The sequence below is a fragment of the Notolepis coatsorum genome, assembly GCF_963971535.1.
Source record: "Notolepis coatsorum genome assembly, chromosome: 5".
Classification (NCBI taxonomy): domain Eukaryota; kingdom Metazoa; phylum Chordata; class Actinopteri; order Aulopiformes; family Paralepididae; genus Notolepis; species Notolepis coatsorum.
The window spans coordinates 21,657,678-21,729,766 of record NC_140169.1 but is presented as its reverse complement, the minus strand read 5'-3'; the positions used below and the strand labels follow the sequence as shown (position 1 = coordinate 21,729,766).

General features: G+C 45.7%; 1 protein-coding gene across 1 annotated transcript; it reads right to left on the bottom strand.

The window, feature by feature from the left end:
- Positions 1-20,574: 20,574 nt before the first annotated feature.
- Positions 20,575-59,809, bottom strand: LOC311228123 (dual specificity protein phosphatase 19-like; the record flags this gene model as incomplete). Its single annotated transcript, XM_084314036.1, has 4 exons — positions 20,575-20,793; positions 56,048-56,200; positions 58,260-58,306; positions 59,587-59,809. 4 exons carry the CDS (start codon positions 59,807-59,809, stop codon positions 20,575-20,577), a joined length of 642 nt encoding a protein of 213 aa, XP_084170162.1.
- Positions 59,810-72,089: the final 12,280 nt, after the last annotated feature.

Here is a 72,089-nt window from a genome sequence, read left to right as displayed (position 1 = left end):
AACCCTATGACTTTGTGAAGTTGACTGACCCCTACAGCAAACCCTTATGTGTAAATAGACAACGCGATTAATCTGTCTCTGTTTAACTGATTAGGTCTGGGACCAATCAGGGGGTGGCTGTTGTGAAGGGCCAGATTAAACCGAATATATATATTTATTTATATATATATATTTAATTGTATTTGTATATTCTCTAATATAGCCTGATATCCCTTGTATATTCCTTGTACAATATGCATTGAATATCCATTCCAGCCTACTGAACATCCCATAATAGTCTCCATTCTACTATTGGTCGAGACCTTGGTGCCAGGCTGCCATACCTCCCAGACCCAGTTCAAACGTACCGCTCAACATGTACGAACAAGTCCTAGTTCCGCGTAGGAATCTGGCTACCGCACCACTAATGGGACTATTTGTTCATAGTGCGTATATATACTGCGCTACTAAAGTAGGACTTCCTTTTCAGTCCAGTTTCTTACCCTCCAATAGAGTCACAGACGTAAAGCCTCCCCGCGACGCCACGTGTGGGAGTAAGGCCAAGTTCGCCTACCATCGGTATTGAGACATCGTGTATATTAATATTTGAATAGTCATATTTGGCACTATATCGTCGAGTTGGACGTAGTCTATTAAGCTAATAATAGTCTGTTAATATATAGTGCTTCGTGCGGTGAGAATACTACCGTAGTCAGCACCCCATCGTTTCGGGCAGAGAACTGGCTGCTTATCCAGGGTGGTTGACCCCACGTGAAGCTGCACCCGAGGAGCCCCAGAGCCGACGAGCGAGTGGACCTGTATACCGGATTATTCTACCGACGACAGCCCGCCTTCCCCGGCACGGATTATGCTTTGTATACGTTGATTATTCCATGGATAAAGACCCCCGACACTGCCGTGTGTTGGAACCCCCCCCCCCTGGAGAGGACGCAAGGTGAGGAGACGCTCTGCAAGACGAGGTCGCTTCACGTCTCTCCTCCGTGGACCGGAGGACGCCGGCCCACAAAGAGTCCACCTGCTTTCATCTGTGGTCCAAGGATCGCCGGCGCATTGAACGGCACTACAGTGGGTTCACCTGGGATACCCTTGGCCGGATGAGGCAGCCGGATTCTACCCCCCCCCCCTTCCTACTCCTGTCGGCTTACAAGCGACCGGATTAACCCCCCCTAGTGTATCCAGTATATAATCATTAAAGTACCATTGCTGTTATTCCTTAACTATTCCAGGTCGTATATGTACCACCTGCGCCTTCAGAGATTGGACATTCTCTATTGATATACCGACGAATACTCTTGCCATAAAAGTGCATACTAATTCCCATTCATAAATGTGATTGATTTGATTAAGTGCTTGCTCTACACACCATCGCTGTGTAGAAATAAAGACCTATTTCTAATTCGTACATTTGTGTTGGATCCGTTTCATCTACGTGACAGTGTTCATCATAATATATTTATGCCGTGTACTGGGTGGCCGAATATTAAGTACAAAGGTAGTGGTAGTAAGTATCATATCTAGTAATACAGTCAGGGAATTGTACCCGTCAGTTACACCTACTGACTTCATTGCTTTTTTACAAACATGATCAATGTGTTTTTTCCAATTGAGTTTATCATCAACTAGGATCCCTAAAAACTTTGTTGAAGTTACTTGTTTGATTTCGGTGTTACTGATTAATAGCTTTGCCTCCTTTTTCGAATAACTTTTACCTTTATTACAAAATACAATAAAATTCGATTTTTCTACATTTAACGATAGCTTATTAGTCTGGAACCAATCTGAGACACAAGATAAACCATCATTTGCTTCCCTAATTAATACTGCAAAATTCTCATGTGACATTATAATGTTGGTGTCATCAGCAAACAAGATCGAGAATACTCTAGGTGGAGATACCCAAGCAAAATCATTTATATAAATCAAAAATAAAAGGGGGCCAAGTATAGAGCCCTGAGGAACCCCACAGACTAGCTTTGCCCTGTCAGAGTCTTCGCCATTTATGGAAACAAACTGTTCCCTATTATAAAGATAGTCACTGAGCCATTTAATCACGTCGCCAGCCAAACCATACCTCTGAAGCTTTGATATAAGTATTTTATGGTCCACAGTATCAAATGCTTTGGATAGATCCAGAAATATACCAATTGAAAATTGCTTATTGTCTAGTGCAGGGGTGGCCAACCTGCGGCTCGCGAGCCGCATGCGGCTCTTTGCCCGTCAATGTGCGGCTCTTCCATCCATAAAAGAAATTAAAAAAAATTTAAAAAAAAATTAAAAAAAATGTTTTACTTTTTTTTTTTTACTTTTTTTTTTTTATGTCACTCATTCCATAAGGACGTAGAATAAACATTTACAAAACAAATTTAAATGGTCCATTTGCATGTTCTTGGTATCTGAATCTAGGGACATATATGGATCAGTGTCAGAAATAGTGTGTCTGTTACTAGGCTTGAGTAAATTGTAATGAACCAAAGGAGAATATCAATTCTATTTAAAAAAGAAATTATCTTTGACTGTGAATAACACCATGCTAAAATTGACCAGACCTGAAAAATCTAAGCAAATGAATAAAGGGAAGATGATTAAACAGAAGGTTTTGTAGATACAGTACTGAATTCTGCCATCTTTTTTATAATGTAAATTTCTCCACCATTTTTCATCATATTGCAACACCGTTTTTTGCAAGACGTTCACAGAAAGGTAGAGAAACTAACAGCGTTCTGTTTTATGGCAATAACGTTCAGGTTTGTGGGAGATAATCCGAAAAAATAAGAGAAATTAAAAAGTAAATCCAGAAGTCAGATGATTGACAGGGGCTGGTGTGAGCTGGGTAGGGTAGTTTTTCGAACTTTGAAAGCCCTGAGTCTCTTCCTTCAAAAGACTACACTCACTTTTGGCTGTGCCACTTCCTCCTGCGCCGGTTTCCGACTCAATGCCCTGAGATTTCTATAATCTTATATTTCACTAATAACAGTTAAAATAATTGGTAAACAAACGTAATGCTGAAAATATACACTTTTACTGTATATCTCGGGCTTAAGAGGTTAACCCTGTGAGGCCCAAATTAAAAAGAAATTAGCAACTTCAGAGGCCAGAGGGTGGGACATATAAACACATTTACTATAAAATAGCATTGTGAGGCTGAACAACAGGACCAATTGACTATACATGTGCTTAAAGGGGAACTATCTTATAAATGGCCTTTTTCAGTGTTTACCATTGTTTCTTAGCTATGTGGACTTATATTAATAGGATATATGTCTCTAATTCTCATATTGGCGCATTCTTCCAATTCTCCTCTCACAATATTCACCCTCACTGAACTGAGTCATCTGAAAATGTGCATATCTGTGATGTCAGAGATTTCTCAGCTGCATAATAATGTGGCAGTTGATGTGGCAGTTGGCACCAGGCCACACAGTGGTTGGCGCCCAGCCTCAAAACGGCTTAAGATCTTGAGGTAGAAAAATGCGGTTTTTAGTACTTGATTAGAAATACAAAACAATGCATTTTTTTTTGAAAAAAACCTAGGTGTTCCATAGACTCACAGGAATTGTGTAAAAGTGCCCAAATAGTGAAAGAAATAGTAAAATAGTTCCCCTTTAACATTTTTTAAATAAACATTATTTTTTTAAATGGCTAAAAGTGATTTTGTAATTTTGCAACCGTGGGTCTCACAGGGTACTTTTAACCCTGTGAGGCCCAAATAAAAAAGACATTAGCAACTTCAGAGGCCAGAGGGTGAGACCTATAAACACATGAAGGGTGCCGTGACTGAAAAAAAAGGTTGAGAAACGCTGGTATATGGTGTGGCTCTTTGTGGTACCACAGTCATTTTTGTGGCTCTTAGTCTCTGACTGGTTGGCCACCCCTGGTCTAGTGCATCTGTGATTCTATCTATAAACTGTAAGAGAGCCATGTACGTAGAGTGTTTTTGTCTGAAACCGTATTGATGTTCATATAATATATTATTGTCATTAAGATGTTTAAAAATTCTGGTATAAACCAGCTTCTCCAATATTTTAGATATGGACGGTAATAATGAAATCGGACGGTAATTGGAAAATAAGGATGAGTCACCAGATTTAAACAGAGGTATAACTTTTGCCACTTTCAAGTCTCCTGGAACAACACCTGTTTCCAGGGAGAGTGAAAAAACGTGGTTCAATGGCTCAATTATTGAAGGTAATACCTCTTTAAGCAGACTACTTTTAATATTATCATAACCTGCTGCTGAGTTTTTTTAATTTAAAATGATATTTAGCATTTCTTCCGAGGTAGGTGGTTCAAATGTAGACATAGATGGGTACTGACCTTGAATCTTGTCAAGTGGACAGTTATTTGTGCTCTTTCGTGTGGCTAGGTGTTGTGTGGCAGGGTCGTGTGGCTAGGTGTTGTGTGGCAGCGTCATATGGCTAGGTGGAGTGTGGCAGGGTCGTGTGGCTAGGTGGCGTGTGGCAGGGTTGTGTGGCTAGGTGGCGTGTGGCTAGGTGGAGTGCGGCAGGGTCGTGTGGCTAGGTGGTGTGTCGGCAGGGTTGTGTGGCTAGGTGGCGTGTGGCAGGGTTGTGTGGCTAGGTGGCGTGTGGCTAGGTGGCTTGTGGCTAGGTGGAGTGTGGCTAGGTGGAGTGTGGCAGGGTCATGTGGCTAGGTGGAGTGTGGCAGGGTCGTGTGGCTAGGTGGCGTGTGGCAGGGTCGTGTGGCTAGGTGGCGTGTGGCAGGGTCGTGTGGTTAGGTGGCGTGTGGCAGGGTTGTGTGGCTAGGTGGCGTGTGGCTAGGTGGAGTGTGGCTAGGTGGAGTGTGGCAGGGTTGTGTGGCTAGGTGGCGTGTGGCAGGGTCGTGTGGCTAGGTGGCGTGTGGCAGGGTCGTGTGGCTAGGTGGAGTGTGGCTAGGTGGCGTGTAGCTAGGTGGAGTGTGGCAGGGTCGTGTGGCATAGCTAGGTGGAGTGTGGCAGGGTCGTGTGGCTAGGTGGCGTGTGGCAGGGTCGCGTGGCATAGCTAGGTGGAGTGTGGCAGGGTCGTGTGGCTAGGTGGAGTGTGGCAGGGTCGTGTGGCTAGGTGGAGTGTGGCAGGGTCGTGTGGCTAGGTGGAGTGTGGCAGGGTCGTGTGGCTAGGTGGAGTGTGGCAGGGTCGTGTGGCTAGGTGGAGTGTGGCAGGGTCGTGTGGCTAGGTGTTGTGTGGCAGGGTCGTGTGGCTAGGTGTTGTGTGGCAGGGTCGTGTGGCTAGGTGTTGTGTGGCAGGGTCGTGTGGCTAGGTGGCGTGTGGCACTGTGGCAGGGTCGTGTGGCAGGGTCGTGTGTGGCAGGGTCGTGTGGCTAGGTGTTGTGTGGCAGGGTCATGTGGCTAGGTGGCGTGTGGCAGGGTCGTGTGGCAGGGTCGTGTGTGGCAGGGTCGTGTGGCTAGGTGTTGTGTGGCAGGTTCGTGTGGCTAGGTGGAGTGTGGCAGGGTCGTGTGGCAGGGTCGTGTGGCTAGGTGGCGTGTGGCTAGGTGGAGTGTGGCAGGGTCATGTGGCTAGGTGGAGTGTGGCAGGGTCATGTGGCTAGGTGGCGTGTGGCAGGGTCGTGTGGCTAGGTGGCGTGTGGCGGGGTCATGTGGCTAGGTGGTGTGTGGCGGGGTCATGTGGCTAGGTGGCGTGTGGCAGGGTCATGTGGCTAGGTGGCGTGTGGCAGGGTCGTGTGGCTAGGTGGCGTGTGGCAGGGTCGTGTGGCTAGGTGGCGTGTGGCAGGGTCATGTGGCTAGGTGGCGTGTGGCAGGGTCGTGTGGCTAGGTGGTGTGTGGCAGGGTCGTGTGGCTAGGTGGCGTGTGGCAGGGTCGTGTGGCTAGGTGGCGTGTGGCGGGGTCATGTGGCTAGGTGGCGTGTGGCAGGGTCGTGTGGCTAGGTGGCGTGTGGCAGGGTCATGTGGCTAGGTGGTTTCCGACTCAATGCCCTGAGATTTCTATAATCTTATATTTCACTAATAACAGTTAAAATAATTGGTAAACAAACGTAATGCTGAAAATATACACTTTTACTGTATATCTCGGGCTTAAGAGGTTAACCCTGTGAGGCCCAAATTAAAAAGAAATTAGCAACTTCAGAGGCCAGAGGGTGGGACACATTTACTATAAAATAGCATTGTGAGGCTGAACAACAGGACCAATTGACTATACATGTGCTTAAAGGGGAACTATCTTATAAATGGCCTTTTTCAGTGTTTACCATTGTTTCTTAGCTATGTGGACTTATATTAATAGGATATATGTCTCTAATTCTCATATTGGCGCATTCTTCCAATTCTCCTCTCACAATATTCACCCTCACTGAACTGAGTCATCTGAAAATGTGCATATCTGTGATGTCAGAGATTTCTCAGCTGCATAATAATGTGGCAGTTGATGTGGCAGTTGGCACCAGGCCACACAGTGGTTGGCGCCCAGCCTCAAAACGGCTTAAGATCTTGAGGTAGAAAAATGCGGTTTTTAGTACTTGATTAGAAATACAAAACAATGCATTTTTTTTTGAAAAAAACCTAGGTGTTCCATAGACTCACAGGAATTGTGTAAAAGTGCCCAAATAGTGAAAGAAATAGTAAAATAGTTCCCCTTTAACATTTTTTAAATAAACATTATTTTTTTAAATGGCTAAAAGTGATTTTGTAATTTTGCAACCGTGGGTCTCACAGGGTACTTTTAACCCTGTGAGGCCCAAATAAAAAAGACATTAGCAACTTCAGAGGCCAGAGGGTGAGACCTATAAACACATGAAGGGTGCCGTGACTGAAAAAAAAGGTTGAGAAACGCTGGTATATGGTGTGGCTCTTTGTGGTACCACAGTCATTTTTGTGGCTCTTAGTCTCTGACTGGTTGGCCACCCCTGGTCTAGTGCATCTGTGATTCTATCTATAAACTGTAAGAGAGCCATGTACGTAGAGTGTTTTTGTCTGAAACCGTATTGATGTTCATATAATATATTATTGTCATTAAGATGTTTAAAAATTCTGGTATAAACCAGCTTCTCCAATATTTTAGATATGGACGGTAATAATGAAATCGGACGGTAATTGGAAAATAAGGATGAGTCACCAGATTTAAACAGAGGTATAACTTTTGCCACTTTCAAGTCTCCTGGAACAACACCTGTTTCCAGGGAGAGTGAAAAAACGTGGTTCAATGGCTCAATTATTGAAGGTAATACCTCTTTAAGCAGACTACTTTTAATATTATCATAACCTGCTGCTGAGTTTTTTTAATTTAAAATGATATTTAGCATTTCTTCCGAGGTAGGTGGTTCAAATGTAGACATAGATGGGTACTGACCTTGAATCTTGTCAAGTGGACAGTTATTTGTGCTCTTTCGTGTGGCTAGGTGTTGTGTGGCAGGGTCGTGTGGCTAGGTGTTGTGTGGCAGCGTCATATGGCTAGGTGGAGTGTGGCAGGGTCGTGTGGCTAGGTGGCGTGTGGCAGGGTTGTGTGGCTAGGTGGCGTGTGGCTAGGTGGAGTGCGGCAGGGTCGTGTGGCTAGGTGGTGTGTCGGCAGGGTTGTGTGGCTAGGTGGCGTGTGGCAGGGTTGTGTGGCTAGGTGGCGTGTGGCTAGGTGGCTTGTGGCTAGGTGGAGTGTGGCTAGGTGGAGTGTGGCAGGGTCATGTGGCTAGGTGGAGTGTGGCAGGGTCGTGTGGCTAGGTGGCGTGTGGCAGGGTCGTGTGGCTAGGTGGCGTGTGGCAGGGTCGTGTGGTTAGGTGGCGTGTGGCAGGGTTGTGTGGCTAGGTGGCGTGTGGCTAGGTGGAGTGTGGCTAGGTGGAGTGTGGCAGGGTTGTGTGGCTAGGTGGCGTGTGGCAGGGTCGTGTGGCTAGGTGGCGTGTGGCAGGGTCGTGTGGCTAGGTGGAGTGTGGCTAGGTGGCGTGTGGCTAGGTGGAGTGTGGCAGGGTCGTGTGGCATAGCTAGGTGGAGTGTGGCAGGGTCGTGTGGCTAGGTGGCGTGTGGCAGGGTCGCGTGGCATAGCTAGGTGGAGTGTGGCAGGGTCGTGTGGCTAGGTGGAGTGTGGCAGGGTCGTGTGGCTAGGTGGAGTGTGGCAGGGTCGTGTGGCTAGGTGGAGTGTGGCAGGGTCGTGTGGCTAGGTGGAGTGTGGCAGGGTCGTGTGGCTAGGTGGAGTGTGGCAGGGTCGTGTGGCTAGGTGTTGTGTGGCAGGGTCGTGTGGCTAGGTGTTGTGTGGCAGGGTCGTGTGGCTAGGTGGCGTGTGGCACTGTGGCAGGGTCGTGTGGCAGGGTCGTGTGTGGCAGGGTCGTGTGGCTAGGTGTTGTGTGGCAGGGTCATGTGGCTAGGTGGCGTGTGGCAGGGTCGTGTGGCAGGGTCGTGTGTGGCAGGGTCGTGTGGCTAGGTGTTGTGTGGCAGGTTCGTGTGGCTAGGTGGAGTGTGGCAGGGTCGTGTGGCAGGGTCGTGTGGCTAGGTGGCGTGTGGCTAGGTGGAGTGTGGCAGGGTCATGTGGCTAGGTGGAGTGTGGCAGGGTCATGTGGCTAGGTGGCGTGTGGCAGGGTCGTGTGGCTAGGTGGCGTGTGGCGGGGTCATGTGGCTAGGTGGTGTGTGGCGGGGTCATGTGGCTAGGTGGCGTGTGGCAGGGTCATGTGGCTAGGTGGCGTGTGGCAGGGTCGTGTGGCTAGGTGGCGTGTGGCAGGGTCGTGTGGCTAGGTGGCGTGTGGCAGGGTCATGTGGCTAGGTGGCGTGTGGCAGGGTCGTGTGGCTAGGTGGTGTGTGGCAGGGTCGTGTGGCTAGGTGGCGTGTGGCAGGGTCGTGTGGCTAGGTGGCGTGTGGCGGGGTCATGTGGCTAGGTGGCGTGTGGCAGGGTCGTGTGGCTAGGTGGCGTGTGGCAGGGTCATGTGGCTAGGTGGCGTGTGGCAGGGTCATGTGGCTAGGTGGCGTGTGGCAGGGTCGTGTGGCTAGGTGGCGTGTGGCAGGGTCGTGTGGCTAGGTGGCGTGTGGCAGGGTTGTGTGGCTAGGTGGCGTGTGGCAGGGTCGTGTGGCTAGGTGGAGTGTGGCAGGGTTTACTGCTATAGAATCATACTTTACAGTGTCTGATGAATAGTCTGGTGAGTAGTCTGGTGAATAGTCTGGTGAATAGTCTGGTGAACAGTATGGTGAATAGTCTGGTGAATAGTCTGGTGAATAGGGTTCATTGTATCAAACAGCATCTTTCCCACATTCAACTCCATTCATCTAAATACTGGTCCATTTAGATGTTGGCTCCCAGGTAGTTTCCTGATAGAATGCTGGTCTTGTTATGACGTCTGACGTATCCTTGGCAAAATAACCTTGGTCTATTTGAGAAAGAGATGGATTGTGATTGGATGTTTCCATTAGAAGATCCATGCATCATCTACAGTCCAGAATCCAGAGCCACTTCCTGGACGTCCTAATATGGTCGTCAGGATTGATGAGACGATGAGAATAGAAGACATGCATTTCCTCCTAATATTAACAGACAGAGAGAAAGGGGGTTAGGGGGAGAGAGAGAGAGGGAGAGAGAGGGAGAGAGGGAGAGAGAGGGGGAGAGTGAGAGAGAGGGAGGACGGGTTGAAGAAAGAGAGAAAATATAGAAAGAAATACATTAAGAAAAAGGAAAAGAGAGAGGAAAATAGAGGGAGAGAGGAGAGAACAGCTCTGTAGAGTGTCACCATGGCAACGTGTTGTTGACCAGTGGTAACCATAGCGATTAAAATCACTGGAGCATAGATGCAATTTGGAAGGTGTTTATATGCACATTCATATTCCAGATACTAGTTAATATCCTGGTTAATGTCTTATTGCTTGTCATATATAAGGTACATCCTAGTGAAATGCATGGTTCTGTATGACCCTCTTGAGATTGTGTTTCATATAGTATGTATGTCAAATGTATTGTCATTATACAGCACAAGTACAGTACAACAAAAATAAGTTTGGCATCCAACCAGAGTGCAAATGTAACAGTAAAGTGCAGTAGTAATATACAATGTACAGGAGATTAAACTGGGTATAACATATTCAATACCATAGTCCCCTCCAAACTCATAGCCAAGCTCAGGGACCTGGGCTTGAACTATGACCTCTGCCAGTGGGTCTTGGACTTCCTGACGGGCAGACCCCAGGTGGTGAGAGCAGGCAACTGCACCTCCTCATCCATCACCCTCAACATAGGGGCCCCCCAGGGCTGTGTTCTGAGTCCCCTCCTCTACTATATATACCTGCAATACTCCTATATACCTACTTATACACCTGCGTGGTATCAACCTGTATAACTGTATGATAGCATGTACAATAATTCTGTATATGACTGTGTGGCTCAGCGGAGTAGCAACACAATCATCAAATTTGCTGACGACACAGTGGTGGTGGGCCTGATCTCTGCCAACGACGAGAGGGCCTACCTGGAAGAGGTCAAGGTCCTGGCGGGATGGTGCCAGGAAAACAGCCTCTCCCTGAACGTCAGCAAAACAAAGGAGATGATTGTGGACTTCAGGAGGTCGGGGGTCAAGGACTACAGCCCCCTCAGCATCGACGGGGCACCGGTTGAGAGAGTGAACAGCTTTAAGTACCTCGGAGCCTACATATCCGAGGACTTGACATGGACCACACACATTGACAGTGTTGTGAAGAAGGCACGACAACGCCTCTACTTCCTCAGGCGCCTAAGGAAGTTCCAAGTCAGTCAGAAGATCCTTAAGAACTTCTACTCATGTACAATAGAGAGCATCCTGACTGGCAACATCACCTCCTGGTTTGGGAATAGCACTGCACAAGACTGAAGCAGACTACAAAGAGTGACACGTTCAGCGAAACGCACAATTGGAGGGGGGCTCCCCACCCTCCAGAACATTTACAACAAGCGGTGCAGGGGCAAGGCTAAGAGAATCATTAAAGACTCCAGTCACCCGAACAACTGCCTCTTTGAACTGCTGCGGTCAGGCAAGCGATACCGGAGTCTCAAGGCGAGCACAGAAAGACTCAGAAGAAGCTTCTATCCCCAGGCCATCAGGCTGCTCAACGAACAATGAACACTACACAACAACCATCAAACGCACATAGCACACACATCCACACGCACACACTCACTTTAAACAAACACACTGTAGCACCCACTCCCCACACTTTATAGCACACACTCACTTTAAACAAACACACTGTAGCACCCACTCCCCACACTTTATATTTATTGATAAAGGATTGCACTACAACTCGTACACCTTACTGTAAATTGTACCTAAATTGTACCTCATCCCATTTCTGCTTTGCACTATATAGTATTGTTTATTAGTACACTGCATAGTATTGTATATTATATGGTAACTCAGTTACGTCTATTCTGCATCGAACATTGTACATATGTCTATACTGAACACTGTGACCTCATTTTCTACTTCTAATTTACATGCTATACTATGTTATTTGATACTATCTTGTCTAGCACAGTCTCTGGAGCGTAACAGTAAGAAGCATTTTGTATGAAAGTATTCTGTACTTCTGTATGACAACTATTAAAGATACTTGAAACTTGAAACTTGATATAGATTAGTACTACTAGGTGTAGTGCTAATCAGATGTATGTACAAAGTTGTAGTATTAATATGTACAACAGTGATACAGGTATGAAGACAGTATGGTAGTAGTCATACTGGCCAGCAGTGTAACTAGTATCACCCCTTCCCAGCCCTTCCCAGAGACAGTCGCATTTCTCTCCTCTCCCCAGGCTCCTCAAGGCTGTTCCTACCGCCGCCTCTACTGCTCCATGAAGCCCGACGCTGCTATGCTCTGTGCCTCGTGCCGGACTATACTCAAATCAACTCAAAATGGATCTAATCAGTGGATTGCATATTTTCGTCAAGAAGCAGAATAAGGCTAACCCTCTCTGCCTCTTGGGACATCATAATCGGGCTACCAACTTGAAGACGTGGTCAATTTTGGATTATCGAAGCTTTTGGACTGCAATAAGAAGATTTTGGATCCGTTTACCGCGCACAGGACCTACCTAAATGAACTGATTAAGACACTTGGACTAATGCATTCAGTCATTTGGACGGAGTTGTTCAAACTCACTCCACTCAAATCAAGAGAGTTATATTTTACTCTACTCAAATCAAATTTAAAGTGACGTGGCTGGGAGAAATTGTTGCCAGTCAGTTCAGCCAAAACAAATTCCTGGACCAAGGTCGAACCAGGGAGCTGCTGGAGTCGAAGGCCCTCTGGGAGATAAGAGTGGCAAGTGGCCCCCCCACCCCCAATCCCTACCCAATCCCCCCTCCCGCGTGTATGCCTGGCACCTATGACGGCAGCCGACTAGTACGCGTGCTGGAGGGGGGAGCTTAACACTGTCTCATCACCAAAGTCCTATCCCCCAAATCCCTGCCCCTCCCGTTGCTGGACAATCTTTCCTCCCTCCCTCCCACCTGGCGCAACGACACCCCCGTGTTGCTGCAGCCGACAATCGCATATGGTGTCTCAGGCATTCTGTAGTCGACATGTGTCAACAAATGTACATGCCTGTTTGAATTTATGTTGTGCCGTTGTTACTGTAAAAATGTTATGATTGTGATATGATGTTGTTAATGAGATGATGAGCTGTATGTGTATGTCACTGTAATTTCCCCAAGGGGATCAATAAAGTACCCATCTATCTATTATCTATCTATCTATCTATCTATCTATCTATCTATCTATCTATCTATCTATCTATCTATCTATCTATCTATCTATCTATCTATCTATCTATCTATCTATCTATCTATCTATCTATCTATCTAGTAAGTGTAGGTAAGGGATATGTACAGATATAACTATAGTGTCTACAGATATGCAAAATGATTATGTGCAGGTATGTACAGACAGGTGGGTAAAATACGGTAAGAATAAATATATATATACGGTATATACAGAATTATTGTACATGCTATCATACAGTTATACAGGTTGATACCACGCAGGTGTATACGTAGGTATATAGGAGTATTATATGCAGGTATATTCAGACAGATATGGATATGTATATATATGCGGTAAATATAAATATATAATGTATATATATGCGGTATATACTGCACTGTTGTACATGCTATCATACAGAGTATATGGGTAGACTATAGTGAGGTGGGTAGTTAAGATTATTATAATTACTATGATTACAATGTAGGGCAGTTGTAGACAGTGAAAGCAGTAGGTAGGTATAAATTGAGTTGGCAGCAGAGTTCAGAGTCATACAGTATGGGTAACAGACTCTGGGGGGTAGGCAATAGAGTCAGAGTTCAGACATATGGGTTAGGATGATTGATTGATTGAAAACTTTATTAACAGATTGCAGAATGGGTACAGTACAGTACAGCTCAATACACACAATTGTTAAGGGGATGCAGACCAGAGAAAGACTTTCGTCTTGTTTACATCAGGGTCCCCCATTTTCAATTCATCATAACATATATGACATACACGACATACAGATAGACAGTACTGCTACATCTATACATTTATGACATACCAGATTTGCAAATACAGTACTGTTTGTGATACAAAAAGAGTTTAAAAAAGAGAGTATATACATTTGACGTAGAAACTTCACATTGGAGGAGGTTGGGTAGGTGGGGTGGGGGGAACTGTACATTGGAGGTGGTTAGGTCGGTGGGGTGGGGGGGTTAGGAAGGGGGGTTGGGGGAAACTGTACAACTGTACAAGCAAAACTGTACATTGGAATATCGACGAAACAATACTTGGTTCCAAGAGGAGGGTCTTGTGTATTCTTGGGTTAGGTCATTTACTGTACATTGGAGGGGGTTGGGTTAGGACATTTACAGGGGCCAGTTTCGAATTGCAGTCTCCCGTAGGTGTTCTTTGAGAGTGGTTTTGAAAGTGGGTAGTGATTCACATTCCTTTACAGCTTTGGGTAGGGCGTTCCACATTGATGTGGCATAATTGCGAAACGTGTTTAGTCCCTTGTTTGAGCCGAATCTGGGTTTAACATGATTTGTGGAGCTGCCAAAGCTGGAAAGAGGAGCCTTAAGGAGAAGAAACCTTTCCTCCTCCCCAAGGGAAGACTGCTCCAACCAGAGATGCCTATTAATAAGTGTTGATAGCATCCTGATCCTCCCTGCGGTTATAGCTTGCGACTGATTCAAGATTTCTATAACCCCAAAAACATGCACAATGTTTTCAGCATCGGCTGGCCCTGCAGCCCCACTACCCGACACCAATGTGGACAGAAAAACAATCAGCTGAGCCACGACACTGGCCGCAGCTAAATTCCATCCTATGGCGGTATAAACATCATCAGTCCATACTGCCACCTGCCGGGCCGACTTGCTCTCAAGCGTCGGCTTCCGGGTGGGACACCATTCAACCCCGCCAGGGCAAAGGATCGATGCTACCTGGCTCTCAAGCCAAGGCACATCTGCCTTGCGCCCTGTTGTCAGCCCATTTACCCGTAAAAAGGGTAAATAAGTCTCAGCAAAACCCCCAACATTAGCTACCGACTGACCTTCATCAATGAACCGGTTAAGAGGAGGGAAAAGCGGTGACATCCCACAGCGGGGAACAGTGGAACAGTGACCCAGCATTACAGCATTAGCATTAGCAGTGCGCTCCAGGATAGCCGGGAAAACGTCCAACTCAGAGTCACATTTACCCAGATATCCTGCCCCTTGCGCCAATACACAACTCTGTTGTCTCACAGGACAACAAGCAGTATTACTAACGCCAACATTAATGCCTGATGGCACAGAGCCTACCTGAGCGTTAGTTAGCCCGATAGCTAAACATCGCGCAACGTCCCTCGATCTGCTGTCAAAAGACGAGGAAACCCCAGGACAGACCAGACGTGCCGTTGGAACATGCCGAGAAGATTCCAGGGACTGGCAAATCTCCGGCGAAAACCCAACATTGTTCAATTTCTCTCTGCATTTCATAACAGCTAGTTCATGGGATGCAAAGCACGTCCATGATGGAAAACGAAAAAAGAGGAAGGGCGAGTGTGACCATGCCTGGTGCCTTATAGGGGGACACTGGGGCGGGGCCTGGTCAAGTGCATGGGTGCTTTGTTTTCGTTAATGAAGTACAGTAGGTACTGGAGATGAGGTATATCTCGATATGGCGAAAGAGCGAGACGCGATTCGCCAGTACGACTATATAACTAACCTCCCTGGTTCAGAACTAACCTCCCTGGTTCAGAACTAACCTCTCTGGTTCAGAACTAACCTTCCTGGTTCAGAACTAACCTCCCTGGTTCAGAACTAACCTCTCTGGTTCAGAACTAACCTCTCTGGTTCAGAACTAACCTCCCTGGTTCAGAACTAACCTCTCTGGTTCAGAACTAACCCCCCTGGTTCAGAACTAACCTATCTGGTTCAGAACTAACCTCCCTGGTTCAGAACTAACCTCTCTGGTTCAGACCTATTGTAGGATAGATTAAAGGAGTTTTTTTTTTTTGCGAAAATCTCTAATCTATTATGATGAATGAGAGGACTACAGTATTATGATGAATGAGATGACTACAGTATTATGATGCATGAGATTACTACAGTATTATGATGATGAATGATTATTACAGTATTATGATGAATGATTACTACAGTATTATGATGAATGATTATTACAGGATTATGATTAATGATTATTACACTATTATGACGAATGTTTACTACAGTATTAGGAATTATTACTACAGTAGTATGATGAATGATTACTACAGTATTAGGAATTATTACTACAGTAGAATGATGAATGATTACTACAGTGTTGTGATGAATTATTACTACAGTAGTATGATGAATAATGACTACAGTAGGAAACCTTTTCTTGTTTTTATTCAAACATAATGTAAACACACATCCATGCATTGACCTCCCCTGTCCACAATCAAATATGTAGATTATGTGCACAGCCCAATAGAAAATAGAATTCTCAGCCCGATAACTCGAAGATAATAGTCCTAGGACAGTTCAGAATATAAGACAACTACAAATCAACCGTTCAGAATATAAGACAACTAGAAACCAACAGTTCAGAATTGAACAAAACTAGAAATCAACAACAGTTCAGAATGCAAGGCTACAACTAGAAATCAACAACAGTTCTGAATGGAAGACTACAACTAGAAATAAATAATCTGAAAAATACTGACCATATAAAAATAACCAATAACCAATAATCAGTCACCCAACAATCATCAGCAGGCTGCAAACAGTTCAGTCCATCTATCTAAACAAATGAGAAAAATACTGCAATAAGGACAGCAAAATATATTCATACACCAATACAAAACTAGATATGCAGATGACAGCATCTAAAATATTCTCTCTTCAATGGTAGGGGTCATATTAAATGTGAGTGTGTGTGTGTGTGTTGTGTGTGAGAGAGAGAGTCATTAGGGACAGTAGATTGGTCGTACTTTTTCACATTTAGATGTGCTACAGTGTTGTGGTTGTTACTCAAAAAGGTAATGTAACATATTACTCAGCGATGTTACATATTACTCAATAATGTTACATATTACTCAGTAATGTTACATATTACTCAATAATGTTACATATTACTCAGTAATGTTACATACTACTCAGTAATGTTACAAATTACTCAGCAATGTTACATATTATTCAACAATGTTACATATTACTCAGCAATGTTACATATTACTCAGCAATGTTAGATATTACTCAGTAATGTTACATATTACTCAGCAATGTTACATATTACTCAGCAATGTTACATATTACTCAGCAATGTTACATATTACTCAGTAATGTTAGACTACTCAGTAATGTTACATATTACTCAGCAATGTTAGATATTACTCAGTAATGTTACATATTACTCAGCAATGTTACATATTACTCAGCAATGTTACATATTACTCAGCAATGTTACATATTACTCAGTAATGTTACATATTACTCAGTAATGTTAGACTACTCAGTAATGTTACATATTACTCAGTAATGTTAGACTACTCAGTAATGTTACATACTACTCAGTAATGTTACATATTATTCAGTAATGTTAGACTACTCAGTAATGTTACATACTACTCAGTAATGTTACATATTACTCAGCAATGTTACATATTACTCAGTAATGTTGCATATTACTCAGCAATGTTACATATTACTCAGTAATGTTACATATTACTCAGTAATGTTAGACTACTCAGTAATCGTACATATTACTCAGTAATGTTACACATTACTCATGACGTCTCTTAAAAGTAACAAAAACAGGAGACATGTGTCTTTCAGCTGTGTCAGGCTTTGGCGTGTTTCGGTGAAGACAGGAGACGCGTGTCTCTCAGCTGTGTCCTTGCTGTGATTCTCCTCTTCTCCTCTTGCAGCAAGAACCTTAAACTTCAACACATCCAGGAGAATGTTTGGATGTTCTAATAACCTAACCTCTCTCCTATCTCAGCCTGTGTGCACAGTTCAAACTTCAACATTATGACAGACAAGGGGATGGGATTCCTCAGTGACAAGGTTATGTCATAAAGAGGCAATAATAGCAGTATACAGTATGTCTGAATTCATCACAATAGGGAGGTGTAGTGGTTATGTCATTGTTGTTTCCGGCCGGTCCACCTCACTTGAAATTGCAATGTATTTCCAATGGACACATTTGTAAATCGTCTCGTTTTAAAACAAATAAAGCATTGGCATGGTGTACCTTTCTGTGTGTATTCATCCACAATATATAGCTCAACATGAAACAATTAGCAATTAATCGTAAAATAATTACGCCGAATTTTATTTCAACCAAAAATGTTTAAACAATAATGTTAGTGATAGAAGGGAACACATTTTGTGCAAAAATGTAAAGCTTGCCAATGTTCATGAGGCAGAATTATTACAATAGCCGATAATACATTTTCCCAATGATAAATCCCTAAACGGGTGGACCGTGCGGGCGGTCCAAAGTGACGTCAGACTACACCTCCCTATAGGATAGGTAATGTCTCTCTCTCTCTTTAACTGTTCTTCTCTCAGTGTGAACACATGAACAAGTGGCAGCTACTGAATCTTTATTATTATTATTTTTTTTTTACATTTTACTGCTTTATTTCTGACAGGCCCGACAGAGAGGAAGGTTGGGAGAAGGCTTGGGGGGAAGACATGCGGCAAGGGTCTCCGGGTCCGGGGAGTCGAACCCGGGACGTCCGCGTTGCACTGCAGCGCAGCTACGTGGTGCGCCACCCGTGGTGCCCATCTACTGAATCTTTTCTGAAAGGCTCATCAGGAGCTCATGATCTTAGGATCTTAAATTGATTTGAATTTGAGGTGATTATCTCCAGTCAGGATTAGGTTTGAGGTGATTAACTCCAGTCAGAATGAGCTTTGAGGTGATTATCTCCAGTCAGAATTAGGTTTGAGGTGATTAACTCCAGTCAGAATGAGCTTTGAGGTGATTATCTCCAGTCAGAATTAGGTTTGAGGTGATTAACTCCAGTCAGAATTAGGTTTGAGGTGATTATCTCCAGTCAGGATTAGGTTTGAGGTGATTATCTCCAGTCAGAATTAGGTTTGAGGTGATTACCTCCAGTCAGGATTAGATTTGAGGTGATTATCTCCAGTCAGGATTAGGTTTGAGGTGATTAACTCCAGTCAGGATTAGGTTTGAGGTGATTACCTCCAGTCAGGATTAGGTTTGAGGTGATTAACTCCAGTCAGGATTAGGTTTGAGGTGATTAACTCCAGTCAGGATTAGGTTTGAGGTGATTACCTCCAGTCAGGATTAGGTTTGAGGTGATTATCTCCAGTCAGGATTAGGTTTGAGGTGATTAACTCCAGTCAGGATTAGGTTTGAGGTGATTAACTCCAGTCAGGATAAGGTTTGAGGTGATTAACTCCAGTCAGGATTAGGTTTGAGGTGATTAACTCCAGTCAGGATTAGGTTTGAGGTGATTAACTCCAGTCAGAATTAGGTTTGAGGTGTGCAACAGGGGACTTGAGATGTTTGGAAAGTTTCAAATGGATGTGGAGGTGACTGGATGTATCTTTAGGCTGACATATGCTGACTGCTAAACAACTGTTAATAAATTACATTTCCCAACATCCAGGAGGATGGTTCAGCCCACAGGTGTGACCGTTAGTCAGAAGTCTCTAATTTTCTGAGTTGTGTTGAATGCACCTTTTATTCAAGGAGGGGGGGGGAGTAACAACATCCCAGCATGTCCACACCATTCAGACAAAACGCTATCATCAGCATAATATATTTACAGTAGTCATTTTTATATGGAAGGAGCTACTGCATATCTGCCAACATTAGACAGAGAACAGAAGGGTTTTCTGGGCCTTCAAACATGCCCACAAACACTACAGACAATTGACAACATAAAATGACTTTTAAGGTCACAGGTCTCAATAACGTCCAAAAAAACATAAATGTGCAATAATAAAACATTCACCATGCCTTGTAGCACATAATCCAAAATAATATGTCAACCAAGTAAAATTGACATCACAACTACGACTCAACAGCTATTTGCATTGTTTCTTATGAGAGAGAGAGGGAGAGAGGGAGAGAGAGAGAGAGAGAGAGAGAGAGGGAGAGAGGGAGAGAGGGAGAGAGGGAGAGAGGGAGAGAGAGAGAGAGAGAGAGAGAGAGAGAGAGAGAGAGAGAGAGAGAGAGAGAGAGAGAGAGAGAGAGAGAGAGAGAGAGCCAACAGTGCCCTGTAGCCAACAAAATGTGTTGTGTTGGCTATCGTGACTTAGTGTTAAAAAGGGAGATATTTCATACCAGATGGAGAGAAATCTGTAGGAATTGACTGGTTGACTGATTGACTGGTTGATTGGCTGACTGGTTGACTGGTTGACTGGTTGACTGGCTGACCGGTCGACTGATTGACTGGTTGACTGATTGACCGGTCGACTGATTGACTGGTTGACTGTCTGACCGGTCGACTGATTGACTGGTTGACTGATTGACTGGTTGACTGGCTGACCGGTCGACTGATTGACTGGTTGACTGATTGACTGGTCGACTGATTGACTGATTGATCGGTCAACTGATTGACTGGTTGACTGGCTGACCAGTCGACTGATTGACTGGTTGACTGATTGACTGGTCAACTGATTGACTGGCTGACCGGTCGACTGATTGACTGGTTGACTGATCGACTGGTCGACTGATTGACTGGTTGACTGGTTTACTGGTTGACTGGTTGACTGGCTGACCAGTCGACCGGTTGACTACACTGTTACTGAGGAGTTTTACTTTTCTGGGTTACCAGGTTATGCAGAAATAATTAAGTGTAGTGTATGAAGGAGATCAGATGTCTCATTGAAAGCCTGATTTAGTTCATGTCACTATGGTAAACAACTCAATTCAAGATGAACAGAAGTAATGACTAACAGGGAGCACAGCTGGAGAAAGGGTTAAAAAGCAGGATAATTGGCAGGTATGAGTGAGACAGATAGGGTGATTGTTGTGTATCTCTCTCCATTAAATGTTGATCTGTATGCCCCCCCCTCCTACTGCCCCCTCCCCTCCTTTCCTTTCCTTTCCTTTCCTTTCCTTTCCTTTCCTTTCCTTTCCTTTCCTTTCCTTTCCTTTCCTTTCCTTTCCTTTCCTTTCCTCTCCTCTCCTCTCCTCTCCTCTCCTCTCCTCTCCTTAATGTTTAGCTCCATTGACATGTCTAGTGCCTCCTGTTGGTGTGTAGGAGTGGAGCTGTTTCAGGAAGCCGGGGTTGGGGCAGGAAGCAGGCCGAGCCGTCTTAACCAATGACAATGCAGCATTGAAGGGCTGGCCGTCTTGTAACATCAGGTAGCCAATAACTACGGCTGCTGCTCGAGATATTCCTGTGTTGCAGTGGACCAATACAACACCTTTCTGTGGGAGAGAGGGAGGGACATATCATTAGAGCCAATAGATCTCAGGCCCCACCCGCTTTCTTCTCCTGATTATCTGATTTAAATAATTTAATAATAGGTGGAGATATGAACTGTGTGTTAACCCCCAGTCTACTCTAGACCAGTGGTTCCCAAACTGTGGTGCGCGCACCCCTTGTGGTGCGCGAGAGCCCTCTTGGGGGTGCGTGACATGAAAAGGCTATGGTGTTATTTTGCTAATAAATATAACTAATATACATTATTTCAAATGGGGATTTTCACTGTGTAAATCATGAAATGTACTAAACTTTTAAATTAAAAACGTACGTTTTAATAATAATAATAAAAAAAAAGATGTATCCAAAATGCACTTTACTTCCTGCCAAAATGCCATAGGGACTGGGACCGGTGCACTATTATTGTGGCAGCGTATTATGCTCATGTGTTTCCCTACACTTCATGCGTTCTTGGAGGGAAACAAAGTTGTCATGGGTGAACCTGTAAAAAGCCTAATAACAGAACACCTTAACCAACTCGCTGAGCAGCTACGGACATATTTCCCACCTATGGATGCATCTCAGACGTGGATTCAACCAATTTTTTAGTTTTTTGGCCAATCTGTTTCTGAGTCTATGCATGTAATTCTCATTTTGTTCTTTCGTGTGGTGAAGTATTTTATTTTGTTTGTCATACTTTGGTATGTGTTGAATAGACTGTGTTGTCTTTTTTATGTTGGGCATTGGGGGGTGTGTCAGCTAGGTCAGGAGGTGACGGGGGTGCATAGCCAAAAAAGTTTGGGAACCGCTGCTCTAGACCATAGCTTTGATAAAAATTATACCAACTTCTAGAACCTCTTGATTAGGTCTCACCATAGAAACTACGGGCATAATGATGAAACCTCTTGATTAGGTCTCACCATAGAAACTACGGGCATGATGATGAAACCGCTTGATTAGGTCTCACCATGGAAACTACGGGCATGATGAAACCAGATCCTGAGATGATGCTGATATGATCATTTAATTTTCTCCAAAGTGTTGAGATCCCTCACAGAGACCCTGTGACAGCAGCCAAGCTAGAGTCTCCGTTTTCAAGTGGAGAAATTGAGATGGCCATTAGGAGAATGTGGAAAATCCCCTGGTCCAGATGAGTATCTAACATAATCCTTTAAGAAATGTTCACACTAATTGGCTCCCATTTTAAACTGTATATAATGATTACCTGTCAATTGTCTCACTACCTGAAATATTGCCACTATCGTGGGACCTGTTCATTTAAAGACATGTTGACATAAATTACATATGACAAACATTCCTTTGACATGTTGATGCTTTAGGCTCTGATAATGTTATGGCTGAGTAAAGTCTTTGGTATGTGTAGCTAGGAAATTAAGCATTGATCCCTTATGTCTTAGTGTTGAAATGTTTCTGCTGCCCTCTTGTGTTCGTTTATATGCATATCAGTGCCCTGGGCCTAGATAACAGAAAGTACTGTTCTATACCACTAACAACTTATTATCATTTATTTATAAAAAAAAAATATATATATATGAAAAAAAGGTGGAACTATGATTATTTTACACTATTTGTATATTTGTCTTCAGAATGAACCTTGTGCATACATCTATTTTGTATTGTATTTCAGGCGATCCCTCCTGTAAACATTTAGCACTGTTTAGCACTGTTGAGGGATAACTAATGCTAGCTGCTTAGTCAGTTAGCTTGCAATAGCTCCATGGCCAGAGTGCGACCTTGTTGACAGAGTCACTTATGGGGCGACAATAAGTTGGTCATGACGACAAGGTCTTCTCACTTAGCCATTAATCGGCGTGGTTTATTATCACATTGCATACTAGCAGTACATGAGACCTTCTCTCAGTGAGAGGTAGATGGGAAAGAGTCCTCTTGTGGGAGCGACAGAGGAAGAGACAGAGGGGGAGTTAACATCTCCTTTTATACCTCTTACCTGGCGGCAGCATTAACAGCTCCGCCTATAGCGCCCTCTTGTGGAAACAGTTAGACAGTTACATGCAATCGTACACATCACATAACTTTAACACTCCCACTTATGGCTGTCCTGTATACTGTACAACTTTTTCAAAAACAATCTTCAAAGAAAATAATACAGTTCAGAGCATCAAAAAAGAATATGGCAGTCAATACTACATAACAATCAATATTTACACACCAAACATGACCCCTGCAAATCTTCTCAATTTCAGTTTGGAAACAGGCTTCGTCATAGCGTCTGCTACCATGTCGTCTGTCGGACAATAAATCAGTGTCATCCTTTCTTCCCTGATGACAGATCTGATGGAATGATATTTTATATCCACATGTTTACACCTCTGTCGGCACACAGGGTTTCTCGCAATTGCAATGGTTCCCTGGTTGTCTTCATAAACAACAGTTTTCTTATATACATAGGTATGCATTCCTTCGAGATAAATACATTCCTGTATTGTCATAGCTAGAGCCATGTATTCGACTTCACAAGTTGATAGTGCCACTGTGGGCTGCTTCTTTGTTTCCCCTAAACTAGTGAGCTGTTTGTGTTCAAACTCACACAATACCCTGTGGTACTTCTTCTGTCTGTGGTGTCTGCCGCCCAATCTGCATCACTGTAGGTTTTAAGCCCTAAGCCCTCGATGCTCTTTCTGAAACAAAGCTGTTTATCTGCTGTACCTTTGAGATAACGAAAAACATGTTTTGCTCTAATCCAGTGCTCCTCTGTGGGGTCAGCAAAATGCTGTGACAATTTACTCACTACAAAACATAGGTCAGGGCGAGTACATGTTGTCAAATAAATGAGGCTACCTACAGCTTCTCTGTACATTTTTACATCTGTCAATTTCTGAGCATCCTCTTGGTAGTCTAGTTTTTGATCACATGGTGTTTCCCTTGTTCTACATTCTTGCATGTCAAAACGTTTCAGGATCTTTTCCACATAAATCATCCACTTCTGTATTTAAACATGGAATCCACTCCTTCTTAATTTAACATGGAGTGCCCTCCTTCTGTATTTAAACATGTAGCCACCCTCCTTCTGTATTTAAACATGGAGTACCCTCCTTCAGTATTTAAACATTTAGCTACGAACCTGGCTTTGTACTTGTCGTGGCCTTCAATACCCTCCTTGATTGAGTACACCCATTTTCCTCCCACTGTCTGTCTGCCCTCTGGTAACTTGGTTAGAGTAAAGGTGTGGTTGTCCTCTAGGGACCTCATCTCCTCATCCATTGCTCTCTCCCATTTACTTGATTCAGGGGACACTATGGCCTCTTTAAAGGTCTGAGGTACTCCACTCACTACTCTGTAGCAGTAATCAATGCTGGTAAGTGTACTGTCATCCTCGTCACTTTCTCTCCGGGCATAGTCTGTCAGATACTTTTTTACAGGTTTGTGTTCCCGTGAGAGATACCTCCCACTGCATGGGGCACGTGATGTCACCCTCGGGTGCTCCTCGTCATCATCCTCTGGGGGTTGCTGACTGTCTGTCTGCACGACTGTGCTAAGTACACTAGGCTGAGGTGTCTCTGTTTCTTCACACCTTACTCTGGAGTCCAGCTCTGGCTCCTCTGTCTGTGTCTCGTTCTCACATGTTGTCTTTGTGACAAATTTGACTAGCCTGTGTTTCTGCACTTTCCCTTTACCGGGATAATAGACTAGGAAAGCGGGGCTTCCTTTGTCGTGCCCTACAAAGAGTCCTTTTTCACATCTGGACTCGAGCTTTCCTCTGTCCTGCTGGTAAGCATAACACACTGATCCAAATTTGCGCATTCTAGCTAGATTACATTTCTTTCCTGTCAGTGCTGTATATGGGGTGGTGCCCTTGTGCTTATTAAAGCACCTGTTTCTGGTGTACGCGGCTTCTTGTACCGCATAATGCCATAGGCTCTTAGGTACGTTACCAGCTATTAGCTTACACCTAGCCATTTCAAAAAGAGTACGTCCTTCGCTCTCTGCCACTCTGTTCTGGTGTGGGGAGTACGGACATGACGTCTCGTGTCTTATCTTGTTCCTTCTCAACAGTGATTGGAACTCTCTATTTGTGAACTCGGTTCCGTTGTCGGACCTCAAGCATCTTATGTTGCCATAAGGGGCTACGTCTGCCAGGAATTTTTCCGTGGCCTGGGGTGTGTCACTCTTTGCTTTGAGAAAGTAAACAAACACTGCCCCTGTACACACATCTGTAAAAGACTGTACATATCTAAAGCCTCCTATGGACTCGTTGCTTACTGGACCGGCTAGATCTGTGTTAACTAGCGCAAGTGGTACCTTTACTTTTTCTGTGGGATTTCTGTTTCTCGATTGAGTGAACTTCCCCTTTATGCACACTACACATTCTTTGCCAGGTCTACGCTTTTCACCTTCAATGTGCATGCCTTCTGTCACTGCTTGCAGTTTCAGTAAATCCTCGTAATTACAATGACCCATGATCTCATGCCATGTCTGAATATCGTGACTGACAGTCACATTACACATATCATTATTATTACACTTGTCATTGTCATTACACTCTGTTTGTAGATAATACATTCTCTTGTACACCTCTATGTTAAATCGCGTACCGTCAGGCTCTACAAGAACATTTTTACCTTCATTGAAGAACACTTTGGCACCGTTCGCAGTAGCAGATTTTACAGAGAATAGTTATTGTGGGAACGAGGGTATGTAGAGAGCGTTCTTTAACGTCACTGTACACCGGCGCCCCTCACTGTCTATGAGGCATACCTGTGCGTCTCCTCTCCCTTGCGCCAACCCGTAGGTGCGCTTCCCATCTGCCAGCTCCATGCTGTGTCTCTCCGGGTCGAAGGTGTTGTCAAAGTTCTTGAATCGATTCCTGTCGTTGATGACGTGGGACGACGCACCTGTGTCCACGATCAGTCCCTTCCTTTGGGCCTGCTGCAGCTGCGTTGGCTGGGTGACGTACGCCGTCTGCGCCCCGAAGATGAAGTCCTCTTGTCCCGCTACTCTCTGGGCGTCGTCTCGACTCTTTAACAGACCTCTGTGTGTAACATCTCAAGTAGGGTTGCCACCCGTCCCTTAAAATAGGGAATCGTCCCGTAATTGGAAACTAAAAGACGCGTTCCGTATTGAACTGATACGGGACGCCCTTTGTCCCATATTCTAAGGTTGCCAGTTTAGTGAGAGAAATGAGCCAGCCGACCTACAAAAACAAGCAAAAGTGTGTCCAAAAGTTGCGGAAAATAAACAGACTTAGCAACTCTGGTATGATGGGGCGTGCGCTCAGCAGCTCACCGACCAATGAGAATTAGCGCTTTCACGTTGCTAAGAAGAGTTCTGTGCCGTTGTGCCAATCCTCTGTCTGTGCGCTGCGTGATTTCTTTTCGAAGACGCTTTGAAAATGTCTACAGCAGACAATACTCCACTGTGTCCTAAAAAGACAAAACGCCTCCAGAAATACAGACCTGAGTGGGAAGAGGCAAACCACTGGCGTGATAGCGTCAGTGGAGATGTTTACAAAGCAAACTGCAAAGTATGTAGGCATGTGTTTTCTGTGGCGCATGGTGGACTGACTGACATCAGACAGCATGCATCAGGAGAACAACATTCCTGAAATATAAGAACGCAAAGAAAGGACCCAAGCACAGTTCTTCATGACTGAAACATCTCCTGAGATTGATTCGGTATGGGATATTACATCTTATTTATCTGGTTGTGTTTTTAACTAGATGTCAGTATTTCTATTCACCTGCCCTGGCAGCCCGGAGCCTACTCTTCTTTGCACTTTATTTTTTATTAATCTTTTAATTTGGGTCACACAAGTGTTTCATTGTATTATTGTCCTCTTTCAGTAAAAGTGTTCCCAGGCTTTGTTTTTACAGCACTTTATATGCATACAGTATTATGCTCAAGTTGAGGCTATAGTTCAGCCAATTTATTTAAACAATGTTAAATGCAAATAAAGCACTTTAAACTTTAAGTATGACTAAATGCTTTCTTGACTATATATAGTAACTGTTCCAAAATGCATAGATTTCTATGTATTTTAGGGGTTTGGGGGGCTAGCTCTTTTTAATATGTCATATATGATGAATTGAAAATGGGGGACAAGACGAAAGTCTTTCTCTGGTCTGCATCCCCTTAACAATTGTATGTATTGAGCTGTACTGTACTGTACCCATTCTGCAATCTGTTAATACACTTTTCAATCAATCAATCAATCAATCATAGATAGTTTTATTTAGATTTCATAGATTTCTATGCATTTCAGGAGTCTGGGGGGCTGGCCCCCCAAAATAATTAAATAACATAACCCTAACCCTAAAACCGAAATAAAGTAAAAAAAATAAATAGTGACAAAATCCGCCCATTTTCGCCCCAAACACGCCCCAAAAACCGCCCAATTTTTTTCCGTGTGACGCCTAGTTCTGCGCCTATTTCCGGGTCTAACAGCCTGCAAACTACCTAACGCCTAGTTTATCACTGGTTAAGCTTAGGCGACTCTTTCGAAGTTGGTTAAGGTTAGAGTTTGGAATCAGGGCTGGTGTTCTATCGCCCTGCTCTAAGACAAACTCTAACCTTAACCAACTTCGAAAGAGTGTCTAAGCTTAACCGGTGGCAGAACTAGGCGTCACACGATTGGCGCACATGTCACATGACCAGAAACGTCAGTGGCCAATCAGATTGCGCAAACCGAACGCGGAAGTACAACCCGCTTAGGGAAAGTATTCACGCAGCCTGTCTACCTTGTAGTAACCCTGGACCGAAGCAAAAATACAAAATCCAAAGTCAGTTCCTGAAACAACATCATACGGAAACTCACTAACTCCACAGCACAGGGGTGTAACGGTACGCAAATACGTACTGTACCGCCTCAATGTGGTCCTCCGATATAGTACGCGCTGTGCACAGAACGATTGCAACGGTACGGAACCTTTTTTTGCGGAACTTAAATCCCCCCGGCCCTAATACGACTATAGCGCGCGGAAGCGCACGGAGGAATGCACATTCAACACTTGAAGAGCATAGACGAGGCGGCGCGGCTGCTCCCCGCGCCGCCTCAAATCCAACCAAAGCGGAAAAGATAGCTTGCCGCCCGCAAGGCGCGCTCCCGCTTGCCGCCAGTGTGCACAGTAGCATCCGTTAACATGGGAGCGGAAGTGAAGCGGCAGCCGCCCGTCCGTCCGTCCGTGTTCATTCGCGTGCTGTGTGCCCTGCGCGTCATTGTTCAACTTTATTGCGAACTTTATCACGCATTTGAAACGGCATCACCCGAATGTGAATATCACTGGTACACGGAAGAAACAGACCGTAGTGCAAACCCAGCTCCCTGTGGCATTCAAGCAGCATCTCGCTATTAATTCAGACCGGGCCAAAGCAATAACAAACGCCATAGGTGTTTTTATAGCAGCAGATCTGCGACCGTACTCCGTTGTCGAGAACACTGGGTTTAAGCACATGTTAAAAGTAATATAGCCCCGCTACCTAGTTCCCTCTTGTCCGTATTTCAGCCAGCAAGTCATACCAGCTCTGTATAAACAAGCCCCTTTCGTGACTGATGCAAGCCCTGCATTCAAGCATCACAGTCATGAAAGGGGCTATGTATAAACAAGCACACGCTACAGTTTTCGGGAGCATGTCTATGTTCCACGGGTCCTATGTTCCCCGATTGATTGATTGATTGATTGAACATTTTAGACCACCAGCCCTGAATCCAAACTCTAACATTAACCAACTTCAAAAGAGGGCCTAAGCTTAACCAGTTCGAAACAAGGCGGACATTAATAATTAATAAAATAATAAAAATTTATAAAATTGTCAATCAATTAATCAATAATAATAATGGATTCAATTTGTACCGCACTTTATATTCGTGAGAATCTCAATCAATCGGGGAACATAGGACCCGGGGAACATCGGACCCGGGGAACATAGGGATGATCCCCAGTTGTCCACGACTTATGCTCCAAGGCATCTGCTATATAATAATAAAGTGTTATTAGTAGGTTACAGCAGTAAGCATTAGTTTGCTCAGTAAATGATGGCCAATTCGTTTTATATTATTTAATACAGTTAGATAAATAGATAAATGAAAAGCTATTTTTTTGTGTATTTCTTGTATAACCCTGTTGATATTACAAGCAACCTGCACCTCCTCGCTGGCATTAACCCTGCTGATATCACCAACACAAGCAACCTGTACCTCCTCACTGGCATAAACCCTGCTCATATCACCAACACAAACATGTCCAGCCCCTAACAAAGTCCAGAGAAGAAACCAGACTCCAGCTCTGGATGGAAAAGCTTGAAAATGATCCCCTTCCAACTGTCATGGGAATCCCCCCTACTGAACACCTTTCCCCTGGCCCGGAAGCACCAGGGGCTCAGTGGAAAACACTCAACCGCCTGAGAACGAGATTAAAAACTCCCCTTGTCAGATGGGGCTACAAGACTGGCCCAACCACCTGTGAATGTGGATAAACGGACCATGATATGCAGCACGGCCGTGTCTGTCCTGTACTACCCAACCCTTGCAGCTAAATATATCTTGCAGTGTTCAATGAAAAGGACTGTGTAAAGAATGGGAAACTGTCATATATATATACTGATACACAGGTATTGAAAATGTAGAGAGACCAGCCAGAGGAGGAGAGTAGGAGACCATGGCAAACTACTTTTGCAGAGAGAGACCTACCATATACACACCCTTCAGACTATGGCCCCTCTTGGACTTAATGAAGAGTTTGACATTAAACCCTTCCTGTAAATACACACATTCTGTCTAGTTCTGTTTTTAAGTTTTCTCATTATATATTTTTTCTCTATTTTACATGTGAAAGTGTGTTACATCTAACTACTAACTACTACTGTTATTGTAACTATGTACCGTATGTTCTAACACTTAAGCTGTAATATGTGTTGTAAATTTGTAGCCTATAGGCTAATTGATTTAAACCTTGACCTGGTTCATCCCCTAATATGTATATATACCCCACCCCTTTTCACATGTTGGTGACACTTGAAAAAGGCCACAGGCTTTATCCCGAATACCCCTACGATTGCATCTAGGGCTGCAAAACGAGTTGTGGCGTTCACTACCCTCCTCGCTAGAAGACTTATTCTCTTTAAATGGATACACCCTTCCCCACCTACTCACAACAGATGGATACATGAGATACTACATTGCGTTAAGCTTGAGCGAATCAGATTCTCCCTAAAGGGCTCCCTTGAAACATTCCATGTGACCTGGCAACCATTTCTGCAACACATCGATACCCTGACTATCAATGAAGAGACTTAGAAAGGATAGAGCTTTACACCTTTAACTGCACTTCCTTATTTTTTATTATTATTTTATTCCTATTTTCTAATACCCCCCCCCCCCCCCCCCCTTCCCTGTCCTGGTATGTATGGGTGTGAATGAGACCCCTGGGGGCTGGGTGGGTAACTGGGGGAGGGAGAGGGGAACGGGAGACGCAGCTGCAGAAGGTCAAACTACCCAAGAATTACCACAATACTACAGACAGGGGTGAGGGAAAGAGCGAAATAATCTCATTGATGACTTTCTTCCACAACCACAGCCGTGCTGGAGAGTTTTCTTTCTGTATTTTTAGTTCCTTCTTTACTTCTTTTTATCTAAATGTTTGTGCATAATACAGATGGGTCTGATTGATATTATTATTGTTTTTTTTATTTTTATTTCCCAATAGCATCTATGCTGTATGTTTGGATGTTTTGCAGATGTGTTTTCAACAACTCCGGTGTGGGGGGGATGGGGTGGGTATGAGGGAGGGGAAGGGGAAATGAAAGGGGAAGAAAAGAGAAAAAGAGGGAAAATGAATGATGTTTTTGCCAATTGTAAATGTACAACTTACTTTTCCTGTAATAAAGAAATGTATTAAAAGAAAAAAAAAAAAAAAAAAAGGCCACAGGCCGAAACGTTGTGTTAAACTATATTAAACTTGGGAACACTGCAGACGGTGTGCTGACTTTTTTTCAAACCTAAACTATTATAACCATCATGTTTCAAAGAAACTAAAAGCCACACTGCCTGTCAGCCACACTGCCAGTCAGCCGCACTGCCTGTCAGCCACACTGCCTATCAGCCACACTGCTATAGTACATTAATCAATAAAGCATGCCACTCATTTGTGGCAGCATGGTCGTCACACTGTTAGTCTTGTTTGACACCAATAGAACACCTATGACTTCTGGATACGAGATATAATCTAGTGTTGGCTGAATGGACCAGCCTTGTTAGCAGAAGAAATGCATTGTAGGTTTTGGTGTTTTCGTAGGCTATGTTGACGATAATAAATAATAGAATCAAATATAATTTTATTGTCACATGGTCTGAACAATATTTGTGTTTGGTTCTTTAACCTCACAGCAGCGATGGCAAAACAATAGGCTTGTTTGAGATGACTTCCGGCTCACCTCGAAAGCAAGCAAGAGTAGCCGATTACAGCCGGGGGAGGAGTTGGAAAGTCGAACACTTCAGAGTTGACTATAGCCTGCTCGCCTCGTCTCGCAATGGCAGATATCACGTGCACGCACGCACGCACTCTTTTATTCTGTCAACCTTGACAATATGTGGTTAATGCTATTGATGTAGAAGACTCATCAAAGTATTTTTAAATGCTTTATGTCTAATCAACTAGACTAAATATAGCCTATAGAACAGATTTTTACAGGCTAATCTAAAACAGATTTTTTTACACATTGGTTCAAACATGATCAAGGAAGGTGACAACCCTAACATGTCATGTTGTGTCACAACAGAATGAGTAGGTGAGTGTTAGGCCTACAGAAAGTGTAATCTATTGATTGACTTGCATGACCTAGTCAATAGAGTCTGGTGGGCGAGATTATGCATGACCAGCCTGTGATCTAAAGACTTCTGCCTGTGGCTGAATAATGAAGCCCAAAGTTGCATCACATGCAAGAGCATATTACCTACAAATAGAATGCTCATGCGGTTTTTAGGCTACTGGTAGGCTATTCTTATGCCGTGCTCAATATTAAAACTCACTGCTCGTCCACCCAATGTAAACAGAGCAGAGATAAGCTTCAAATCACTGCAAGATCGCGCAATAATGAAGTTGTGTTTTGAACATTTATGTTGTGTTGATGGAATCACGTTAATATAGAGAGATGAAAACAATACGTTATTTCGATTGGCGTTGAGAGAAACGTCAGTGGCCAATCAGATCGCGCATCCCGAACGCGGAAGTGAAAGTCTGTTAGGGAAAATATACACGCGACCCGGATGCCTTGGTTGGAGTGGAGTGAGCGCAGTTAAAGGTGCTATTAGCGCCACGCAATCCATTCTTTGTGAATTCGCCTGTAAGAGTAGAAAAGCTCCACTGCTAAGCTGCTACTGCCCCCTGTGCCATATCTGAGAACTACAGGTTTATACAGTAGCCTACTGTATTTAGAGAATAACAACCATGCTGCTACTGCCCCCTGTGCCATATCTGAGAACAATTTATACAATAGCCTACTGTATTTAGAGAATAATAAAAGTCTAAAAGCCCTGCTAGCGACCATACTGTTCGTAACACCACATCTGAGAACCACAGGTTTATAGAATAATCTAGATCAGGGGTTCCCAAAGTCGGGGTTGCCAGATGATTAAAAAATTAAAAAAAAAAATCACATATTCAAATATGCAGTCAGGCCACTGAACTTAGAAGCAGGCCAGGCCAGTGTTTATATAGTTGCACCAGCGCAATAGTTAGATAACCTAGGTGGGGAACAACCAGGAGATCACTGCAACTCACACAAGTTGGAGAACTATCTCTCTCTCTCTCTCTTGCTCTCACACACACACAAAGGGAGCCGCATCTTATTGGTGGAGGCGGGACCCTTACAAAAAACTGCTAATCATTGACACTAATAATCCCCCCCAGAAAAATCTACTTCGCATTTGATATATTGCAAATATATGCCATCACACACACTGGCATTTAAATGGTTAGAATTATAAAATTAATATGTGGTGTTATGATCAGGGCTGAAGTTTAATAAAAGATTGTATTTTTTCAATTACAAAAAAACTGAAAATCCATAAAAAATCTGTGTTGTTGCTAATCATACATATGCTAGCCTGTTTTCTAACAATAATTTGTGATGCCATCACAAACACTGGCATTTAAAGGTGTTAAGTGTAATGTGTTAATATGACTGTATGTAACTGCACTTTACTGTTCCACAAGAGGGCGCTATAGGTGTATGGAGACGCAGCTATTGTGGCTGACGTCAGGTAGAAGGTATAAAAGGGAATGTTCCCTCCTCCTCTATCTCTCTCTCTACCTCTCAAGGATAGGAGGTCTTGTGGTACACATGTGCATAAGAATAAACCACACCGGTTAAGGCTAAAGAAGGACCTTGTCGTCATGACCAAGTTATTGTTGCTCCCCAGGTGACTCTGTCAACAGGTTATGGGCCCAGATCACGGAAGAGCAAAATAAGGATAGCTAGTTAGCTGCAAAGTATAGGCTAGTTTAGCAGCGGGAGCACCGTGTGTAAAGCTAAGCTAACGGGCAACTAAGCTACGCTACCATCAAAAGAGGATGGCGACAAGAGGAAGGAGCAAGTGGCCCACGTTCAATGGAAGGGCAGAAGAATACGAGCTCTGGGAAGAGCGAATGTTGTGCTGTATGCACGGAGTGGGGCTGAAGAAAACCATCTTGATGGCCCCCACGGGAGAAGTAACGGCGGCTGCGCAAGCCCTGGATACCAAGATGAATGCTGATGCATACTGCGAGCTAGCACCACTCCTAGACAACACGAGCTTGGGGCTGATATTCCGGGACACAAAGGACAAAGGTAGAGAGAGTCTAATAGTGTTAAGAGAACACTACATCGGCAGAAGCACCGAGCGATGGACTAATGATGGCGATGGTTATGAGGGGACTACCGGAGATGTATAAACCATTCACACTGTTGGTGACACACGGTTCAGCAGACATGTCACTGGGGGAGTTCAAGGCCAAGCTGCGGAACTTCGAGGCCTCAGAAGACACACACCCGGTTGCCGAAGAGGCGGGGGAAAGGGTAATGAAGGCCAGAGCAGCGCCAAAGAGAACGACTGGACCCCTGACGGAGATGTTGGCGATGTGGAGAAAAGGGTCACCGAAAGGATAAATGCACAAAAACAGTCTGGTGTAGTTTCTGTGGAACTTCGGGACACACGGACAGAGTGTGTAGAAAGAAGCGCGAACAGAGCGCTCGGTACGCGCACGTGCAAGATGGCGGCTGTGGACAAGATGGCGGCAACGGTGGACGTGAGGCGAGTCGAGACGACGCCCGGAGAGCAGCGGGAAGAGAGGACTTCACCTTCGGGACGCAGACAGCATACATCACCCAGTCAACGCAGCAGCAGCAGGTCCAAAGGAAGGGACTGATCGTGGACACAGGTGCGTCGTCCCACATCATCAACGACAGGAACCGATTCAAGAACTTTGACAGCACCTTCGAGCCGAAGAGACACAGCATGGAGCTGGCAGACGGGAAGCGCACATTCGGGTTGGCACAGGGGAGAGGAGATGCACAGGTATGCCTCATAGACAGTGAGGGGCGCCGGTGTACAGTGACGTTAAAGAACGCTCTCTACATACCCTCGTTCCCACAAGAACTATTCTCTGTAAAATCTGCTACTGCAAACGGTGCCAAAGTGTTCTTCAATGAAGGTAAAGATGTTCTTGTAGAGCCTGACGGTACGAGATTTAACATTGAGGTGTACAAGAGAATGTATTATCTACAAACAGAATGTAACGAAAATGATATGTGTAATGTCAGTCATGATATTCAGACATGGCATGAGATCATGGGTCATTGTAATTACGAGGATATACTGAAGCTGCAAGCGGTGACAGTAGGCATGCACATTAACGATGAAAAGCATAGACCTAACAAAGAATGTGATGTGTGAATAAAGGGAAAGTTCACTCAAACAAGGAACAGAGGTCCCACGGAAAAAGTAAAGATACCACTTGAGCGGGAGCATGTCTATGTTCCCGGGGTCCTATGTTCCCCGGGTTCTATGTTCCCCGCTTTGATTGATTGATTGATTGAACATTTTAGACCACCAGCCCTGATTCCAAACTCTAACCTTAACCAGTTCGAAAGAGGGCCTAAGCTTAACCAGTTCGAAACAAGGCGGACATTAATAATTAATAAAATAATACACATTTATAAAATGTTCAATCTATTAATCAATCAAGCGGGGAACATAGGACCCGGGGAACATAGGACCCGGGGAACATAGGGATGATCCCACTTGAGCTAGTTAACACAGATCTAGCCGGTCCAGTAAACAATGAGTCCATAGGTGGCTTTAAATATGTACAGTCTTTTACAGATGTGTGTACAGTGTTTGTTTACTTTCTCAAAGCAAAGAGTGACACACTCCAGGCCACAGAAAAATTCCTTGCAGATGTAGCTCCATATGGCAACATAAAATGCTTACGGTCCGATAACGGAACATAGTTCACAAATAGAGAGTTCCAATCACTGCTGAGAAGGAATAAGATTAGACACGAGACGTCCTGTCCTTACTGCCCGCACCAGAACGGGATAGCAGAGAGGGAAGGACGCACTCTTTTCGAAATGGCTAGGTGTAAGCTAATAGATGGTAACTTATCCAAGAGTCTATGGCATTATGCGGTACAAGAAGCCGCTTACACCAGAAATCAGTGTTTTAACAAGCACACGGGCACCACCCCGTATACAGCACTGACAGGAAAAAGGTGTGATCTAGCCAGGATGCACAAGTTTGGGTCAGTGTGTTATGCTTACCAGCTGGACAGAGGAAAGCTCGAGTCCAGGTGTGAAAAAGGACTCTTTGTAGGGCATGACAAGGGCAGCCCCGCTTTTATAGTCTACTATCCCGGTAAAGGGAAAGTGCAAAAACACAGGCTAGTAAAATTTGTCACAAAGACAACATGTGAGAACGAGACACAGACACAGGAGCCAGAGCTGGACTCCAGAGTAGGGTGTGAGGAAAGAGAGACACCACAGCCTAGTGTACTGAGCACAGACATGCAGACAGACAGTCAACAACCCCCATAGGATGATGACGGGAAGCACCCTAGGGTGACGTCACATGCCTCATGCAGTGGGAGATATCACTCCCGGGAACATAAACCCCCAAAGTATCTGAAAGACTATGCCCAGAGAGAAAGTGACGAGGATGACAGTACACTTACCAGCATAGATTACTGCTACAGAGTAGTGAGTGCTGTACCTCGGACCTTTAAAGAGGCCATGGTATCCCCTGAGTCAAGAAATGGGAGAGAGCAATGGATGAGGAGATGAGGTCCCTAGAGGACAATCATACCTTTACTCTAACAAAGTTATCAGAGGGTAGACAGACAGTGGGAGGCAAATGGGTGTACTCAATCAAGGATGGTATCGAAGGCCATGACAGGCCAGGTTTGTAGCTAAAGGCTACAGTCAGAGGGAAGGAATAGACTACGGTGAGACATTCTCACCTACAGCCAATCTGACCAGTGTAAGGGTAGTGATGGAGAAGGCAGCTGAGGACAGTTTGATTTTTACACCAGATGGATGTGAAGACAGCTTACCTGCACGCACCCATTGATAGGGAGATATATATGGAACAACCTGAAGGTTACGAGAAGAAAGGAGAGAAGCTAGTGTGTAAGCTAGAAAAATCCATTTACGGCCTGAAACAGTCTGGGCGAAATTGGAACGAGATGCTTCATACATGTCTAATTGAAGATCACTTCATACAGAACCCAGTAGACCCCTGTGTTTACACAAAGGAGTCAAAAGAGTCAGGAAAAGTGATAATTGTGATTTGGGTGGATGATTTAATCATAGCAGCAGACAGCACTAGAAACCTAGAGCAGGTGAAAAGTATGCTCTCCACCAGATTCAAAATGAACGACCTAGGTAGGTTAAAACATTTTCTAGGCATGGACTTTGAACAGTCTGCCAGTTGTGTAAAAATATCCCAGAAGAGATATGTGGAAAAGATCCTGAATCGTTTTGACATGCAAGAATGTAGAACCAGGGAAACACCATGTGATCAAAAGCTAGACTACCAAGAGGATGCTCAGAAATTGACAGATGTAAAAATGTACAGAGAAGCTGTAAGTAGCCTCATTTATTTGACAACATGTACTCGCCCTGACCTATGTTTTGTAGTGAGTAAATTATCACAGCATTTTGCTGATCCCACAGAAGAGCACTGGATTACAGCAAAACATGTTTTTCGTTATCTCAAAGGCACAGCAGATAAACAGCTTTGTTTCAGAAAGAGCAGCGAGGGCTTAGGGCTTCAAGCCTATAGTGATGCAGATTGAGGCGGCAGACGCCACAGACAGAAGAAGTACCACCGGGTATTGTGTGAGTTTGGGTACAGACAGCTCACTGGTTTCATGGAAAACAAAGAAACAGCCCACAGTGGCACTATCAACTTGTGAAGCCGAATACATGGCTCTAGCTATGACAATACAGGAATGTATTTATCTAGAACAACTGCTTGAAGGAATGGATACCTATGTATATAAGAAAACTGTTGTTTATGAAGACAACCATTGCACTCGCTAGAAACCCTTTTTTAAAAAGATGGCGCCGCTATGCCCGGTCGCCTGTCTGTTCGCTCCGTCGAGATTGTGCTTACTTTTGTTAATATTTATAGTTTTAAGAGTTTTGTCTGTACCAACAGTAGGTGCATTTAATGTGTATGACCGTCAGTCACTTATAGACATCGGATTACGGGAAACTTACCGATTGGATTACTCCCTGAATCAGCTTTCCGAACCGCAGCAATGGCCTTTGGAAATTCTCAAAACAATGGGACCAGATCCTGATCCCAGGAACAAAGGAATCACCAGGCGGCGAGGGAAGAGAGCTGGGATCCGTAACAGGCTGAGATCCAGACGACACCGAACACCACTACCCAGTATATTGCTAGCCAATGTACAATCAATTGACAATAAACTGGATGACATCCGAGCAAGGATTCAATACCAAAGAGACGTTAGAGATTGTAACGTTCTCTGCTTCACCGAGACGTGGCTGACGCCGGACGTCCCAGACCACGCCATACAACCGGCCGAACACTTCTACATCCACCGCAAGGACAGATCAGCATTGTCCGGCAAACAACGTGGAGGAGGTATTGCCTTCATGTTTAACAACAATTGGAGCGATCCAGCTAACGTGAAGGAATTATCGAACCACTGCTGCCCAGACCTGGAATATATAACCATCAAGTGTCGTCCTTTCTTCCTCCCGAGGGAGTTAACGGCGATCATCCTTGTAGGAGTGTATATCCCACCTCAAGCCAGCAATAGTGCCGCGCTCTCCAGGCTTCACGACGAGGTAAACAAACTCCAGGCAGCGAACGTTAATGCCGCCATCATAGTTGTGGGTGATTTCAATAGCGCCAATCTGAGAAAGGTATTACCTGACTTCTATCAGCATGTGACTTGTAACACCAGAGGCGGTAACATCCTAGATCACTGTTACACGCAATTCAAAGGTGGATACAAGGCTCATTCTGCTAGTGGCTTTGGTAAATCAGATCACGCATCCATTTTTCTTTCACCAAAGTACAAACAAAGAATCAAAAGCACTCCCGTAGTCTCGCGAGAGGTGCAGAAATGGGATTTGACGTCAGAGGAGACGCTACAGGCTGCGTTTGACTGCACAGACTGGAGCATGTTCCGCGACACAGATAACATTCATGTCTACACGGAGACAGTGCTGGACTATGTTCGTACTATGGTGGAAGAAACAATCCCCACTACCAAAATGAGAGTTTACCCAAATCAAAAACCCTGGGTAGACAAATCCGTCCGTGAAGCTCTGAGAGCGCGCACAAAAGCATACAACGACGGCCTAGTGGCAGGCAACATGAATGACCACAAGGTGGCGCGATACAACGTAAGGAGGACAGTGACAGAGGCCAAACGACGCTACAAGGATAAAATTTAACTCCAGTTTGAACAGGCTGACTCTAGAGCTATGTGGCAGGGGCTCAAAACGATGACAGACTACAAAGGCGCCTCACTCAAACTGAACAGTGACATCTCCCTAGCAAATGACCTCAATACCTTCTATGCGAGGTTTGATGCTGGTAATAACAACACCAGCCCACAAGCCACAGCAATGGGGGGGGGGGGGGGGGGGGGTCGGCTGCTGATGGAGACGCAGTGTTCAGGGTAACAGAGCATGAGGTGAGGCGGACCTTTAAAAAAGTGAATATCAGGAAGGCAGCAGGTCCGGACGGCATCCCCGGCCGCGTCCTAAAAGTCTGTGCCGACCAACTGGCCCCAGTATTCACTGACATATTTAACCTGTCCTTAGAACAGGCTGTCATCCCCACCTGCCTGAAGAAGTCCACTATTATCCCTGTACCCAAAAAATCCAAGCCTGCTTGCCTCAACGACTACCGCCCTGTAGCTCTCACCTCCATAGCCATGAAGTGCTTTGAGAAGCTAGTAAAGGGCTACATCTGCTCCTCCCTCCCCATCAACATGGACCCCCTGCAATTTGCATACCGCCCCAACAGGTCCACGGAGGACGCCATAGCCCATGTGCTGCACACAGCAGCATCACACCTGGACAAGAGGCAGGGGAACTATGTGAGAATGCTATTCATCGACTACAGCTCGGCATTCAATACCATAGTCCCCTCCATACTCATAGCCAAGCTCAGGGACCTGGGCTTGAACTATGACCTCTGCCAGTGGGTCTTGGACTTCCTGACTGGCAGACCCCAGGTGGTGAGAGCAGGCAACTGCACCTCCTCATCCATCACCCTCAACATAGGGGCCCCCCAGGGCTGTGTTCTGAGTCCCCTCCTCTACTCCCTGTACACACACGACTGTGTGGCTCAGCGGAGTAGCAATACAATCATCAAATTTGCTGACGACACAGTGGTGGTGGGCCTGATCTCTGCCAACGACGAGAGGGCCTACCTGGAAGAGGTCAAGGTCCTGGCGGGATGGTGCCAGGAAAACAGCCTCTCCCTGAACGTCAGCAAAACAAAGGAGATGATTGTGGACTTCAGGAGGTCGGGGGTCAAGGACTACAGCCCCCTCAGCATCGACGGGGCACCGGTTGAGAGAGTCAACAGCTTTAAGTACCTCGGAGCCTACATATCCGAGGACTTGACATGGACCACACACATTGACAGTGTTGTGAAGAAGGCACGACAACGCCTCTACTTCCTCAGGCGCCTAAGGAAGTTCCAAGTCAGTCAGAAGATCCTTAAGAACTTCTACTCATGTACAATAGAGAGCATCTTGACTGGCAACATCACCTCCTGGTTTGGGAATAGCACTGCACAAGACCGAAGCAGACTACAAAGAGTGACACGTTCAGCCGAACGCACAATTGGAGGGGGGCTCCCCACCCTCCAGAACATTTACAACAAGCGTTGCAAGGGCAAGGCTAAGAGAATCATTAAAGACTCCAGTCACCCGAACAACTGCCTCTTTGAACTGCTGCGGTCAGGCAAGCGATACCGGAGTCTCAAGGCGAGCACAGAAAGACTCAGAAGAAGCTTCTATCCCCAGGCCATCAGGCTGCTAAACGAACAATGAACACTACACAACAACAACCACCAAACGCACATAGCACACACATCCACACGCACACACTCACTTTAAACAAACACACTGTAGCACCCACTCCACACACTTTATAGCACACACCCACTTTAAACAAACACACTGTAGCACCCACTCCCCACACTTTATATTTATTGATGAAGGATTGCACTACAACTCGTACACCTTACTGTAAATTGTACCTAAATTGTACCTCATCCCATTTCTGCTTTGCACTATATAGTACTGTACATTAGTACACTGCATATTATTGTATATTATATGGTAACTCAGAACATTGTACATATGTCTATACCGAACACTGTGACCTCATTTTCTTCTTCTAAATTACATGCTATACTATGTTATTTGATACTATCTTGTCTAGCACAGTCTCTGGAGCGAAACAGTAAGAAGCATTTTGTATGAAAGTATTCTGTACTTCTGTATGACAACTATTAAAGAAACTTGAAACTTGAAACTTGCCGACAGAGGTGTAAACATGTGGATATAAAATATCACTTCATCAGATCTGTCATCAGAGAAGAAAGGATGACACTTGTTTACTGTCCTACAGACGACATGGTTGCAGACGCTATGACCAAGCCTGTCTCCAAACTGAAATTGAGAAGATTTGCAGAGGTCATGTTTGGTGTATAAAATATTGCCTGTTATGTAATATTGACTGCCATATTCTTTTGATGTTTTGAACGTACGGTTATGTATATAACCATAGTTATATGAGTATAGTGACGCTCTGCGTCATACTGTAATACTCTTCCATATCAGTATTAGCACTGAATACATTTTCACATGCACCTTTACACACCTCATCTGTCGTGCCACACCCCCATCCGCTCCTCTACATAAGCAGGGGTGTGGCCATACTATAACAGCTCCTTCCCACGTCTTTCACCACAAAGGCAAGACCACGGGGTCCTCAGTGAGTCCGACGCAGAGCGTCACTATACTCATATAACTATGGTTATATACATAACCGTACGTTATACATCGTATAGCTCCGCTCTGCCTCATACTGTAATACAGGAGCTAAGCAGAGCGAGGGCTCAACAAATGTACCCGCTGAGGTCCCCCACAACCATCAGAACCGGGGAGGACCCGAGCCCCCGGACCCCCCTAGCGGAGGACGGGAGGGTATCGGATCCGACCGTGCGAAGAGGAGTCTAGAAACTCAACGCACAGGGTGAGCAGACCGTGGGACTTACCCACGACTACACAAACGCGCAACCCACATGCCACTAGGGAACGAACGGAAAGGAACAAACCCCTGTTACAACCCCTAATATCACGGGGTCAAGAGCAAAAGCCCAACCCCGTGGCAAGGCCGTAGCAGCGGAGCACGAAGGAGGACCTAGACCCAGGAAGGGACTGGACCCCCCACGTAAAAGGGGGCCTGGAGAGGCCAACGACGCCGCAGCATCGAGACCCCACCAGGCGGTCACTAGTGACACCACCCCCCACATCGCCAGCATATTCGGACAGGGCCCATCCAAGAGCAGGCCCTTCCCCCCTACAGCAAGCCGCCCCGAAGCACTCAAGAGGCTACACCCACAGCGGGACCAGGCAGCGCACCGGGGAGACGACCCCCAAAAGAGGTCGATCCCTCAATCCAGGCAACAGGCCACTCGACCTGATTCTGGAGCACTGCGGACTAGACAGGCGCCAAAGGGGTCTTCTGAAACAGCACCCCGGGGGAAGGGGTGTATGCTGGCATGTTGTGCACCATGTCGCAGCCTCCACAAAAAAGACATGATTGGCAGACGTCATGAAAGGGGCGGGGCACACTCACAGGTAGACGGGGCCAAACCCGGCCTACTCCGAGAGTTGACTCCGCTACCAACACACCAGGGAACCAACCACCCCCTTGGTTCTAACATGAGGCGGTTGTTCCTATAACCCCCCAAGAAAAAACTCCAAAACACAACTGCGGGTATACACTGGCTATACCGCAGTACAAGTGTTTCAGTTTTCAAAAAGGGGTTAACCCAGGCCAACGGGTCGACGAAAACAATTTCGAACCCGGGCCCGGCGGACCGGGACGTACACAGAGATGCCAGAGGAGTTCTACAAGAACCACCTCAACAGCCCCCTCCCAGCCCTGCCTAAGCAGGAGAAGAGAGGGGCGAAAAAGAATGGAGAAGGACCAGGCTCCCTCAGCACAGCGCAAGGTACAACACAACATGGACCAAGCAACAGTGAGGGGTAACACGTAGTAACACAACCACGAACATCTCCATAACGTCAAACCCTGCAGCGCCCGGGCCGACCCGGCATTTTTCCCCCCGAAAAAAGCACAAGTCCCTCAGGGTACCAGAACAGCAGATCTGCGCCCCGGCGGACAACGGGTTAACTGACCTGGTCCGGCGCGACCAGAATCAGTCCCGTGCCCTAATCACACCGCCATCCCCAGTCCCAGGAGGGGGTAGGTACGCGTGTTGATCCAAAACATTATAGAGGGTGCCACCCAGACGGTCCCCTTCGTACCGCGCCCGGTGGCCCACCCTAAGGGCGTGAGACCCCTCTACCAATGCTTTGATCTATTCCGTTAACATCCCCCAGATATGAACGAGAATTCATCGAGACAAGCCTAGTACACTGGCGCTCGGAAGAGACAAACTCCATCCCAGTTGCCCCATAAAAACGCTGTTTCAATGATGAGCAACCAAGGCGCGCAAGCCCATGCGTGGTTCCTATCAGAAGCACCCAGGGCCAGCACTATGTACACGTCGAGACCCAAAACATATCAATGGACATTCTAACAAGAACCCAGATACCGTTCCTCCAAGCGGCCTGGGAGAACGACAAGAAGCCGCTTTTTTCACAGAAAAAAATACGGACATGGGTCCCATGCGACGCGGCTGAGGGAAAACAACACCCCGTCAACCATGCTCCATAAAAGAGGGGATGGGGAGCGACGTACCCTATGACGGGGGGAATCCCATGACTCAACTGACCATTACAGGCGAGGAGTCAGGGAATTCCCTAAACAATACCCTGTCAACCTGTTCCATAAAGGTGGGGACGGGGAACCCCCAGAGAGACTTCCCATGTGAGCAATAAATTGAAAAGCTTATGTAACATTGAGCCACGTGACCAAAGGCTCAAGATACATATATACTGAGCGTAGCAGAACTCTTGAGTTCCTATGCACCGCAACACCAACTTGACAATAACAGAGAACCACACATGGGGCCTGAAAATAACTCACGGAAGTCGGCAACCAATAGAAACGCGCCCAGTGACGTATTCCATGGCGGGGGGAATCCCATGACTCAACCGACCAATACAGGCGAGGAACCAGGGAATTCCCTACCCCCCCCTCACTACCCCGTGCCGCGCCGACCAATCAGCGCGGTAGGGCTGAATGATAGAGGGCCCAACCCCCCGAACAATCAGAAAAGAGGGAAGGAGGGGTTTATCCGGTTACCCCCTCATGATCCCAAACCCTGTATACGATAGTAAACAAGCCACAATGATACCTATGTAGCCAGCATGCTAATGGAACAGCGTATATCCTAACAGGATAAGCTAACCCAAAGCACGCTAGCCACAGACGACAACACGTCTGTGAACAGGGTTTATAACAAGGCCGAGGTTTATGTGTGAACACGACACCTGTGTTTCATGTTTCAAGAAAAAAACACAGAAGATCGAGAGAGAGGGTCTATAAGACCATGGTACAAGCTACACACACGAGTACTTCTGCAGGCCAACACTCCAGTGTTGTGGCTCAATGCCACTGTTTCAAATGTAACAGAACACACAACCCCCTCAGACAACGGTAAATCTTTACCACTATAGGAAGAAACATATTTCTTCAGGACGAGGAAAGAAAAAGCCTTTTGACCGAGTGTTAGCTACAGGCCTTGCTAAGCACATATATATGTAGCGACCAGCTAAAGACTAACAGGTCCTGCTCTCCTATCAACCCCACAACTAGGCGAGGGTTCTACACATTGTATCCCCAACATATGCAGTGAATAAACACACAGTTTGTAACAAAAAATAGTCCCTCCTAGGAGGGACCTTTTATTATTGTAACCAAAAAATCATATTTGGGGCGGGGGAAGGGAACAGGGGTAATCAGGGGGGGGAAAGTCACTTTAGCGGCGCCTGCTGCAAACAGCTTGGTGTTTGCCCCCACGGGGAGCAGGCCTGGAGGGACGGTACTGGGGTGCCTGGTCACGACAATCCCTACCGTCACCTCCGGGCATGGGTCGGCTGGCTGTGGCGGTCGAGGCACCCTCTCTCTTCCTGGCCTTCTTGGCCGAAGGTCCAGCAGTGGCGGCGGTGGTGGCGGTGGCGACGGTCGCGGGTCCCCGACGACGTGGCCTCCGTCGAACCTCACCGGCAACATCGGGTGGGGGAAAATGGGGCTGGAGCACTGCACGCTCCTCCTCCATGTCCCTGCAAGCAGCCGTCATCAGCTGCATTGCCGACCCGAAGAGCCCAGCATCGGAGAGGGGGGCCGTGAGCAAGGGAAGTCTTTTCCGCTCCGGCACCCGCGCTTGCTCCAGCCAAAGGTGGCGTTGGGTTAGAGTGGCCAGGGCGCGTACCTTCCCGGCGGTGATTGCCTGCAGCTGTATCAGGTGCAGCATGGCTCCAGCCGCCTGGGCGTGCAGGAACTGATGGTGTTCGTCCAGCACCGCACCGCCGCCATCATCCCTGACATGAAGCGCGCCAGCTGCGCGATGTTGGATGTCGCAGCTAGGCTCTGAGTCGAGGCGATGAATGACTGGTCACTCCAATTGGCCAACTGCCTAACTGATTTCCCTTGGGGAACCGGCTTCCGCAACGGCTCCCACACCACCTCAGGACAAAGGAGAGACGCCATCGGGCTATCAAGCCGAGGCACCCCTTCCTTCAGTCCCTCGATCAAACCCACCACCCGCGTGACTTGCACGTAGGCGGGGGTAAGGCCGGTGATGCTGGAGATTACCTGTCCCTGACGCACGTAGGCCTCCATTGAGGGGAAGAATGGGCAGACAACGCCCGTCTCCCTCACATGACGACGTTGCCATAGATGACCTATCAAGTCATCGGGGACAGATGCAGGCAGTGGCTGCGGCAACGGCACGCCATTAGCAGCTGCGGCTGCCGCCATGAGCTCCGGGAACAAGGCACGCAATTCCCCATGCGCACCTTCCTCCATTCAGCCCGCGTCCCTCATGTACGGGAGGCTGCCACTCATTGTGGTGCCACCATCCGATGCGGTTGATAGCAAGACATCCCGTCGCCGAGTCAGAGGTTCTAACCCAACACCGGAGTACGAGGGACCCCAAGGAGACATACCACCCCCTGCCACACCCTGAGGGGGAGAGTGATGCGTCCCCACCGGGGCGTCAAACAAGAGCGCCTCCGCTCCCACCATAAAATCCTCTGTTTCCATCGGACAAGGAGAAGCAGAAGCACCCTCGTCTGGCTCCAGCAGCTCACCAAAGCCAGGCCGTTCGCCCCTGCAGGCCACCCTCTTACGACGGGAACGAGCAGAGGCGAAGAGCTTGCGTCTCAGATCCTCCGCTACCAGAGGAGCCGTCAGCCTATCGGCCGACCGCCCCCCCGGCGGGGGAACCAGAGCTGGAACTAGGCCATCTCACAGGAGACGGCCTTGGCTCAACAGCTCCTCGGAGAGGCAAACTCTCCACCGGATGCCGATTGGGTACGTCGGACTGCCACGACCGCGGAGTCAGCGCAGCCCCACGACGCACGGCGGAGGCGGCAATGGAGAACCTTTGGTGAAGGGTGACGTTGCGAGCGCTCAAACCCCCCGAAGAAGACATTATAACTTAGCTTTTTTCTCTTAAATTGTGAGAGAGAGAAAAAAACAAGAAACAATGTCAACGCAGCTCCAATTCCTTTCTTCAATATTTCAGCAGTCTCAAAGTGGTGTATACAGGCACTTGCCGTGGTGAAAACTAAAGAAGGAGCTGTTAGTATGGCCACACCCCTGCTTATGTAGAGGAGCGGATGGGGGTGTGGCCAGACAGATGAGGTGTGTAAAGGTGCATGTGAAAATGTATTCAGTGCTAATACTGAAATGGAAGAGTATTACAGTATGACACAGAGCTGAGCTATACGATGTATAACTGTATTTTTTTCTTGAAAAGGTTGTTTTTGGAAAAGTTGTACAGTATACACGTCATTCATAAGTGGGAGTGTTAAGTGTAATGTGTTAATATGACTGTATGTAACTGCACTTTACTGTTCCACAAGAGGGCGCTATAGGCGTACGAAGACGCAGCTATTGTGGCTGACGTCAGGTAGAAGGTATAAAAGGGAATGTTCCCTCCCCCTCTATCTCTTTCACTCTACCTCTCAAGGAGAGGAGGTCTCGTGGTACACATGTGCATAAGAATAAACCACGCCGGTTAAGGCTAAAGAAGGACCTTGTCGTCATGACCAAGATATTGTTGCTCCCCAGGTGACTGTCAACAAAAGGGTACAAATAAAAAAATTCCTGCACCAGAATGCAGGAAATGAAGTCTTTGTAACAAAACATTTCCTGGTGGGGGACCAGACCCCCTGCTTAAAAAGTGGCCTGAATGATTTCCCCAGTCCGGCCCTGGTTAAAAGCCTCCAATGCTTATTAGTGTGTGTGCGTTTGAACGTTTGCATGTTTCAACCATACATTTCCATTTATATATATTAAAAAAATAAAGAATATTAAAAAAATTTATTTTATTTTATTTAATTTTTTTCCTCATATAATAGTGAGGGTTGCGGCTCTCTGACACCGTTATTTGTGGGTCGCGGCCTGAAAAGTTTGGGAACCCGTGATCTAGATGACCTAGACAAGTTGGTGTGATATCTGGTGATGCAAGCTGACATGACTGGTTCTGATTCTGGTTCTATGTCGTTATGGCTTGCTCAGCACCTGTCTGCACTGTACTTCACTTCGTGCACGAGCACTGAATAAAAAATTCCACCATGTACCTTTACATCCCAACATCCGTCTGACCACACCCCCTTCCGCTTACCTTCATAAGCAGGTGTGTGGTCACCTACTCGCCTCCTTCTTCACTTTCACCACAAGGAAGTGCCTTCAGTAGATCCCCACTTGACGAGGTTGTTAGCTGAAGAAAGTTGAGACGTGTTTTCATTGTGCTTATTTTTTTCTTCTCTCATAAATATTCGATAGAAAAATCTAAGTCATAATGTCTACTTCGGAGAGTCGCAGAGCCACTCTCCACCAGCGGTTCTCCATTTCCGCCTCCGTCGTGCGTCCTGGTGCAGGGCTGTTGCCTCTCTCGTGGTTGGCAGCCACGCCCGGTAGGCGTCCGATGGGTAGTTTGCCTCTCCAAGGAGCTGGTGCACCGGTGCCGTCGCCTCTGCGATGGCCTGGTCCTGGCTCTGGTTCCTCTGCTTCCGGGGAATCGTCCGCTGTTGAGCGGCCGGTTCCTTTGGTTCCCGAGGATTTGAGACGCAAACTTTTTGCGTCTGCTCGCTCCCGTCGCAAGATGGTGGCTTGCAGACGCGAACAGCCTGGGTTTGGTGAGTTGCTGGAGCCCAGTGAGGATGCGTCGGTCTCTACCTGCCCGATGGAAACAGAGGATTACATGGTAGAGGCGGACGGGTTCTTATTTGAAGACCCGGTGGAGACATGTATCCCGCCCGTCCAGGTAACACTGGAGGGGGGTGAAATGTCTCCTTGGGGCGCCTTGTTTGAAGATGTTGGAGAAGAACCTCTGACTCGTCGGCAGGATGCCCTACTATCAGCCACATCGGAGTGTGGCTCCTTGACCAGTAGAAGCCTGCTGTATGTGAGGGATGCAGGCTCGGTGGAGAAAAGTCTGCAGGGGGAACTGCGGGCTTTGTTTCCCGAGCTTATGGCGGTGGCGGCAGTCGCAAACGGCGTGCCGCTGCCGCAGCCACTGCCTGTTCCTGTCCCTGATGATCTAATAGGTCATCTCTGGCAACGTCGCCCGGTGAGAGGGGTGGACGTTGTCTACCCATTTTTCCCCTCAATGGGGGCCTATGTTCGTCGGGGCCAGGTGGTGTCCCACATCATTGGCCTCACCCCCGCCTACGTACAAGTTACGCGGGTGGCGGGTTTGGTCGAAGGTATGAGAGAGGGCGTGCCACGGCTTGATAGGCCGATGGCCGCACTCCTCTGTCCGGAGGTGGTGTGGGAGCCGTTACGCAAGCCGGTACCTCAAGGGAAATCGGCGAGGCGGTTGGCTTACTGGAGCGACCAGTCATTTATCGCCAGAACACAATCTCTGGCTGCCGCGTCTAACATCGCGCAGCTGGCAAGATTCATGTCCGGGATATTGATGGGCGGCATGGAGCTGAGTGATGTACAACATGACCAGCTCACCCAGTCGGCAGGAGCTATCCTGCATCTGACTCAGCCGCAGGCCATAGCCGCTGGGAAAGTGCGTGCCCTGGCAACTCTAACCCAGCACCACCTTTGGCTGGAGCAGGCCCGTGTGCCGGAGAAGAAGAGGATTCCACTTCTGACGGCACCCCTCTCCGATGCTGGACTGTTCGGGAAGGCCCTGCAGTTGATGACCTCGACGTGCAGAGAAATGCAGGAGGAGCGCTCCGTGCTCCAACCTCATTTCCCCCTCCCGACATCGCCGGTGGAGTCAGACGGCTGCCACGTCGTCGAGCTTCCTCCGCCGTGGCTGCTGCTGCTACCACCGCCACTGCTGGCCCTTCGAAGAAGGCCAGGAGAAGAGAGGGCGCCGCCGCTGCAGCCGGCCCATCTGCGCCTGGAGGAGACGGTAGGGATCGTCGTGACCAGCCGCGGATTGTCTACCGTCCCGCCGGGGCTCCCCGGGGTGGCAAATCCCGAGCGGCTCGAGGCGGCAGGCGCCGCTAGACCCAGTGACTTTTTTCCCCTGCGGTCCCCTCTGTTTACCCCTCCCCGGCCCTCTCATATACTTTTGTTCAGAAATAAAAAGTCCCCTCTAAAGGGGGACTGTATTTTTTGTTAACAAACTGTGTGTTTCTTCACCAAACATATGATGAGGTTGCAAAGTGTGTATCTTCACTAGTATGCATTGATAGGAGGGTTACGTTCGTGTTATGAGCTTAAGCAAGGTCTGCAGCGTACACTCGGTTATAGAAAGGTTTTCTACCTCGGCCTGAGACTCCACATGCAGGTAGAGGCTAGTTGTATGGTCTGTTGCTTACACAAGTAATGTTGAGCTACAACACTGTTGTGTTAGTTGCAGTAATGCTCGTATGAACACGTACCACGGCCCAGCCGTTTCGCTCTCTCTATCAGTGTTTTTCTATGTACAACATGGATGCGGGTGTAGGATTCACACACACACGCGACTTGGTTTTGTTGTAAACCCTGTTCACAGTTATCTGTGGGTAGCGTGCATAGTATTAGCTTGCGCTATTTCATTAGCATTCTATCAAAGGTATCTATGCTAAAGTTGTTGTTGTGTGCAGAGGGGAAGGGCTTGTGAGGGGGTACCGAATAAACCCCTCCTTCCCTCTTCTGATTGGTCAGGGGGTTTTTACTCATCTCCTGTCAGGCCAGTCAGGGCCAAGCCGTTAGGCGACTTGGCAGGGAGGGGGCGGGGGGGGGGGGGAAAGGGTTGCCCTGACTTTGCTCCTATTAACAGGTGTTGAGTGTTGGGTTTCCCCCCGTCATAGCACACGTCACTACGCACGTTGCTGTTGACGATGGCTTCCGTGAGTTAGATCTGTACGTACGATCTATTGTTGTCAAAGTGTCGGGATAGAGCGTAGGACTTATGGGTCCACTACGCTCAATTTATGTGTAACTTGAGTCGGTTGGTCACATGACTCAAAGTTACCATGGCTTTTTCATTCCATGACTCACGTGGGAAGGCTCTCTGGGGAATTTCAGTCTAAAATCCTCTGTGGTAGGGGTGACTGGATGTAAAAATGTGAATAGTTTTTACCCTCAGCTGTGTCAAATGGGATTCATGTCAGTTGGTGCTTCCTTCTTTTTAAATAAAAGAGTGTGGAGTATAGGAAGCACCACACCCTTCTTGTCGTGTCTCCCAGGCGCCTTGGGGATTCAATGAAGGGTCTAAATAGCCTATTCATTGATGTGGTTGTGTCCCGACGCATGCATGGTGCTAGCTTGGGGTGTTTCTGTTAAGAATCATGCGGGTAGCTAGTACGCCTTGGTTGCTTGTTGTTAAAACGGCGTTTTTATAAAGCAACTGGGATGTAGGTTTTTGTCCTCTTCTGAGAACCTGTTACTGGTTCTCGATGGATTCTCGTTCATATCTGGGGGATGATAACGGAATGGATCTGAACATAGGTAGAGGGGTCTCACGCCCTTGGGGTGGGCCACCGAGCGCGGTTCACACCGGCCCGTCTGGGTGGCGCCCTCTTTTCATGTTTTAGATCAACACGCATATCTGCCCCTTCTCCTGGAGTAGGCATGTCGGCGTGGTTAGGGCACGGGACTGGTTCTGGTCACGCTGGTCCAGGTCAGTTAACCCGTTTGTCCGCCGGGGATGCAGATCTGCTGTTCTGGTACCCTGAGGGACTTGGGCTTTTTTCAGGGGGAAAAAGGCCGGGTCGGCCCGGGGCGTCACAAGGTTAGGCGTTATGGAGACCCTTGTTGGGTACTCTTTTGTACCTGGCACTATCATGAGGGGCTGGTTCTCTTCTCCGCACCTCTCTCACGCATGGCGGAGAGAGGGCTGTTGGGGTGGTCTTCTGGACCTCCTCTGGTAACCCTGTGTGCTTCCCGAGCCGCCGGGCCCGGTCCGAAGTAAAGTTTTGTTGATACCGTAGACCTGGGATAACCCCCTTTTTCTTGAGGGGTTATAGGAACAACCACCGCATATGGTAACGACAGGGTGGTTGATTCCCTGGTGTGTTGGAGCAGTGTCAACTTCCGGGTTGTCCGGTTGAGTGTGCCCCTGCACGTTCATGACGTCTGCCAATCATGTCAGCCTTCTCTGCCTTGACCCCTCTGGGTGGGTTTTTTTTTGATGGAGGCTTCGTCATGGTGATCAACAACGCCAGCATCCGCCCCTTCCGCCGGGAGGGCTGTTTTCAGCTGACTCCTTTGGCGCCTGTCTCGTCCACAGTGCTCCAGGCTCAGGTTACAGCCTGTTGCCTGGTTTCCCCGGTACGCTGCCTGCTTCCGTTGGTTAACCTTTTGAGTGCTTACGGCCATGCTGACTGCCTGTTCTGCAGGGTCAGTATGCCAGGCGGTGTGCTATTGGGGGGTAAGGGCCCGCTCTTGGAGGGACCTTATCCGTATACGCTGGCGATGTGGGGGGCGGTGTCACTAAGTGACCACCTGGTGGGGTCTTGATGCCTTGAGTGCCTCTTCGCACAGTCGGATCCGTCGCCCTCCCGTGAACCTCCAATAGGGGGGGTATCCTCCATTAGGGAGGGTCGGGGGGGCTCGGTCCTCCCCGGTCTGATGGTTGTGGGGGGCCTCAGCGGGGTACATTTGTCGGGCTATGGCTCCCGCTCAGCCCCTGTTGCAGACAGGTGCTGAGCAAGCCATAACGACATAGAACGAATGGTTATGTATATAACCCAGTTCTATGAGTTATGGTGCGCTCAGCACCTGGACGCCGCTGCGGCCCTTGATCTCGCCTTGTGGTGAAAGTTTGGGAAGGAGGCGAGTAGGTGACCACACACCTGCTTATGAAGGTAAGCGGAAGGGGGTGTGGTCAGACGGATGTTGGGATGTAAAGGTACATGGTGGAATTTTTTATTCAGTGCTCGTGCACGAAGTTAAGTACAGTGCAGACAGGTGCTGAGCGCACCATAACTCATAGAACTGGGTTATATACATAACCCTTCGTTAGTGCTGGTGCTGTGGCGTGACACTGTATACTAAATGTGGAACATTATCACTGCAGAGTAAGCGAAGCGAGCAATGTTACATAAATTACATTGATTACTACTCACAGCCCTACAGGCATTGCTGTTCATATCTCGTCGTGATAAGACCATAAGACCCAGTCATACAAATAAGGTTTGTTGGAAACTGCCAAAATTAGCTTCTCCTTCATTATCAATAGGTTTGTTTTGCCATCGATTTCTCTTCAGTTACCTCAGATTTGTAATCCCTCTGTAGATTTGATTGGTCCGTCGACAAGAAGGTGACATTGATGTTGTTGACCTTTTTAACTGAAAGCGCCCAAAAAAGCGTCATTTGCAAATAAGCGAGGAGTGTAGTGTGGAGGAGCGCGCCTGTCGCAACGAAACCATTGGAAACAATAGAAAAAAGGCGCAGGCACGTTCAAAAAGGTGTCCAATGTGATCACAGCCTTAGGATACTAGCAGCGCAGCCTGAATGAGCCCCTGAAGCTCCAGCATTTACTGTGTGATGGTCATGTAGCCTGTAGGACAGATCACTGTTCCACTGCTTCACTAAACCATCTCTCCATGTAAACCATGTAACGTGAAGCTCTGACCATGGTACATTACAAGCTAGCAAATTAACACATTACTAATCCACTCCGTATCAATTTAATTAAGGCATTACTAATCACCTCTCTGCTCGATTAGAGGAGTAGAGAGGTAGAGGACGAGTAGAGATGTGATTAGTAATGCCTTCATTTATTTATAATGGGCGCAAGTATCTTGTGTTTTATCATAAATAAATGAAGGCATTACTAATCACCTCTCTCCTCGTTAATACACCACTAATGATCTCTTAAGTAGTGTCCTCGTACTAATTTCTAGGCCTTATTAATCAGGCTGTAATATGAGATCATCATTTCCATCTAAAAGCATCATAGATTGATTATCAGGACTGAAGTCACTGCTGCTACCCACAACTATTATCACTGTGTGTGTGTGTGTGTGTGTGTGTGTGTGTGTGTGTGTGTGTGTGTGTGTGTGTGTGTGTGTGTGTGTGTGTGTGTGTGTGTGTGTGTGTGTGTGTGTGTGTGTGTGTGTGTGTGTGTGTGTGTGTGTGTGTGTGTGTGTGTGTGTGTGTGTGTGTGTGTGTGTGTGTGTGTGTGTGTGGTATCAGGTTAGGGTGAATAGCAGGCTGGTCACTAAAAGCGTGTATGACACTGAGATCTGATATCCAACACTCATTCATTATACAAGAGAAAAACTCAACATGCATTATTTAGGGATAGGTAGGAGAGGAGATAGAAGAGGGAGAGAGAAGAGCAGGAGAGGAGAGGAGAGGGGAGGAGAGGAGAGCAGAGGAGAGCAGAGAAGAGCAGAGCAGAGGAGAGCAGATGAGATGAGAGCACAGGAGAGGATAGCACAGGAGAGGAGAGGAGGGCAGAGGAGAGCAGAGGAGAAGAGGGGAGAGATGAGAGGAGAGGAGAGTAGGAAAGAAGAGGAGAGCAGAGGGGAGAGGATAAGAGGAGTATATGTTATAGTATATTAATTAAAAAGCTTCTCATGGTGAAACCCAGCTAATAATAACCATAATAGCCACGTTAGCCTATACTATTCTGAACACAAACAGCAAGAGTCATTACATCATTCATGCACGAAACAAGTATTCACTGAGTACTTCTCTCACATGGTGCTGTTTGCTATTAGGGCTGGGTTAAAAAAAATCGATTTTCCAATTCTGAATAAATCTTCGATTATCGATTAATAATTAATGCATCACCTCATAGTTAGTCTAGTTACTATGCAATAAATAAACTATGAATTCATCACCTCACAGTTAGTCTAGTTATTATGCAATAGATAAACTATTAATTCATCACATCACCACACAGTTAGTCTAGTTACTATGCAATAGATAAACTATTAATACATCACCTCACAGTTAGTCTAGTTACTATGCAATAGATAAACTATTAATGAATCACATCACCTCACAGTTACTCTAGTTACTATGCACTAGATAAAGTATTAATTAATTAATTCATCATATCACAATTAGTCTAGTTACTATGCAATAGATAAACTATTAATTCATCACCTCAAAGTTAGTCTAGTTACTATGCAATCGATAAACTATAAATTCATCACATTACCTCAGTTATTTAGTTATTATGGAATAAATAAACTATTAATTCATCACATAACACTTAGTCTAGTTACTGTGCAATAGATTGAACTATGGAGGTTACTAAATAACTAAATCCTAATGGAGGTTAACTTGTTAAACCCTAGCCATATTTTCAAAAAATTCGCCTAAAAGTACATACTGTATGTAAATTGAAGATTGCTCCACTTCTACAAGGTCCATTTGCATGTTCTTGGTATCTATCGACATCTATCGACCTCGAGGAATGTATTTCAGTGTCCGAAATATTGTGTATGTTACTATGCTTGAGTAAATTGTAATGAACCAAAGGAGAATATAAATTATTATTATCTTTATTTTTTTTGACGGTGAATAACACCATGCAGACGCTCATTCAGCACCTTGTTGAGAAAAAATCTAAATCTAAGCAAATTAACAAAGGGCAGATAATTTACAGGGTTTTTTGTAGATACAGTACATAATTTTGCCATCCGGACACATGCAATATGAAATATTAATATAGAATATTAGGCGTATAAATTACCTTATTATGGTCACATCATACATCTATGGATCGGGCCAAATCTCCTCTTTACAATGGCAGAGTTAAACCTGGATTTAGTACCACCAGGCACCCGTTACAGGGCAGCAAAGGCCGTGAATGAAATCGACTCCAAGTACAGTTACTTTTTTATAATGTGCATAGCTCCACCATCAAATTGAGCCGTGTTTTCTTTTCTAGACGTTCACAGAAAATAACGTCAGAATTCTTCACTAAGAATATTTTCAAACAGCTTTGACAGAGGCTGGCGTGAGCTGGGTAGTGTAGTTTTATGAAATGTCTATGTCCATCGAAAGCCCTGGGTCTCCTCTCTCTTAGGACTAGATCATGACATGTTATTTCCTCACATTTAAATCATCTGGTTTCAGCTGGGATGCAGAAGATTTTATTTTGCTAGATTTTGATATTTGAAAATGAATTTGCTTGGTGTTGGAGTTGTGTTTGGTGTGTGTTAATATAACTTGTATATGCTTGTAGCAGAGTTTTTCTTGTTTAATCTGATATGCAATATGACTATATTTCTACATGATTAGTGCATTGTTTTATGTGCTTTGTCACGGAGCGACAGCAGGGTTTCCCCATTTGGGGGATCCTACTGTACAGCTCAATTTAAGATCCTAACTAAATCCTAATGGAGGTTAAGATCCTAAATCCTAATGGAGGTTAAGATCCTAACTAAATCCTAATGGAGGTTAAGATCCTAAATCCTAATGGAGGTTAAGATCCTAAATCCTAATGGAGGTTAAGATCCTAACTAAATCCTAATGGAGGTTAAGATCCTAAATCCTAATGGAGGTTAAGATCCTAAATCCTAATGGAGGTTAAGATCCTAACTAAATCCTAATGGAGGTTAAGATCCTAAATTCGAATGGAGGTTAAGATCCTAACTAAATCCGGTAACACTTTATAATACAGCCTGTGTTGTACAGTGTAATTACCCGGGACTTATGGTGTAACTTCCTTGTGTGAATCCACACGTATATAATATTTATTGGTTCCTACTGGTAATTAAATGTAGGTAAAGCAGAAGAAAACAAGACAATGCGTTTAACTTCCCCGATATTTACCCTGTAATTTCCAGGAACTTAAGTGATGAATACCGGTATATATATACCCAATAGAACTAAACACACTACGACAGAGCACAACACAACAGATCAAACACGTGCCCACAAAAACAAACATATATAGGGGCTAGCTACCTCCTGTTTCGTCTGGTCAATGAAGTCGCTGCAGTCAGAGAGACAGGACGTGATGTCAGTGTCTGGGTGATCCATGATGCTCAAGGTTCGATAGACGAACAGATCAGGGAAGGCATTCTCCACTCCATAGGCCACATTCAGGATGTGAGACACCTGGGAAGAGGAGAGGAGATAGAGGAGAGGTGAGAAGAGGAGATAGGAAAGAAGAGGAGAGGAGAGAGAGGAGAGCAGAGGAGGAGAGAGGGGAAAGGAGAGGAAATAAGAGGATGGGAGAGGAGAAGAAAGGAGAGGAGAGAGGAAAGAATATGAGAGAGAGGAGGTGATGGGAAAGGAAATTAAATGGGGAAGAAGAGAGGAGAGGACAGGGGGGGAAAGGAGGAGAAACAAGTAGAGGAGGGAGGGAAGGAGAGGGCAAGAAGAGAGGAGAGGGCAAGACGAGAGGAGAGAATGAGAGAGGTGAGAAGAGGAGGATAGAGGAGAGAATATTTAAAGGTAGAGTTTGTATGACTTTTTGTTTGGATTTTGCTCAGAGGGCCGAGGCTCGCCCTTCTAACCAATCAAAGGACATTTCATTGGAATAAACAAAGTGACAAAGGGGGAGCCTCTCTGTGAAATTTTAGAATGGAATATCTCTGCAATGCTGCTACACTGATCAATGACTCACTGCTGCTACACTGATCAATGACTCACTGCTGCTACACTGATCAATGACTCACTGCTGCTACACTGATCAATGACTCACTGCTGCTACACTGATCAATGACTCACTGCTGCTACACTGATCAATGACTCACTGCTGCTACACTGATCAATGACTCACTGCTGCTACACTGATCAATGAATTCTTGTACCGGATCTCCTCTCTGGTAAACAAGAACACCCTGAAGACTCTAGCAGGAGCACTCATTCAAGGGTACTACGACTATGCTTGCACCTCATGGTACCAAAGCACCTCAAAGGCACTAAAAAACAAATTACAAACATCTCAAAACAAGCTGGTCAGACTACTGCTTGACCTTACTCCTAGAACCCACCTCACCCCGGCCCACTTTGACAACCTAGGATGGCTTAGAGTAGACGACAGAGTACAGCAACTGGCAATGGGCCTGGTCTACAAGATACACTACGCGACCAAGGTACCCATGTACATGTCAAAATACTTCCCAAAGGTCAGTGAATACCACGATCACAACACCAGAGGGAGCTCCACAAATCATGTTAAACCCAGATTCGGCTCAAACAAGGGACTAAACACGTTTCGCAATTATGCCACATCAATGTGGAACGCCCTACCCAAAGCTGTAAAGGAATGCGAATCACTACCCACTTTCAAAAACACTCTCAAAGAACACCTACGGGAGACTGCAATTCGAAACTGGCCCCTACAAATGTCTTAACCCAGTTGTACAGTAAATTACCAAGTATGGCTTTGTCAGTATTCCAATGTACAGAGTACAGTGCCCCCCCCCCCTCCAATGTACAGCCCCCACCCACCCACCCAACCTCCTCCAATGTACAGTTTCTACGTCAAATGTATATACACTCTTTTTCTGGACACTTTTTGTATCACAAACAGTACTGTATTTGCAAATCTGATATGTCATAAATGTATAGATGTAGCAGTACTGTCTATCTGTATGTCATGTATGTCATATATGTTATGATGAATTGAAAATGGGGGACCCTGATGTAAACAAGACGAAAGTCTTTCTCTGGTCTGCATCCCCTTTACAAATGTATGTATTGAGCTGTACTGTACTGTACCCATTCTGCAATCTGTTAATAAACTTTTCAATCAATCAATCAATCAATCAAGACTCACTACTGCTACACTGATCAATGACTCACTGCTGCTACACTGATCAATGACTCACTGCTGCTACATTGATCAATGACTCACTGCTGATACACTGATCAATGAGACTCACTGATGCTACACTGATCAATGACTCATTGCTGCTACACTGATCAATGACTCACTGCTGCTACACTGATCAATGACTCACTGCTGCTACACTGATCAATGAGACTCACTGCTGCTACACTGATCAATGACACTCACAGCTGCTACACTGATCAATGACACTCGCTCACAGTAGGATATTTGTTTTGGAGCTAAATGCAAACCAAAGAATCTGTGATCTTCTCATGGTAGATACTGGGACACTGACTGTTGACACCAGAAACTGCTCTAGAAGCTCAGTACAGCTACCTTGTATTTCCTCAGAGTCGCAAAGTCATGGGCTGCATCCTGAGAGCCTACACACACACACACACACACACACACGCACACACGCACACGCGCACACACACACACACACACACACACAGACAGACACACAAACGTTAAGAGCGTTAAAGATGAATCCTATAATTCCACAAAACACCAGATGAATCCTAACTAATAATAATAAAAAGAGGTGTTTCTAAATGATTGACAGTTTTATTATTATTATTTCATTATTGAGCCATGTAGACAGTCTTCCTCCAAGTTCTCTTTAAAGATGGGATAGGTCATTATTTTGTACAGCCATTTTGGTAATATTTGGTAATATATGGTAATATTTGGTGAAATTAGTTTTACATCACAGCAGCTGATGCCAAAATGGAATATTTCAGAGTAATTAAATGTGTTTCAATGATAAATCTATATCTATGGCAATCCAGCAGAGGAAAATAATGACCCGGGTAACAGTTGCAGTATGTGAACCTACTATGAATGGAAATATATCTTTCTAGAAGCAACTGTATAGGCTTATGGATCACCATGCTGAGGTGCAGCAGTTTCATTTGAAGTTTGCCCTGAAAATGCATTAAAATCCTTCCTGTATCGGATTACGGTTCACATGAGGTTAACGTCATCAGATTATCTCTGTGTTTGCTGAATCATGGTAGGTAATTTCTGCTGGAATCTTTACATTACAAACTAGACAAACCAGAATTCTCAATCCACTTTTTGACCACGCCACCATGAGGCCAGATAACTCAGAACGTCACAGGCCTCCTTGTTATTGTGAGGCAAACATATTTGCCAAGTTTGGTGGAAATCCCTTCCCATTTAGAACAAATTTTTCTGAAATTGTATTGGATCTGAACCATTGGATCTATGGTTTGGCCTATCAATGATCTCAATTCAAAATGGTAGAAATTCCAATATTTCAGACTTCATAGGTTGTTACGGCAAATGTGTTATCCGTGAGTAGACACCTCTCTGAGTAGACTCCTGGAGATATGCTACCAATTTGAAAATGGAAAGTTTAGCTTAAGTAACTACTTGAAATTAAAGATATTTTAATTATAACGTTTACACACAACCTGAAGCATCTTCCAGAAAATGGTACTCTGCCTGTTATTGATTATATATTTAAAGTTTTAATTTCACTGTAATCTCACACCATTAATTTCCGCGAGCACGAGCAACATGATGCTGACTGCAGGTCACTTAATGGACACTGTTGTCATTAATGAGAAGGAATTTCTGATCATTCCACATAGCACCTTTAAGTTAGTTAGTTGGTTAGTTAAACCAGTAAACTCACCTAGCAATAGGAACGGTTTTATTATCCCGACCTGCAGGTCCCAGGAAGAGTCTGGAATATATCCCAGAGTGCTCTCTGGAGAGGCTGGATCATCTACCACAGTGACCATGGAGCCCTTCCAGGTCTCAATGATACGTCGTCCGCTGAGCGAGGTCACCCTGGTACAATGGCTCCTCAAACGACTCCTGGAGAAACTCTGGATCTCCTCTGCCAAAGACTGCATGGTTCTGACTCTACATACAGAAGCACCGTGCTAGTTAGCATGGTTCTGACTTTACAGAAGCACCGTGCTAGTTAGCATGGTTCTGACTCTACATACAGAAGCACCGTGCTAGTTAGCATGGTTCTGACTTTACAGAAGCACCGTGCTAGTTAGCATGGTTCTGACTCTACATACAGAAGCACCGTGCTAGTTAGCATGGTTCTGACTTTACAGAAGCACCGTGCTAGTTAGCATGGTTCTGACTCTACATACAGAAGCACCGTGCTAGTTAGCATGGTTCTGACTCTACATACAGAAGCACCGTGCTAGTTAGCATGGTTCTGACTCTACATACAGAAGCACCGTGCTAGTTAGGGGAGCATGTCTATGTTCCCCGGGTCCCATGTTCCCCCGGTAGCGATAGATAGTCAGACCACCAGCCCTGATTCCAAACTCTAACCTTAACCAACTTCGAAAGAGGGCCTAAGCTTAACCAGTTCGAAACAAGGCGGACATTAATAATTAATAAAATAATAAAAATTTATAAAATGTTCAATCAATCAATCAATCAATCAATCAATCAATCAATCGGGGAACATAGGACCCAGGGAACATAGGACCCGGGGAACATAGGGATGACCCCCTAGTTAGCATGGCTCTGACTCTACAGAAGCACTGTGCTAGTTAGCATGGTTCTGACTCTACATACAGAAGCACTGTGCTAGTTAGCATGGTTCTGACTCTACATAAAGAAGCACCGTGCTAGTTAGCATGGTTCTGACTCTACATACAGAAGCACCGTGCTAGTTAGCATGGTTCTGACTCTACATACAGAAGCACCGTGCTAGTTAGCATGGTTCTGACTCTACATACAGAAGCACCGTGCTAGTTAGCATGGTTTTGACTCTACATAAACACTGTGCTAGTTAATTAGCTAGTTATACTGCTAGTTAGTTAGTTAGTCAGTAGACTACACTAAATCAATGACAGACTGAACAGTAGACTAGATAGATGAGACTGAACAGCAGACTAGATAGATGCGACTGAACAGTAGACTAGATAGATGACAGACTGAACAGTAGACTAGATATGAGACTGAACTGTAGACTAGATAGATGATAGACTGAACTGTAGACTAGATAGATGAGACTGAACAGCAGACTAGATAGATGATAGACTGAACAGTAGACTAGATAGATGATAGACTGAACTGTAGACTAGATAGATGACAGACTGAACACATAGTAGACTAGATAGATGAGACTGAACTGTAGACTAGATAGATGATAGACTGAACTGTAGACTAGATAGACTGAACTGTAGACTAGATAGATGACATACTGAACAGACAGTAGGCTAGATAGATGATAGACTGAACATACAGTAGGCTAGATAGATGATAGACTGAACAGTAGACTAGACAGATGACAGACTTAACAACTTTAAAACCCCTACTGATCAGACGGTCCAGAGTTCCAAGGTAGGAAATTTGATAGTCCAACTAAAGGCAAAAAAACAAGACAGTCTTGGCGATTCTGTCTGAATGAAGCAGTGAATCCTAGTAAACTCCAGTGGTGAGTGGACTGTTCCTTCTTCCAGACAGACACTCCTGATTCCAAGAGGTTGGTTGGTTAGCTGGATCAACTTTCTGTTAGAAACCAGATGGAACTTATCCAGTCGAGACTTAAGAACCGACCCGCTCCGTGTCACTGTCTTCTGCCTGGCATGTGTTGGTAACAGCTGACTCCATTTTCCTCCTTCTTTCTCTTCCTCTGCTTCTCTCTCCACCTCTCTCTCTCTTTGTTTCCACCTCTCTAACTCACACAGATACTCCCCTCTCTCTCTTTCTCTCTCTCTATCCTGTCCTTGCACCTGTCAGGTGTAAACTGAGACAGACAGGCAGGCAGGCAGGCAGGCAGAAAGACAGAGAGAAAGATGGACAGATAAAGACAGACAGACAGAAAGACTGATAGAGACAGACAGAAAGACAGACATAGACTGGCAGACCGATAAAGACAGACAGACAGATAAAGACAGACAGACAGGGCCGCCTGGGAGAAATGCGAGGCCCTGTGCGAGATTTAACGCGAGCCCCCCCCCCCAAAAGGTTAAAAAAAAAAAAAAAAAAAAATATATATATATATATATATATATATATATATATATTTTTTTTTTTTTTTTATACAGTCAACATATTCTTAAATAATAGCGCTGCCCGAGGCGGGGCATTATACAGTCAACATATAGCAAAAGAGAGAGCGAGAGAGAGCTCCCGTTCTACAGTCAATATACAGTGTACAGAGAGAGAGAGAGAGAGAGAGAGACACATTAGAAAGAAATTGAAATGCTATTTGGCCCTAAACAGAGAGTACACAGTGGCAGAATACCTGAGCACTGTGACTGAAGATCCTTGACTATACAGACTCAGCGAGCACAGCCTAGCCATCGAGAAAGGCCGCCATAGGCAGACTGTGTGTGTTAGAAAGAGAGAGAGAGAGAGAGAGAGCATGTGTGTTAGAGAGAGAGCATGTATGAGAGAGAGAGAGAGAGAGAGAGAGAGAGAGAGAGAGAGAGAGAGAGAGAGAGAGAGAGAGAGAGAGCATGTGTGTGTGTTAGAGAGAGAGCATGTATGAGAGATCAAAAAGGACAAAGATCAACACTTAAATCCAAAGAGAAGAGGGTCTATAGAGAAACCAAAGCAGCAAGGAGCCAATGGCCGACATCAGCTAAATAGGCTAGCCAGGTACTGTGACACACACAGCTTTGGCCAACGGCCCAACGCTACCCAAGCTACACAAACGACCAAGACATTCACACACAGCACATGTCGTATCTCCAAATGTTGTGAAGTAGCATATGTTTTGCCTGGAAAAAAACATCGTTATTAACAAAACATTCGGGAGGGGAAGGAAGGAAGAGTGGGGTAATGTCATGACATCTTACCTGCACGAGGAACGCAGGGCGAAAGGCCGCAACACAGGTCTCCACGTTGATGAAAGGCCTCTCGCTGGCGGGACAAAAAGAAGCTATGGCCAGAGCCTTGTCATGGTGCAGGCCCGACTACATCTTCTGTCAAAGGGCCTGCTATTCTCAAGGTTAACTGATAGCATCAAACGAACGTTCCCAGCTGACGCTAAACAGCTAACTGGCTAACAGTTAGCTCAATCAGGCACACACCGTTAGCTACTAGTAGTATTAGCTAGTCGACCAGTTTGGCTCCAGAGAGAGAGAAAGAGAGACAGGTCCACGGCGGGTATATAATCATAGGTTGACTCACCATAACGCAGTATCAACGCCGGCGCCAATGGTAAAGTTGGAAGGAGACTTTCTTGGCCCATGCCACGGTGTAATTTCTTCTTCTTCTTCTTCGAGTACTTTCCGGCAGACTGGACACCTTTCGGCGTATTGCTGCCTAACAGATTTATCTGCTCACAAGTTCTCTTCTCCTTCTTTTGAAAAGACATCCACTCGCCTCGCCTCGCTCCTCTGAATAGGTTAGCTAACGCTAGTTAGCCTTTAGCTAAGCTAGCTACTAGCCGACACAACATCATCATGGCTATACCATGACAAGGCTCCGGCCATTTGTCCCGCTAGCGAGAGGCCTTTCGTCAACGTTCCTTGGTGACCGACCGACTGATAATGATGATAATGACTGACCTCTTTCTTCGTCTTGGCTGGCATAACTAAGCATAGTCAAAAGCTGCACGCGCGAAATAGTCAAACGCAGCTGACTCACGCGGCGCCGGCGTACTACTACACATGATGTAAGTAAAACCACTCCCTTCGTTGAAACCTGCCTGCTGCTGCAGAACCCCAGAAGCTGAGCTCCAATAGTGAGTATGTCTGCAGGACTGCAGACCCAGGAACAAGTCAGACACATTCTACAAACGTGTCTAATGTGAAATATATAAGCATATAAGCAAAACTAGATTTTAGGTCTGTGATGAAAAAGGGCCTCGCGGGAAGGGGGGCCTCGCAAAATAAAAAAAAATTAATAATTTTTTTTTTTTTTGCGAGGCCCCCCTTCCCGCGAGGCCCTGTGCGACCGCACTGCTCGCACACCCCCTGAGGCGGCCCTGCAGACAGACATAAAGCCTGACAAAGACAGACAGATAGAGACAGACAGACATAAAGACAGACAGACAGCTAGAGACACGTTGTTTTTCCTAAATGAACACTCCACCAAAAGAATAAAGCTGATTCATCCTGCCCATAATTTCACACATACTATAAACACACACACACACTATATATATATAGTATATCTATGGGTAGCTCAAATCAAGCAATCTGATTGGTTCATAGCCGTGGTATAATAACCAGAGCCTGGCTATGATGTATATTTCCTTTCTTCAGTATCACTCTGCATATGAGACTAAGCTAGCCAGGTAGTGAGGGTAGCTTAACATTAACCAGCTGCTAGACCTCTGTGAAAACGTTAGCCCACCTGGAGGAGTGGATTGAGTAGTGTTGCATAACTCTCTGAGTGCATAGTAGTATAGGTATAGTCAGTACATTTATTATTATATTTCTATTAATTGTTATTACAATAACAAATGTACCTGTTCATCACTTAAGTTACTGGTAGTATTTACTTACATATTAGTAATGACCAAATCATTACATATTAATTACCAGGTAATTGTTCTATGGATAATCACTGACTCTAAACGTGCTGCGTTACACCCTGGGGTGCAACAACAGACACACCTACACCCAGGAGGATCTCAGTCCTCTGCAGCTTCACACCATCTGCTGTTACTGTATCCCCGTATCCTCCCCCGCCCCAGGAAAGGAGTTAAGCGGGGAGAGGGGCGCACACACCAGACTGAGGAAACGTCCCATCAACTAACCCTCCTCTTCCTGTAATAATACTGTCAAATGTCTCCGGAGTCAGGTGGAGAAGAACTTTTAGGAGGCCTGTGTCATCACCCTGAACGAGACCTGGCTGGACAAGTCTGTTTCTGACCGAGGAGGTTGGTCTGGATAACTTCTCCATCGTCAGGACTGACGATCTCACCTACTTCACCCTGAACACTGGCGTCCGGCAGGGCTGTGTGCTGAGCCCACATCTCTTCTCCCTCTTCACTTTTACACAGCCATCATCAAGTCCATCCTCACCTCCTCCATCACAGTATGGTACACTGCAGCCACGGCCAAGGACAAAGGCAGAGTGTCATCCACTCTGCAGAGAAGGTGATCGGCTGCAATCTGCCATCTCTCCAGGACCTGTACGCCTCCAGAACCCTGAAGTGTGCAGGTAAGATTGTGGCCGACCCCTACCACCCTGGTCACAACCTGTTTGAGACACTCCCCTCTGGCAGGAGGCTGCGGTCCATTAGGGCCAAAACCTCACGCCACAAGAGCAGTTTCTTCCCCTCTGCAGTGAGCCTCATCAACAAGGCTCGGGACCCTCACCGACACCCCCCACTGTGTTACATTAACACACCCCTACTGGACTAAATACTTGCATAAACAATCAAAACATACATGTTCATACTTCGCTGATTCATACTCTTTGCACATAACTGCCCAATTGCACAGCCCTGCTAATTATCCCATCCCACTGTATTGTTATTTCATTCTAATTAGTGTATATACTTGACCACATCTTTCCCAGTTATACAGCTCTGGCCTATTCTTATTCCTATTTTATATTATAATTGTAATAATTGTACTATATTCTATTGTGCTATATTTAATTTAGTTTATATCCCATTTTATTTTATTCAACCTCTTTATTTACAGTTGTACAGCCCTAGGCTATATTTTATTTCATAATTATATTATATTGTGCTTAACTTAGTTCATATTTCATTTAATTTTACTCCACCTCTTTATTGTATTATTGTTAATGTCGCACCAAAAATGACCAAAGCGAATTCCTTGTATGTGAAAACTACTTGTCAATAAATACCTTTATGATTCTGATTCACCCACAATGAAAGAATAGTTCATTCAGCTTGGACGGTAAATCTTTTATTAGGGATGTCCGATATTATCGGCCTACCGATATTATTGGCCGATATCGGCATTCAAATGTGATATCGGAAAATATCGGTGTTACAAAGGGTCAGATTAAACCGAATATATATATTTATTACTTGAGATATATTGTATAATATTTGTATATCGTTTGATATCCCTTGTATATTCTTTGTACATATACACAGAATATCCCTTTACCTAGGTACAGGCCAGACCATAATATTCGTTCTCCTATTGGACAGCGAACCCCTAGGCGCCACGGCCATACCCCCAATGTCTAGTTCAAAGCCACCGCTAAGACATGTCTCAACATGCCCAGGTTTGCGCAGTAATACGAGACAGAAATAAGGTTGGCACTAGATTATTCATCTTACGTATAAATACGTTGCAGGTGGATACAGCAGTTAGTTAGCCTAAAGTCAAGTTACCCTCAAACGAGTTAACCCAACAAGTTGAAGCCTTCATCACGAGTCAACGACCAAGTGAAGTGAGCAACCTGCATCTAAATAGAGCACTTAGAACCGCGTGCGAATAGGATAGTAAAAGTGTCAGAGCTTAGTGAAATAACGTCAAGTTCGACCTAGTTAAATGTGAAGTACCGTGCACAGGAGAATCTACACCGGTGAATGCAGAGCCTTTTCCGGCTGGATTATTGCTTTGGTACTGTGGCTGCTGGAGCAGAGAACCGTCTACCCCGCTGCTGTGTGGGATCAACCCGTGAGGAGCATCACTCGAGCCCGTCTCTAGGAAGAGGCTGGCTGGCTTTATCCATGCTGTCCAGCATACTGGGATTATAGCTGCTGCTTTCGTCTGCCGATCAAGGGAGTATATGTACCGCCTCCCGTAGCTGGAGCTTATTGATTCCTCGTTGATCCAGACTTTTGCATCCGAACATTCCTCTCCCCTGCTGGCTTACAACCGGAGGGAACCCCCCCCCCCCCTAGTATCTCCAGCTGACCTACGAGTGTACCTTATATAATTCTTATGCTACAGGTGGTATTAATTATCCCCTTCGTAATATGCTCATGGACTTACGCTCTTGACCTATTCATGCACATTCTTCGCCTTACAAGCGCAACTCTCATTCTTAATAAATGTAAGATAATCTTGGTGCTCTTCTAATAAATATTATAAACAGTACTTTCTTGTTAAGCCGTGTTATTGTGTGGGTGTTCATCACATATACCTGTGTACTGTATGGCCAGTAGTAATGTACATAACGCAGTAGTGGTTTAATGATACCATACTTATTCAATACAGTCAGGGAATTGTACCCCTCAGTTACAATTGGTCCTTCGAGCCGGAGAGTATCAGTGTAGTATTTAATATAATATTAATATTGACATGGCCAGCGGTGAACACTCCACAAACGGTTCTCCTAAGCTAGATCGCCCGCAGCGCAGACTACGCTGCCAGTCTACTACCTAGCTTTATACAGACGTTAACTGCGGATAAAATAAATAAAGCGGATAGTCAAAGCATGTCAAAACCTACCGACCAGGCGACCCTGCCAGTAGAGACCCCAGTGGGTTCTAACGAAACTGACTGTTACATTCAAGCCTAACATATGGCTCGTCAAGGCCTTGAATGCGACGTGGTGGACACAGGACACTGGACAAAAGTTATCAAAAATAACTATTTATTTACACAGCAATTTACTAATAGAACAAAATAATAGGGGAGCTGGGTGCTCCAGACTCCATAGTTCAGGATATAAATGAAGCAAAGCACATGGTCAAAAATAGCACAGCAAAAATTGCCAAAAGGGTGGAAAGGTCTCAGAGCACAAATGAAGGAGCACTTCTGGTGAGGTTCTGGAGACCAAGTGATGAGCGACACCTGCAGACTGCACTCTGGCCTGCTTACATAGGGCGTGGTGCCTCAATCACCACACCTGTGACAAATACAAGAAGCGGCCATTTTAAACACATGGAAATGACAACAGAAGTGTGTATCAATTAAACCACCAATTAGTGACAACACACTTAACCACAATGTGAATATGCACCACAGACAGTAAGTATCCCTCCACCATGTGAAAGTAATACGTAACACCCCCACACCGAAGATTTATGTTCTTCTCCCAACTATAGCCCAAAGAAACCATCACCAAGAGAATGAACATAAATAAATAAATAAGAAGATACTTACCAACCTTACCAAAAAAAATGCAACCACACACTCCAACATGTGTAGTGCCTGTACTGTGTTGAGTGTGAGCCCCGGTCAAGAGTCACACTCAACTGTACACCAAAAAACCTGTGACCCACAAAGTGAGCCACTACCACAAAGTGACAATGGGTCGGCCCCTGTCGAACACAACCTTTAACTGCGCCAAATGCTCCCCATCGAGGAACATTTGACACCGTTGTCTAGTACAAACAACAACATCGCCCTGACACCCGCACAAGCGAGTCCCCTCCAAAACATACACCGCTGGGCCTGGATGGAGTGGAGCTGGTGGAAACACCCAATCTGGCCTCACCACCACCTGTTCTACTGAGGCGCCAGGCCTAAAAGCCAATCCACCCACGAACAGATCACCACAAAACAAAAACTTTACCTTAACAGGCCGCTCCACCGATACCGACCTGTCAAAAAGAGGCATTAAACCGGAATCAATATGAGAGACAGGCTCATTGCACTCAGGATAGCCAAGATAGCCAACAGGAACACAAGACACTCCACACGTCCCTGGCACCACCACAGGGCCCATCTCCCTTCCTCCTGACACCGGCAGTCCAGGAGCAGACATTAAACCATGATCTCCCAGAGCAGGATGTACCGCCACAGGCACGTCACCACCGTCTCTGGAACACAGTAACATCTCATCAATCACAAAAACATGTGGATCACCACTCAAAATGGCGCCACAAAAAATAACATGGCCAGGATCCAAAACGGTGTCACTCAAAATAACATCAACAGGATCCAAAATGGTGTCACCTAAACTATCACTGTCATGAGCAACAATGGGGCCACACACAGTAACATTGTCAGGATCCAAAATGGTTTCACCTAAACTAGCACTGTCATGAGCAACAATGGGGCCACACACAGTAACATTGTCAGGATTCAAAATGGTGGCACACTCATTAACACTGTGACTCAAAATGGCGCCACAAAAATTAGCACTGTCATGAGCAACAATGACAGAAGAAACTGCACCGTCATGAGCCAAAACAGTGTCACAAAAAATAGGACTGTCATGAGGCAAAATGGCGGCACACACACCAGCACCATCACGATCAAAATGGTTGCCACTCATTAGACAAGGTTGTGAAGACTGCTCCTGCTGTACAGGACACAGGTAACTAGGTTGACAAGCATACCTAGCATACCCAGTGCCTGGCAGAGAGTCAGTGTGGTCACGTGAAACAATATCAGAACCAATAACTGACATACTGGGATCATCACCGCTGACAAGTGAGACATCATGAACATTAGAGCTATAGGAAGGCTGGCAGCCTAATTCTGGCCTTGTAGCCTCCTTAACCAGAACGGTGCCACACGAAACATCAGAAACACCAACAGAAATGGTGCCACATGAATTAGCAACATCCTGCCCACTCTCATCCTCCTCATTCTCCTCCTCCAATTCGTCTGTGGCCTCAGCCACTGTAAAGGCTGGGAAGCCCACGAGATACTGCTCCGCCACTCGAGTATCTGGCACGCATGTCACCTCCGGTTTCACCAGTACTTTACCTCCAGCCAAGTCATTGCCCAAGAGCAACGTTACCCCCTGCATAGGGAGTTTGCCAGCCATCACTCCGATCACCACTGGTCCTGATACAAGGGCACAATCAAGAAAGACATTATGCAGCGGCACATTCATCGTGTGCATTCCAAAAGCCTCAATAACAACCCCTGCACCCAACTCCGAGTGGTGCGTAAAGGGCAGGACACTACTTTGCACAAAAGATTGGGACGCGCCAGTATCACGGAGAATTGTCACCGGCACTTTAGGACCTCCCTCTGTCAATGAAACAAACCCTTTACTCCTGAAAGGTGTGTAAAGGTCATCCACTCCTTTGCCATCTAGTGGAGACAGAACAGGGTTACGTACAGGCGTATTTATCAACATCACTGGTCTGGGTGGGTTAGACGGGCGCTTTTCCGGGTGCAAACGATAACAATTACCCATCACATGTCCTGCACTCCCACAATTCTGGAACTTCCGGGCATCATCGATTGCCCATGCCCCATTAAACTTACCACTACCCCCAGCACTGGACCCTGTAGGCCTAGTAGGAGTCCATTTCGGCCTCCCCTCATCATGCACAGGATAATGCTGTCTCTCAAAAGACGTCCTGTGGGTCAAACCATACTCATCAGCCAGGACCGCTGCTGCTGAACAGGTCCTGACTTTCCTCTCATTTAAGTACATAGCAATATCCTCAGATACGCCATACACCTTGAATTCCTCTAATAAGATTAGGTCCCTAATCTCCTCCACTGTGGTGACCTTTTCTGCTGCACACCACCGGTCAAAAAGCAACCGCTTTTCCCTCACAAACTCCACAAAAGACTGAGAGTTCTGTTTCCTCAAATTCCGGAATTTCTGGCGGTAAGCCTCAGGGACCAATTCATAGGCTTTAAGGATAGCCTGTTTCACCAAAGCATAATCTTTGTTATCAGGATACATCGACGCATACACGATCTGTGCCTTACCGTGCAAAGCACTCTGCATGAGGATAGTCCATTTATCTGCTGGCCAGCCGCAACTGCAAGCTATGTCCTCAAATAATAAAAAAAAAACTATCGACGTCCCTTTCCAAAAAAAACGGAACCATGCTTTTTTGCCTAGCCATATCAAAACCCGGCTCCCGATGCACATGTATAGCACCAGCACCACCCGCATTACGCATCGCCATCTCCCGGTCATATGCTGCCTGGGCGCGTACCTCCTGTGCCACCTCAAAAGCTTCCTGGGCCTCACGTTCTGCTCTGGCTGCAGCTGCTGCTGTAGCTGCTGTAGCTGCTGTAGCTGCTCTTCTTACCTCACTAGCTTCAATAGCCTCCCGTTCAGCTGCTTTGTCCTCATGGTCTGCCTTGTTAATAGCTGCAAGCTCACGCGCTGTCCTAAGCTCCACATCTCGCCCACGCGGTAGCTCAAAGCCTTCTCCCTCCTCCTCCAGAGTTCTACCTGCAGCCACACCAAAAACCTTCAGTGTACTCAGTTCCTCAATTAATTGACCTACCAAGTTCTCCTTTTTCTGGCCTGCATCGAGGTCTATTGAAAACCTTGATGCTACCTGTAGTAACTCAACCTTTGAACATTGTTTTACCTTAGCCAGTGTTGGCTCTGCAACAAAGTCATCAATGTCCAACGTCATTGTCTATTATCCTCAGTAAACGACAACAAATGAATACAACAATATTAATTACTAATTAAGCAATTAATCAACCAATTAATTAATTACCAGTACAAGGCAATACTACAATTAATCCACAACAAGGGACATAAGTCAGTACCCAAAACACAAGCAACTCACCCACCGTTCCTACGACCTGGGGTTCAAACTCCAATTTCCCTGCATCCACAAAAAGGTGTAGCACGTAATTAAATGACAGTGATTGAAGATACACGGCATAACACAGCACGCAATTAAACTCACAAGCAGTAGTTCAAAACACGGCATTTTATGTTAGCACGCAAAACAAATCACACTGTATTTAAGACACACGGCATAACACATACTGGATCAAAAAGGTCAAGCTCAATAATGCACACAGATCCTATACTAGATAATCACAGCAGACACTGCTACTGGACACTAGCTACAGGCCTCTGCTGAGACGAACCACCCACAAGACTAACCCTGTGGTAGGCATGTATCCCAAAATACTGGAACAAACGCTCTTCAGTAACACAAACCAAGTGAGGCAAAACCCCTTGTGTTACACTCAAACAAATTCAACAAACAAATTCTAATAATCCAAACAGGTGCTCCATACAATCTGATTTGACTCACAAATAGCTTCTAAAACCTATACTGCAGTCAAAAGAAGGACTGCTAGGCCCACCACATGTCTAATCTAACAAAAAAAACGTACATCAGGTCCTAACACACTAATTACATTTCCCGGCCCCCTAACCTACCTATACTGAAAGCTAATGCACTGTAGACCTAGCTTTCTTCAACCACACCTGCTACCAGCCAAAGATCATATACCAATCACTTCTTTGACTGCCCCAGGAGTACGTGGTACACAGGAGGCTAACAACAGCCAGAAAACAATGAAATTACCTACCTGTGGTGTCCACTAAACTAAATATTTGAAAGCATACCAGTAGTCAAATCAAATTATA